This window comes from Zingiber officinale, chromosome 4A, assembly GCF_018446385.1.
Source record: "Zingiber officinale cultivar Zhangliang chromosome 4A, Zo_v1.1, whole genome shotgun sequence".
NCBI lineage: Eukaryota > Viridiplantae > Streptophyta > Magnoliopsida > Zingiberales > Zingiberaceae > Zingiber > Zingiber officinale.
Genome location: NC_055992.1, coordinates 120,635,295 through 120,707,383, shown reverse-complemented (window position 1 = coordinate 120,707,383; position 72,089 = coordinate 120,635,295). Strand labels below are relative to the sequence as shown.

General features: G+C 39.8%; 3 protein-coding genes across 4 annotated transcripts; all 3 read left to right on the top strand.

Moving 5' to 3' along the window:
• Nucleotides 1-26,385: 26,385 nt before the first annotated feature.
• On the top strand, nucleotides 26,386-31,036 carry LOC121970817 (pentatricopeptide repeat-containing protein At1g61870, mitochondrial-like). The gene is made up of 3 exons (XM_042521788.1): nucleotides 26,386-27,619; nucleotides 29,205-29,307; nucleotides 30,714-31,036. The coding sequence occupies exon 1, from the start codon at nucleotides 26,423-26,425 to the stop codon at nucleotides 27,605-27,607; it is 1,185 nt and encodes a 394-aa protein (XP_042377722.1). The 5' UTR covers nucleotides 26,386-26,422; the 3' UTR covers nucleotides 27,608-27,619; nucleotides 29,205-29,307; nucleotides 30,714-31,036.
• A 643-nt stretch (nucleotides 31,037-31,679) lies between these two features.
• Nucleotides 31,680-41,817, top strand: LOC121970815 (glutamate receptor 3.4-like). Of its 2 annotated transcripts, XM_042521786.1 has the most exons (7): nucleotides 31,680-32,000; nucleotides 34,578-35,914; nucleotides 36,008-36,285; nucleotides 39,480-39,511; nucleotides 39,596-40,002; nucleotides 40,968-41,198; nucleotides 41,591-41,817. In XM_042521786.1, exons 1-7 carry the CDS (start codon nucleotides 31,730-31,732, stop codon nucleotides 41,681-41,683), a joined length of 2,649 nt encoding a protein of 882 aa, XP_042377720.1. In that variant the 5' UTR covers nucleotides 31,680-31,729; the 3' UTR covers nucleotides 41,684-41,817. The 2 variants fall into 2 exon arrangements, with proteins under 2 accessions (XP_042377720.1, XP_042377719.1); XM_042521785.1 differs by lacking the exon at nucleotides 41,591-41,817 and having other exon boundaries at nucleotides 40,968-41,578.
• A 6,443-nt stretch (nucleotides 41,818-48,260) lies between these two features.
• Nucleotides 48,261-50,444, top strand: LOC121970816 (transcription factor bHLH123-like). The gene is made up of 7 exons (XM_042521787.1): nucleotides 48,261-48,634; nucleotides 48,767-49,088; nucleotides 49,157-49,279; nucleotides 49,381-49,446; nucleotides 49,527-49,592; nucleotides 49,676-49,735; nucleotides 49,831-50,444. Exons 1-7 carry the CDS (start codon nucleotides 48,333-48,335, stop codon nucleotides 49,981-49,983), a joined length of 1,092 nt encoding a protein of 363 aa, XP_042377721.1. The 5' UTR covers nucleotides 48,261-48,332; the 3' UTR covers nucleotides 49,984-50,444.
• Nucleotides 50,445-72,089: the final 21,645 nt, after the last annotated feature.

The following is a 72,089-nucleotide window of genomic DNA, read 5'->3' as shown; positions in this document are numbered from 1 at the left end:
GATGTTTTATGTATAGTACCATGAGTGAGAGGAGTTTTTAATAAATACGTTTGGATATATATATTTCATAAAAAAAATTGTGAACTATTTGCCGTAGATTTTATCCACGTGAATTATATTTCATCATGTCCGAGAATCGAAGCGATGGATGTTAAAATATGGTATTTATATTGGTTGAATGTAGACTTTAAATGATTGAGATCTGTAATTATAAAACGTCAGTGTCGAACTAGGGAGGGATTTCCTAGCGTTGGTCCTCCGACACTCAAGTCAAATCTCCGACGGAAGCAGTAAGGAAGCGAAGAGAAACAAAATTAGCGGAGTAACAGTAGCTACAGTAGAATCGAACATACCTCCGTCGAAGCTTGGGATCCCTTATATAGACTTCCCGGGAACGCACGTGCACGCTTCTTGAGGCGTGCACACACCTCAAAGATTTCCCTAATAAGACGTGTCAGAAAAGTGTCACTGACACCATACCTCAACAGTCCGAGCATATTCTGACAAGACAGTAGAAGCTTCCATCGTACGATTATCTGTCAAACCACGCCGCCCGCTATGCTGCCTGTCGGTGGCACGAGTCCCTAAGAGGATAGCGGTCGATCCTCGTTTTGTCGATTACTGGGCCGAGCGAGATGGCCGCTCGGCCAACCTTCATTAGGCTACCTGCCGCTCTGCCCTTCGGCCGAGCAGTGTATCCGCTCGGGCCACATCCACTGTTCGCGCCGAGCGGGCTATCTGCTTGGCCTATGCTCTGCTGGTACATGGATTTTCTAAGCGTCGGAAGCTCAATTCGGTGGTCGAGTTGTGCTACTATCAAGTCAGGTCTTCCGATCGGGCAAGTAGGTTACCTCGAGCGGACGATGGTATGAGGGTGTTGACTGCCTTAACTTTGACCTTCCACATGACCATGACCCGTGCGAGGCGGGGCTCTACCTTATCTCCGGATCAATATTCACTAATAAAATTTTTATTAAAATGATAAATAAATAAATATATTTTAAAATAAATAAATAAATTTATATTGTAAATTTAATCAATCAGAGTCGAATATAATTGTTTTCAATAATCAAATAAGTTTAAATTAACATCTATTCAAATCAAATTTAAACTCTAAAAATATCAAACCAATCTTAAACAATTATTTCAACAATTTAGTCCATTTTAAACTAACTCGACTTAATTTCATTATCATATCAAATTAAATAAGTTTTAATACTATAAAACTTAACTCGGTTGATTCATTTAAGGCCGTAGTTAAAGAATCGAGCTTTGGGGTTGTTATATGTAGTCAAGGATGAGCTAAGCCTGCCCTTTTACACTAAATTAATTCCGAGTAAACAGCTAACGACTTGGGTTTGTACAAGGATTGCGGCATGAATGGTTGTTATGTGATTAGTGCAACAGGGAGTTTGGTGACCCACTGCTCCTTCATGGTCATTAAAGACGATAATTGTGGTCTGGATGAGGTTGATGGAATCAATTGGTCGTTGACGTAGTTGACGTCGCGCAATCATATAACGACAAAAGTTTAATCAAAAATATTGATGTTGGGAAAGCATATAATAATAAAATTAGATTAATATGTTGATTCACACCGAAGTGTGTTCGAGAATTTTTGTATGATCGATATGAATTGATCAGTTTAACACGCGATCCATTTTTTCTTCTCGGGCACCTATCTAATCGAGCACTCACATGTGATTATCGTGTTGGCTCATAATCATATCTGATTAATATGAAATTTTATTTAATTAGTTTTTAATGTAATTAAATAGTGTACAAAATGCTGTCTTAATATTTTTTATAGTATTCCATAAGCTACGTATATAGATTATCATGAACCACATTCACATTTGGGCCCTCCATAATACAATATTGCATTGTTAAACAATGATTTAGAATCTACATATATACATTCTGAATTTAATTAGATAGATCATCACCTTTCCTAATTAATTTACTTTATAATATTTCTTAATTCAACATAATACAATATCATAGCTATGTATTATGGTGAAATCAAAGTTGTATTGACTCTAAAAAAAATAATATTCAATAATCCAATTTAATTATATCATAATTAGAAATGTAGACATTCAATCGAAAGAGAATGATGCAGAAGAATTTGTTGTTAGTGAAAGGCACAAAGAGGTATAGCATGGTTCAGAGGGGCAATCATCTCATGTAGTCTGCAGTCCCGTTGATTAAATCGATCAATCGACTATGAAAGCTAGCTTTTCCATCTAACTAACTAATAACCAGGGGTGAATCCAGTGGGAGGGCGACATCAGCGGTCGCCCCCCTTTGCTGACGATGGAACTCCTAGTATTTAGGGTTCCACAGATGGAGATAGAGGATACCACCTCATGTTCCATATAAAAATCGCTCTTCCGCCACTGCTAATAGCTAACATAGTCAATTAATTAATTAATAGATTGATTAATTATACCAACTTTGCTATTGATTGATCTTGATTAGGGTTAATTAGTTGAATGCATCTCACACATACTAATCAATCATTCATTTTATAATCTAGTGGTATCATACTGATTAGGGAATGGTAACAAGTATATGAACATATTTTTATAGAATCATATAAATTTTCAAAATTACCAAATTATGTATGTTAGTTTTAAAATTATCATACTTATTTTCCGTTTTATCCTTAATCAGTCGAATGATAAAAAAAAAATCAATTGAATTGATTTTTGTTTGAAAATCAATCGATTGATTTTTAACACAAGTCGAATTGATTTTTCTTCATGCTGAAGTTTCAAGTAAATCAGTTGACTGATAATGAAAATCAGTCGAATCGATTTATTTATGTATCAAATGTTTTTAGGACTCGTGTGGCTGACAAGAGGGGTGAATTGCCCTTCAAAAAAAAGAACCTTTCTCGATCTTTTAAAATAATAAGATACTTATATAAAAAGAATTAATAAACTAATAAAAAAAATGCTACAGATTTTTACTTAATTACAACCGTGAGGGTTGTTAATCCAAGACTCTGAATCACTACTCAAATTATCCCTTCGTCATAGGCGAAGAAGACTCTTACCAACTTTGGAAGCACACAAAGTAGTATAACACTTAAAGAAACTCGTATATAAGTTGTTCTAAACTACTGGGATCAGGGCTATATTTAAACTCTGATTGGGGTGCCTGGAAGAGTTCCAAACGCCTGGACGTGGATAAAATTTTATCCTCATCGCAACGAATTGTGCCACGTCGTGATTTGATAAAGTTTTAGGTCCGGGTGCTCGGAAGGGTTTTGGGCGCCCGGAGTCCGGGAGCCTAGACCCAAAAGTCAACTTCTTGATGACTTTTTAGTCCGGATCTTCTGCTCTGGTTTCGCTCGCTTAGGTCCAAGTATTCCGCTCTGGCTCCGCTCGCTTGAGTGATTTTAGCCATCCGGAATAAGGCTCAATCAAACTCATTTTTTGACCTTTCTTGAGCATTCTTCCACTCCGGCTTCTCATTCCTCGGAAACACCCCGCACCTCCTCTTGTCTGCCAGTGTACTCTTCCACAACACCTCGTCCTTCGGACGCACCGAGCCCGTCGACTATCTCCCGTGTCGTCCTTTTCGTTAGCTGCGTCTTTTGCTTGTCTTCTTGTGCTTTTAAGTTTCTGTATATTTAGACATAAGGGTTAAACTACAACAGGACCTAACTTATGTAGGACCGTTAGGCCGGCTAGAAGGGGGGTTGGATAGCCTGCAAAAATAAGACAACCCTTTCTCGAACTCTCAACAGTACACTTGTATAAAATTAAAACAGTAAATAAAAAGCAAAAAGAAAGAGGCAGAAGGTTTTTACTTGGTTACAACCAAGAAGATTGTTAATCCAAAGAATGTAGTACTAGTATCTCCTTCAGGCGGAGAAGCCTCTTACAACAGTGAAAGCGTAAAATAGAGAAGTTAATCTAGAACAGTAGCTTACAAGTGTTGGAAAATGGAATGCACTGAGTTGATGAAAAAGCTTCTGGACCAAGGCTATATTTATAGCCTTGGTCGGGGCGCCTGGAAGGGTTCCGGGTATCCTGGGGGGATAAAACTTTATCCCCCAACGTTCAGATCGTGTTTGACGCGATCTAGTCAACAAGTCTGGTCTGGGCGCCCGGAAAGGTTCCGGGCGCCCTGGAGCCTAAAGTCAACCGATGTTGACTTTTTCATCCGGGGACCACTGCTCCGGTTCAGTTCACCTCGGTCCGGATCTTCAACTCCGGATCCGCTTGCTTGGGTGATCTCTGCCATCCGGAAAAGGGCTCACCCGAGCCCAAGTTCCGGTCTTCTCGAGCGGGCTTCCCTCCGGCTTCTCGTCCCTCGGGATCGCCGCGTGTTCCCTTCTCGTCCGCCGGCGTACTCATCCGCAGTCTTCATCCCTCGGACGCACCGTGTGCCGTCCTTCTCGCTAACTGCGTCTCTTGCTCCCCGAGCAATCTTTCGCTCCAGTTTTCGTCCCTCGGAACCACCGCGTGCTTCCTTCTCGTCCGCCGATGTACTCTTGCGCAGCGCCTCGTCCCTCGGACGCACCACGTGTCGTCCTTCTTGCTGGCTGCGTCTTCCACTCGACTACCTGTGCTCCTAAGCTCCTGCATACTTAGACATTAGGTTAGAAACAAACATGACCTAACTTAACTTGTTGATTACACCAAAACAACCTTGGGGTTCCAACAATCTCTCCCTTTTTGATGTGATCAACCTAAGTTAAGTTAGGGTTAAAAAAAGATATAAAATAAACTAAATTTGTAATTAAGTGCAAAAAATAACACAAGTTAAAATTTAGTTAAAATTTTGGTCTACCTCCCACTAGACTTATACTTTTCCTTCTCCCCCTTTGATCACAAAAAAAATGGGGTTCCAAGAAAAATAATCTAAGGGTTAAAGATTTTGAAAAAAACATTTCTAAGTCAAAAAGTTCTAAGTTTTAAAAAAGTGAAAAAGTTTTTCTACATAATTAAAGCAGAAATTTCTAGTTTCAGGAAAAAAATTTTAACTTAGGAAAAAAATAAATTTTTTTAATTATAAAAAAATCTAAGTAAAAATATTTTTGAAATAGCAAAAATTTCTAACTTAAGTCTTTGAGAATTTTTTTGAAAATTTTTCTAAGTAAAAAAAATTTTCTAACTAAGTAAATTTCTAAATTGAAAAAAAATGTTTTGAATAATCTTTTTAAAGCATTAATTAATTCTTGTATTAATGCTTTATTAGTAAGTTAATTAAATATTTATTTCAATATTTTGGCTTCCAGGTCGTGACGAGGCACTTGGTCTTCTTGGTTATTGGAGCAACAACCACTTCCTTGACAAAGCCTTACAGAGAAATTTTTTGTTTAATTTTCTCACTTAAAGCGCTAATTTTAATTTTAAAGTTTTAGTTTAAGCATGATTTAGGAACCCAATATAGGTTTTAACCTACTGGATTAATTAAAAAGTTTTTAGGAACATATTTTATTGAAATGTTCCTAATTTGTCCAGGGTGATATTTAAAGTACCAATTTAAATTATTAGATCTTCTAAAATTGGTTTTAGATGGACATGTATGGGTTTTTAAGTTTTCTACTTGAATTTTCAAATTTTGAATTTTTAACTTCAATTTTTCATTTTCTAGTTTTGATTTGTCTAACATTTCTAACGGGCAAGATTCAGCTAATATTCCTTTTAAATTTTTAATTTCTTTTTTCTAACTTGCAGCAGTCTTTAGTTAGTAATTTAACAAATTTAAAAAGTTTATCGGGAGGAAGTGAACGTACATGACTTACCTTGTCAATTTCATTGTCCGTGTCTCCCCCTGGACTGCTGCTTTCTTCCGACGAAGCTCCTCCTTCATCGATGCTTTCGATGCTCATCTCGGAGGAACTTGAATCGCAGTCGTTATCTTGATGACTCGCTATCAGTGCGAGTCCAGAGAATGCTTCGACTTCCGATTCGGACGATGTATCGTCCCACGTCGCTTTTAGGGCCTTGCGCTTTTGAACATGCTTTTTTACTTTTATCTTTATCTTTGTTCTTTTGCTTGGGGCAGTTGTCCTTGACGTGCCCTTCTTCGTCGCAATGGTAGCAGTGGATCATTCTTTTCTTTCTACCCTGTGGATGGTTAGTTTTTCTAGAATTGTATAACTTCTTAAATCCTCTTACCATCATTACCATTTCCTCATCGTTGAGAGAAGATTCCGACTCAAGTTCGTCTCTCGATGCTTTGAGAGCGATGTTGTTCTTGGGCTCCTTCGAACCTGCGCATCTTGATTCGTGTACTTCAAATATCGAGAAAAATTATTCTAAAGAATTTTTTCTAGGTCTTTTGAAATATAAAAGGCATCTACTAGTGATGCCCATTTTGAATTTCTCGGAAAGGAATTTAAAGCGTAGCTGAGCGAATCTCGGTTACTTACCTCTTCTCCGAGATTCAAAAGTCCGGTGATGAGCTCTTGTATCCTCGAGTGTAGATGTGCAATTGTTTCACCTTCTTCAAGACGGAGGTTGGTGAGCTGGTTGCGAAGTAAGTCCCGTCTCGCAAGCTTGGCTTCGGATGTTCCTTCGTATAGTTCAAGGAACTTCTCCCAAAGCTCCTTTGCCGAGTTGTAGGTGCCGACACGGTTGACTTCTGGTGGCGGAAGTACGCTTAGCAGATGGAATTCTACTTTCTTGTTTGTCACGTAGTCGGTCTGCTCTTTCTTCGTCCATTGATATTTTACTTTGCCTTCGGGAGCTTCAAAACCAAGTTCCATTGTTAATAATAAATTGAAATCAATACCGAAAAATACCTCCATACGCTTCTTCCAGCTTGCGAAGTCTCCCTCGAATTTTGGCGGGTAGATGTTAGATCCGGCCATCTCGTTGCTTCGTTCGGCGGTTAGTCCTCCTGAAGCGTCTCAGCTCTGATATCACTTGTAGGGCCGTTGGGCCGACTATAAGGGGAGGTTGGATAGTGTAACGACCCGACTCTCTTGGCCCATTTGGCGGCCCATTTGGCGACCTCTCATGTCTTCGACCGTCGGCCCTTATGTCGTCGGCCCATTTGGCGACCTCTAATGTCGTCGACCGACGACCCTTGGCCGTGCCGTTACTCATTAGGACTTTCCACCCCTGGTCAGTGGATTTTTGCCTCCCCCAGGATTCGAACTCTAAACCTCCAGGCTTAAGTATTAGAGTTTATGAATCTTGATAACCAAGTGAGATTATTGTAACGACCCGGCCCTTTGGCCTCTTGGGCGGCCCTTGCGGCGGTCCACTGGTGGCCCTTATGTCGTCGGCCCATTTGGCGACCTCTCCTATCGTCGACCGAAGACCCTTTAGCAGTGCCATTACTCATTAGGACTTTCCACCCCTGGCAGTGGATTTTTGTCTCCCCCGGGATTCGAACTCTAAACCTCCAGGCTTAAATATTAGAGTTTATGAATCCTGGTAACCAAGTGAGATCAAATGGGCCGTGTGCCGTCCAGGCTTAAGTATTTGACGACAGGAGAGGTCGTCAAATGGGCCGACGACATAAGGGCCGCCAGTGGACCGCCGCAAGGGCCGCCCAAGAGGCCAAAGGGCCGGGTCGTTACAATAAAAGGCGCCTTTTATTGTAACGACCTGACCCTCTTGGCCCATTTGGCGGCCCATTTGGCGACCTCTCATGTCGTCGACCGACGACCCTTGGCCGTGTCGTTACTCACTAGGACTTTCCACCCTTGGTCAGTGGATTTTTGCCTCCCCCAGGATTCGAACTCTAAACCTCCAGGCTTAAGTATTAGAGTTTATAAATCCTGGTTACCAGGATACATAAACTCTAGTACTTAAGCCTGGAGGTCTAGAGTTCGAATCCTGGGGGAGGCAAAAATCCACTGGCCAGGGGTGGAAAGTCCTAGTGAGTAACGGCACGGCGGTCGCCAAATGAGCCGACGACATAAGGGCCGCCAGTTGGGCCGCCACAAGGGCCGCCCAAGAGGCCAAAGGGTTGGGTCGTTACAGATAGCCTGCAAAAATAAGATAACCCTTTCTCGAACTCTCAACAGTACACTTGTATAAAATTAAAGCAGTAAATAAAAAGCAGAAAGAAAGAGGCAGAAGGTTTTTACGTGGTTACAACCAAGGAGGTTGTTAATCCAAGGAATGTAGTAGGGGTGTCAAAAATGAACTCGACCCGATAACCCGACCCGAGTCGACACGAAAAATATTAGGTTAGGGTTGGGAATTTAAGGATTAGGGTCAGATCGGGTTGGACCCGAAATCTGACCCGTTTTTTTTTTTGGGTTGGGTTGGGTTCAGGTCAACCCGGGTTGACCTGAATTAAAAATCAGGTCACCCATCAACCCAAACCCATCCAAACTAAATCAATTTTTTTTATTTAATATTTATAAAAATCCAAAGGTGAGTTGCACTGTTATAGTGTTACTTGTATAAAGTCATAAAGAAGTCTACGGTGGAGAAAAAAAAATTGGATATAAAATTTAATGGGTTAAAAAGGGAGTACTGTTTAGTTTTTACCGTATAGATAAAAATAATAATTTTCTGCTAATTTAATTTAATATTTGAATTTAGAAATATGATGTTAAGAAGGGTATTTTAGTAAATTAGTGGCAATTGTGGGATTATATTTGTAGGTGTTTTGACTTTTGAGTATTTTAAGTGATATGTGAATATGTGATCTGGTGTTTGCTTGTCTTGTGAGTTGCCGACTTGCCGATCAATTTATTAGGGCTAAGTACTTAGGGTGTTAGCAGGGGAGAGGGGTTGGAGAACGGTGGTCCATGGGTTCATGATTCTGTTTCCCCACGACAACATGGATTCTCAACCTATTATTCTCGATCAAGAGGAGGATAGTGAGGAGAAGGGACTAGAGGGTGCACCGGCTGTATCTACTACTACGAGGTATTTGGATGCAAATGAAGAAACGTGCTCGCAAGGCAAAGCCTCCAGCTCCGGAAGTGGCAAACGAAAGAGAAACTTGAAATCAAAGTGGTGGCAATATTTTGAGATGCTTCCTAAAGTAGAGGGAGAAGATTTACGTTGCAAATGTAAAGCTTGTGGGATTACATACAAAGCGGAAAGTAGCATGGGTACAGGTAATCTTCGACGCCATATCCTTAATCAATGTCCTAGGCAGAAAGCTAGTGATATTGCTCAAGCTTTGTTAGAACAAGGTGATAAAAGTCTTGCCATTAGGTCACAAAAGTTTAACCAGGAAAGATTTAGAGAGTTGTTAATCTTAGCAATTGTGAAGCATGATTTACCATTTCAGTTTGTGGAATATGAGGCAATTAGATCTATTTTTACCTATTTGGAACCTCAAGTCAACTATTTCACTAGAAACACCGCAAGGACTGATATTCTGAAGATGCATAAAAATGAATGTAATAGACTAGCTCAAGAAATGCGTTCATGTCCTGGAAAAATTTGTTTCACTTCAGATTTGTGGACTTATATTACCACTGATGGTTATATATGTTTGACAGCACATTTCATTGATTCTAATTAGGTTTTGCAAAAAAGGATAATCAACTTCTCTTATATGCCTCCACCTCACTCTGGTATTGCATTGTGTGATAAAATTAATAGTTTATTCAATGTCTGGGGAATTCAAAGAAAGGTTTTCACAATTACTTTAGACAATGCTGCTGCAAATGATGTGTTTGTTGGCCTTTTAAGGGATCAACTTGGTCTAAATTGTTCATTAGTGAGTGGTGGTGAGTTTTTACATGTTCGTTGTTGTGCACACATTCTCAATTTAATTGTGCAAGATGGTTTGAAAAGAATTGATAGTTCTGTTGATAAGATTCGTGAATGTGTAAAGTATGTGAAAGGCAGTCAAGTGAGAAAGCAAAAGTTCATACAATCTGTTACTCAAACTTCACTTGATTCTAAGAAATCACTGAGGCAAGATGTTCCTACTAGATGGAATTCTACGTATTTGATGCTTTCTAGCGCCATGTATTATCGATGTGCTTTTAATCATTTGAGATTGGTTGATACTAATTTCACACATTGTCCTTCGGTTGATGAGTGGGGGCAAGTTGAAAAAATATGCAAATTCCTTGAAGTTTTCTATGAGACAACAACTCTGTTTTCTGGAGTGAAATATCCTACTTCCAACCTTTACTTTCCTCGCGTCTTTACAGTTCAATTGATAATAAGTCAAGCCTTGCAAAGCTCTGATGATTTCATGAGATCAATGACCAATCGAATGTTTCAGAAATTTGATAAGTATTGAAAAGATTATAACATTTTGTTTGCCATTGCTGTGATAGTTCATAGTTGATCCGAGGTTTAAGATGCAGTTTGTTGAGTTTTGTTACAACAAGTTATATGGACATGGTAGTAATGAATTGAGTCTTGTAAGATCCAAATTGGCTTCTTTGTTTGAGGAATATATGCATTTGGATATTGCTTCCCAGCTAAGTACTAGTGGTGCATCTTCAAGTTCTCATAGTGGCATTGATGACAATGCTTCACTTGCTTTAAATTTAGGCCGTGGTTGCATGGATGTTTTGAAGGTACTGCTAATAATGTTTGTTTTTTCTCATTATTTTTTACTACTTGTTACCAATACATTTCATTTATTATTTAGGAATTTGACACCTTTCAAAGCTTAGAATTCATTGGCAGAGCTCAAAAGAGTCAATTAGAGCTCTATTTGGAAGAACCAACAATTGACAGAATAATAAAATTGGATGTTCTCGGGTTTTGGAAAGCTCATCAATTTAGGTATCCTAACCTTGCACAAATGTCCAGAGATATCTTGAGTGTTCCAATTTCTACAGTTGCTTCTGAATCGGCTTTTAGCACTGGTGGTAGGATACTTGACCAATATCGTAGTGCAATGAAGCCTGATGTTGTTGAGGCATTGGTTTGTTGTAGAGATTGGTTAGTTGGAGAGAAAGGTAAGTGGTTTATTTTTTTATTTTCATTTTAAAATTATTTGTTTTACTAATATTTTTTTTTGTAGAAACTACTGAGGTGGGGTTGAATGATTTGACTGAAAATATTATGAATTTATTCACAAATGAGGATGCTGGATCAAAAATTACTGCGACAAATGATTGATGATTCTAATGAAAAGTAAGTTGATTAAAATGTTAAAGTTTGTTAATTAAAGGTTTTTTAAAATCTTTTAGATTTTAATTTTTTTATTTCATACATTATTTCAGGTTTTGACTCGGTAAAAAAAACAGAAGTAAAACGATGGAGAAGTGGAGCTTGAATCTTAAAAGTTATTTTGTGAAGCTTGAAGACTTTTTTTATTTTGTATTGATAATTTGATATCATAAATTTTCATTATGTAATATTTATTTTGGGAAGGATTTGAATTTTCTAAACAATTATCAATTTCCCTAGCGTTACTGATTACTTTTACTTGTACCATTTTGCTGCAGTTCTGCACTTTGTGCTAGTATAGAAACTGCAGTTTTTTTAATCTGCAATTTTTTGAGATGCTTGAGATGGATCTCAACTTCTGCACTTCTTTGAATCTGCAGATTCAAAGATGATAGGACCAGTTCAGAAACTGTTGTTTTTTGAATCTGCAGTTTTTTGAGATGCTTTAGATGCATCTCAACTACTGTACTTTTTTGAATCTGCAGTTCTGTATACTGGCCCTATAATCTTTGTCAAATTCTTTTCCCTTAACAATTCAATAGGGGTTCATGGCTGGTCTAGGCTGGATCAAGAAATTCTTATTTGGGATGTAATACCATTTAGTATTATAATGGTAAGAGCCTCCCCTTAGGTTGCCTATGATTAGAGATTCCCATAAAATTTGGAACAAAATAGTTTCAAGAATCTAAGTTGATACATCGGACATTCGGACTTCTCGAATCTCTGTAGTTTTTTGTTTTTGTTTTTTTCGATGATGCATAATTGCATATTTGCATATCTTGAGAGTTGCATACTTGCATTCCTACACATAACACAATAAACACATTATACGACAGCAAAGTCACAGCTCACAAGTGTTTACACAATTAAACATTTAAACTCTTATATTTAAATATATGAAATGATGAAATATAATTATCATATTTAGTGGTTTGTTATTATGGGTTTAAAACTTTAAATTTAAATATTATTATGTGCTTTGAACCTATATTTCATTATTTTATTAAAAATAAAAGATTAATTTTAAAAAATCAAATCGGGTTGGCGGGTTGGATCAGGTTCGGGTTCGGGTTCATAGGTTTCGGGTTAGAGTCGGGTTCGGGTCGGGTTCGGGTTAATTATTTTTTTCAAAAACTGGTTTTCAACCCGACCCGAACCCACCCGAATTGACACCCCTTCAATGTAGCACTAGTACCTCCTTCAGGCGGAAAAGCCTCTTACAGCAGTGAAAGCGTAAAATAGAGGTGCTAATCTAGAACAGTAGCGTACAAGTATTGGAAATGGAATGCACTGAGTTGATGAAAAAAAGCTTCTGGACCAAGGCTATATTTATAGCCTTAGCCGGGGGGCCTGGAAGGGTTCCGGGCGCCCTGGGGGGATAAAACTTTATCCCCCAACGTTCAGATCGCGTTTGACGCGATCTGGTCAACAAGTCTGGTCCGGGCGCTCGGAAGGGTTCCGGGCGCCCTAGGCTGCTCCGGGCGCCCCGGAGTCTAAAGTCAACCGATGTTGACTTTTTCATCCGGGGACCATTGCTCCGGTTCAGTTCGCCTCGGTCCGGGTCTTCAACACCGGATCCGCTTGCCTGAGTGATCTCTGCCATCCGGAAAAGGGCTCACCCGAACCCAAGTTCCGGTCTTCTCGAGCGAGCTTCCCTCCAGCTTCTCGTCGCTCGAAATCACAGCGTGTTCCCTTTTCGTCCGCCGGTGTACTCATCCGCAGTCTTCGTCCCTCGGACGCACTGCGTGTCGTCCTTCTTGCTAGCTGCATCTCTTGCTCCGCGAGCAATCTTCCGCTCCGGCTTTCGTCCCTCGGAACCACCGCGTGCTTCCTTCTCGTCCGCCGGTGTACTCTTCCACAGCTCCTCATCCCTCAGACGCACCGCGTGCCATCCTTCTCGCTGGCTGCATCTTCCGCTCGACTACCTGTGCTCCTAAGCTTCTGCACACTTAGACACTAGGTTAGAAACAAACATGACCTAACTTAACTTGTTGATCACACCAAAACAACTTATTGTTGGTGCAATATCCCTCAGGTCAAGGTTGACCTGGTTGACCAAGCTTGAGTCTTGGTTTGAGTTTCGATGTTTGACAATGCAGTTGTGCATTTGGAGAGATTGTCTGGTGCAATTCCCCTCTGATCAGGGTCTGATCAGGTTGGATGAAAAAGAGGCAAGTAGGTCAAGGTTGACCGGATACTTGACTGGGAAGTCCTAACTGGGATGTTAGGCAGAAAGGAAGTCCTAGTGAGTGAAGCTAGGCAGAAGGGAAAATCCTGGTGAGTGAAGCCAGGTGAAAGTCCTAGTGAGTGAAGCTAGGCAGAAGGGAAAAACCTGGTGAGTGAAGCCAGGTGAAAATCCTAGTGAGTGAAGCTAGGTGAAAGTCCTGGTGAGTGAAGCCAGACAGAAGAAAATCCTGGTGAGTGAAGCCAGGTGAAAATCCTAGTGAGTGAAGCTAAGTGAAAGTCCTGGTGAGTGAAGCCAGGTGAAAATCCTAGTGAGTGAAGCTAGGTGAAAGACCTGGTGAGTGAAGCCAGGCAGAAGAGAAGCCCTAGTGAGTGAAGCTAGGCAGATTGGAAGTCCTGGTGAGTGAAGCCAGGCATGGGGAAATCCAGATGAGTCAAGATTGACCATACATCTGGTGAAAGTCCAAGTAGGTTAAGGGAGTGACCGGATACTTGGCATGATGAAGGAAAGTCCAAGTAGGTCAAAGGATTTGACAGGATACTTGGCAAGAGGAGAAAAGTCCAAGTGGGTCAAAGGGATTGACCGGACACTTGGTGAGGGAGTCCTAGCAGGTCAAGGGATTGACCAGATGCTAGGCATGATGTACCAACAGGTCAAAGTTGACCGAATGTTGGTTTGAGAGGCTTGAGACTTGGTTTTGGGCAAAAACCAAGAGCTAGATCGATCAGTGGATCGATCCAGGCTTTTCTCCAGCGAACAGAAAGCCTCTGGATCGATCAGTGGATCGATCCAGGCCTTTCCCAGTGAACAGAGAGCCTCTGGATCGATCAGTGGATCGATCCAGAGGTCCCAATCGATCAGCCGATCGATTGGGACGCTGCTGGTTCGCGCGATAAGCGCTGGATCGATCCGTGGATCGATCCAGGAGTTTTCCCAGAGCACAGAGGCGCTCTGGATCGATCCGTGGATCGATCCAAAGCCTCCCCGATCGATTGGGAGTTTTCGAATCGATCGGGATCCGACCGTTGCGTCGTATTTGAGCTGCAGGCGTGCGATGACTGCAGCACAACTTCACCGATTCATTCCAGATTCATCACAACTCCTCCCCAGCACTCTCTAAGCTCCTCACCGCCAGTTCTTGAAGGTTCTTGGAGGTTCATCCAAGTCAAGAGACGAGTTGCAACGAGAAGAAGAAGAAGCTAGGGTTTTTACTGCATCTCTTGTAAGCTTTTGCTTATTCTTTACTACCCTTTTTTCTACTTGTATTGAGAGTCTTGTAGGGCTTCTCCGCCTTCTGTAGTTACCAAAAAGGAGTGTTTATTAGTGGAGGTGTGTGTGTGTGCGTGGATCCTTGGACTAGTCACCTCTTGTGAGGTGGATACCAAGTAAAATCTTATTGTTAGCATTGTTGTAGTTTGTTTCTTTGTATTCCGCTGCGCATCTTTGAAGAAACAAGCAACGCCGAGCAACAAGCACGCGACGAGCTATTCACCCCCCTCTAGCTACTTTTCGGTCCCAACAAGTGGTATCAGAGCAAGGTTGCTCTTCACCGGAATCACCGCCAGAAGGGGCAAACATAACAAGCAAAGCTAGAGGGTGAAGAAGTTGGAGCAAATTCATCAAAGTCAAAGAATTCAAGAAGATCAACTTCAAGATGCAATTCCAAGATGGACTTGGATTTGAGACAAGGGTGGCTCCACCATACACATCCACAAGCTTCGATTCTTGGAGATCAAGAATTGAAAATTTCTTGATGATGGAGATAGAGCAATGGTTTGCTCTAATGGAAGGTTTTAAGGCTCCAAGGAATTCAAAGGGCAAAGTTCTCAAAAGGAGCAAATGGAGCCAAGAACAAATCCAAAGATGTGAGGCCAATGACAAAGTGACCAAGCTTTTGGTCAATCTATTGCCGAGCAACATCTTGGAGAAAATTGGAGAAGTTGAAGATGCCAAAGAGCTATGGAGTAAATTGGAAAAGGCTCATGAGATCCCCTCCACTGTACCTAACCAAGAAGAATCCAAAGAGGGTGACTCATTGGAGCAAGATCAAGAGGAGGACTCTGAAGTTGAGAGATGCTCAACTTCCGAAGAAGAGGAAATCCAAGAAGCTTCATTCTCAAGGGAGTGTAATCAAAAGAGCAAGGAAGGAGCATATTCCTTGTTTCATGTACAAGAGGATGAAGAAGAAGGTGAAGCCTCCACCTCTAGGATTGAGGGGGAGCAACTCTTGGTGACACCGGATCAAGAAGAAGGAGAATCCTCCACATCCGGGTCAAGAGAAGAAGAGGATGAAGAAGCTTCCACCTCCACAAGTCAAGATAAATCAATTGGAGGGAAATCGATTTCGAATCAAGAGGAAGCCTCTACATTCATATCAAATGGAGGAGCAAGTGCCACCCCTACACAAGAAGGTATAAATAGTTCAATTAATAATAAGAATCATATTATATATTTTGAATGTAGGGAACATGGGCACTACAAAAGCAAGTGCCCTAAATTGGCCAAGAAGAAGGGCCAAGTGGCACCTAAGGGCAAGGAGAAGCCAAAGGAGATCATCTCCGGAACAAAGAAGAGCAAGGAGCACATTGTGTGCTTCTCTTGCAATCAAAAGGGGCATTACCGGAGTCAATGCCCTAAGGGGAAGAAGATGGTCAAGGCTCAAGGAGGAAGCTCAAGTCAAGGGGGAGCCTCTAAGGTAAAAAGGAAGGTAACTTTTATTGAGCCTACCCCTTTACATTATGGTAAAAAGCATGCTAGTTCTAACTTATATCATTTTAATGCTATTTACCATAAGAATAGAGAGCATGGTAAAATTAAGGAAAATAATGTAGCTTACCATGCTAAAACAACCACACCTAGGATTAGGAAGGTAGATAAAAATCTAGGCAATCACACTAAGGACCTTAGCTACAAGCCTAGAAATAAAAATGCTCATAAATTTAATGGAAAACCAAAAACTAAGGACTTAGTGATAGAAAATCAAGTCTTGAGGTCAAGGCTTGATAAAATGGAAAAGACCCTAAAAAGGATGGAAAATATCCTAAAAGGGCAAAATGAGCATAGCCTAGGTCTAGGAGCACAAAGGTCATCTAATGGCCATAGGGGTTTGGGATACAAACCAAAGGCTAAGAAGGATGTAATCTCTTACCATAGGGTTCCATATAGTTATGGAACCAACCCTAGGTCTAGTGGTCAAGCCAAAAATACAAGGGAAGTTATCCCTAAGAGTATTTTTGCAACAAATGTGACTAAGACTTCTAAGAAGTCTAAGAAAGTCACAAAGAAGGTTACAAGGGAAGCAATCCCTAAAGTTGACCTAGAAAAAGTGACCAAGACTTCTAAGAAGCCAAACAAGGTCACTAGGAAGGTATCTAGGGAAGTTATCCCTAGTGAATATCTAGAGCATCCAAGGAGCACCAATAGGTTTTGGGTTCCTAGGAGCATTTTCTCTATCCCATAGATGTGTTAGAGAGTGTCAACTCTGAGAGGAAGGGTAGTTAACCCAACTTTGAAGAAATTGACACTCAAGGAGCATTTTCAAGGTTTTTGTTAACCTTTGAAAATGAAATGGATTTATTATTTACTCCTTGAAAGAGTAAAATGTGCCTAAATGGTTGAAAATTGATCTTATCTTAAAATGGCATATATTGGGAAAACCTAGAGAAACACCAAGTTGGGATTTTGGTATTCTCTTAGAAATTTAAGGCAATCCGGGCCTTGATTTATGTGATTACTCTTGAGGAAAAATGGAATATGCCAACATTTGAGGGTATGCTAAATTTTTAATTGGCATAAACAAATCAAGAGAAATAGAAATGTCAATTTAGGTTTTGGCATCTCTTTGAAGCATTTAGGACAATCTAGGTTTAATGTTTTAAGATAAAACAAGTTGCATATTTTGAGTTTAGCTAAGTGGTTAAGGATACTTAGATAGGAAATCTAGGTATCTTATTAATGCTAAACCTTGCCATGATTATTTGCCCATTATATGTCATGACATCATATTTAGTTTTGTATTTTGCATTCATGATTTATTATGAAACATACAAAAATACCATGTCATGTCATACATACATCATGTAGCTACAGGAATCTTTCTTTTGAAAGCTATTCCTTTTTTATGTATGCCATAACATCATCATGCATCGCTTTATTTCCCTAAAATTAAGGATAAAAGGCATTTATCAACATTTGGTTACCAACAAGTGGTACCAACAATTGATCATTAACAAGTAACATCCTAGGTGGATGTCCAATATTTCTAAAATGCCTAGAAAGATATGCATGATCCCTAGATTAGGGCAAAACCAAAATTTACATCTCACAAAGACCTATAAGATGACTTGTATGTGTTTTGTGCACATTAGATACAAGTGAGATGTTAGGATGATAAACAAAACTCAATATGTTGATTTAGTGCATTCTTTTGAGTTTTAAATTCATCAAAACACATAGTTATGTGTGTTTCCCATCATTGGGAAAACTAATGTACAAGTAATGTACATTAAGCCCAAGGAATATGGTGGGATATTGGTTTTGAAAATGTTTTTAAAATAATTTTGGAAAACCTTGGTGAAGGCTATCTTTTGATAGTAATCACCATTGAATAGTTAGACACAAACTTGAAAAAAAACACTAAAGTTTTTACAAGTTCTCAAGTTTGTGTCAATCTTTGAAAATATGATGTATTTTCATAGAAAACTATTTTCCATGATAAAGTATGCCCTAAATAATGTCTACTCGAAATTTCATGATTTTTGGATTTTTGTAGAATTTTCTAGGAGTTTCTGAAGTTGGCTGAATTTGAAATTCAACAACTATCAGAGCTCCGATCGATCCATGGATCGATTGGAGTGTCTGAATCGATCAGTGGATCGATTCAGAAGGTAATTCTAGCGAGCAGAAGCTCGCTGGATCGATCAGCCGATCGATCTAAGAAGACTGAATCGATTAGTGGATCGATTCAGCAGGGTTTAATCGATTGGAACCCAACTCCAATCGATCGAAGATGCTGATTTTGGCTGGGAAAGCTTATTTTCAGCATTTTGAACCTATTTTAGTCTAGGTAACCATTCCAAACCCCTGAAAATACATTTGTATACATAAAAAGGGTGTTTTCGTGTGGAAAATAAGGATGGATTGGTTAAGGAAGGCTAAGTTGAAGGTTAGGTTGAGGTTTGTTTCAAATTTTAAATATTTGAACCTCAAAACTTCTAAAATTGGGTTTCCTAAAGTATTAGGGATTCCAAGTCATTGTTGGTGCAATGACAGAAGTTACCACTATGTCTTTAGGGGGAGGGACTCTTTAAAGACATGAAAATTATTTTTCATGAACCTTGGAAGGTGGTTAACCTTCCGTTAAGAACATGCTCAAGGTTGAGCGTTTTGAACTTTAATGGGGAGTGGATATCCTCATTGTTCAAGTGATTTCAAGTGGATAATGCTCAAGGATGGGCATTTGCCTACATTGGGGGAGAATGTAGGGTTAAGGATAATGAAGGGTATGGGATCTTCATTATCGTGTTGATCACAACGAGTGAAGTTGTGAACAACGATGAGCAACTCTTCAGGGGGAGAGTCTTCAACAAGTGAATTTGTTGATGTGTGTCCAAAAATGAGGCATGGGTTGATGTGTGCCAATAGGGGGAGAATGAAGGGTTTAAGTTAGGACTTCATTACCTAGAGGGAGTTTGCCCTCTTAGGAGAAGAATGAAGGGTTTAACTTATGTCTTCATTACCTAGTGGCATGAAGGAGGTTGAAGCTATGAGATTAGTCTAACTTAAATGTGTTATTGTCAAACATCAAAAAGGGGGAGATTGTTGGTGCAATATCCCTCAGGTCAAGGCTGACCTGGTTGACCAAGCTTGAGTCTTAGTTTGAGTTTCGATGTTTGACAATGCAGTTGTGCATTTGGGGAGATTGTCTGGTGCAATTCCCCTTTGATCAGGGTCTGATCAGGTTGGATAAAAAAGAGGTAAGTAGGTCAAGGTTGACCGGATACTTGACTGGGAAGTCCTAACTGGGATGTTAGGCAGAAAGGAAGTCCTAGTGAGTGAAGCTAGGCAGAAGGAAAACTCCTGGTGAGTGAAGCCAGGTGAAAGTCCTAGTGAGTGAAGCTAGGCAGAAGGGAAAAACCTAGTGAGTGAAGCCAGGTGAAAATCCTAGTGAGTGAAGTTAGGTGAAAGTCCTGGTGAGTGAAGTCAGGCAGAAGAAAATCCTAGTGAGTGAAGCCAGGTGAAAATCCTAGTGAGTGAAGCTAGGTGAAAGTCCTGGTGAGTGAAGCCAGGTGAAAATCCTAGTGAGTGAAGCTAGGTGAAAGACTTGGTGAGTGAAGCCAGGCAGAAGAGAAGCCCTAGTGAGTGAAGCTAGGCAGATTGGAAGTCCTGGTGAGTGAAGCCAGGCATGGGGAAATCCAGATGGGTCAAGATTGACCAGACATCTGGTGAAAGTCCAAGTAGGTCAAGGGAGTGACCGGATACTTGGCATGATGAAGGAAAGTCCAAGTAGGTCAAAGGATTTGACAGGATACTTGGCAAGAGGAGAAAAGTCCAAATGGGTCAAAGGGATTGACCGGACACTTGGTGAGGGAGTCCTAGCAGGTCAAGGGAGTGACCAGATGCTAGGCATGATGTACCAACAGGTCAATGTTGACCGAATGTTGGTTTGAGAGGCTTGGGACTTGGTTTTGGGCAAAAACCAAGAGCTAGATCGATCAGTGGATCGATCCAGGAGCTGGATCGATCAGTGGATCGATCCAGGCTTTTCTCCAGCGAACAGAAAGCCTCTGAATCGATCAGTGGATCGATCCAGGCCTTTCCCAGCGAACAGAGAGCCTCTGGATCGATCAGTGGATCGATCCAGAGGTCCCAATCGATCAGCCGATCGATTGGGACGCTGCTGGTTCGCGCGATAAGCGCTGGATCGATCCGTGGATCGATCCAGGCGTTTTCCCAGAGCACAGAGGCGCTCTGGATCGATCTAAAGCCTCCCCGATCGATTGGGAGTTTTCGAATCGATCGGGATCCGACCGTTGCGTCGTATTTGAGCTGCAGGCGTGCGATGGCTGCAGCACAACTTCACCGATTCATTCCAGATTCATCACAGCTCCTCCCCAGCACTCTCTAAGCTCCTCACCGCCAGTTCTTGAAGGTTCTTGGAGGTTCATCCAAGTCAAGAGGCGAGTTGCAACGAGAAGAAGAAGAAGCTAGGGTTTTTACTGCATCTCTTGTAAGCTTTTGCTTATTCTTTACTACCCTTTCTTCTACTTGTATTGAGAGTCTTGTAGGGCTTCTCCGCCTTCTGTAGTTACCGAAAAGGAGTGTTTATTAGTGGAGGTGTGTGTGTGTGCGTGGATCCTTGGACTAGTCACCTCTTGTGAGGTGGATACCAAGTAAAATTCTATTGTTAGCATTGTTGTAGTTTGTTTCTTTGTATTCCGCTGCGCATCTTTGAAGAAACAAGCAACGCCGAGCAACGAGCACGCGACGAGCTATTCACCCCCCCTCTAGCTAATTTTCGGTCCCAACACTTATCCTAGTTGATCACATCAAAATTACATCGGGGTACTTACAATCTCTCCTTTTTTAATATGAGCAATCTAAGTTAAGTTAGGAAAATAACCAAATAATAGACATTTGGGGAAAAAAAACAAATAATAGAGATATTTACATTTAAAATATGTAAAAAAAAATCTATCTCTATCTTCTACCTCCCCTTAAGCTTTATCTCTAATTTATAATTCACCCCTTTGATCACATTAAAAATGGAGTACTAAAAAAATGACTTGGAAATAAATCTAAAACAAAATCTAAGTGACACAAAGTTGAAAATGACTATTATATAGAAAATTAGGAAAATATAAATTTTGAAAAATTGAATTTTGAAAAATCAAATTTTGAAAAATATTTTTAAGTTGAACTCTTCTTTCTCCGAACACTTACGATTAAAATAATTTGAATCATAAATTTTGCAAAACAATTTATTTGAAAGCATTAGATAATTTTATAACAATTAAATACTTAATAGTTAATCAATTAAACATTCATTTTAGTAATTGGTTTTCAGGCTGTGTCGAGTCACTAGGGTTTTTTGGTTATTGGAACAACAACCACTTCTAAACAAAGCCTCTTAAAGAAATTAAATATTTAATTTTCTTTCTAAAAGCCCTAGGTTTAACTTAAAAAAATAAGTCATGCACAAAAAGATAATTTTAATTTAAACATAATTTTGGAACCCAAAATAGATTCCTTCCTGCTGGATTATTTAAAAAAATTTTAGGAACATACTTCTGTGATATTCTTCTAATTTGACCCTTATAATATTTAAAATATCAATTTAGGTTTCTATAATTTTTTCAGGTATTTTGATTATCTTATGCAAAGTTTTTTTATTTTTTAATTTGTTCCTTTAATTTTTTATTTTCATCTTTTAATTTATCATTTATTTTTAAGGGGCATGTTAGCATGTATTTGCTAGGATTGTTCTTAATTCAGAAACTTCCTTTTTAAATCAATATTTTTTTGTTTTTAGTTTACATAGCGATCTGGTCATGGATTTAATACCTGAATATAACTGGTTAGGGGGTAGTAAACATACCTCACTTACCAGATATATTCTGAAGTTTGTTTCTTCCTCCTCGCTGCAACTTTCTTCTCAGGAGCCCCCCCTTCATCTATGCTATCCTCCTGGTGGCTTACCATCAGTGCAAGTCTAGCGTACTCCTCCAAATCTGATTCTGATGATGACTCATCCCACGTTGTCGTCAGGGTTTTGTGCTTTGTTGTGGTTGGTCCCTTCTTGTTATTCTTCTTCTTCAGCTTTAGACAGTCATCTTTGATGTGCCCCTCTTCATTGTAGTTATAGCATCTTACCTTCCTTGCTCTTCTTTTCTTTGCTTGCACTTATCAAAGTTATTAGTTTTAAAAAATTTCTTGAATTTCCTTACCATAAATGTTATTTCATTATCGTCAAAGGAGTTGTCAGCGTCTGATTCATCCTTCTTAGCTTTTAGAGCAATATTATTTGATTTCTCTATTTCCGGAGAATCTATATAGCGCAATTCGTGAAGTTCAAAAGTTGAAAATAAGCTTTCAAGAGTACATATCTCGAGGTCTTTAGAGATGTAAGCATCTACTAAGGCTGACCAGTCTTGAGTTCTCAGAAAAGAGTTAAGTGCATACCTTAAGGAGTCACGATTTGATACCTTTTCTCCGAGGTTGTTGAGCTAGGTGATTAGATCTTTGATCCTTGCATGGAGTTGGACTACCTTCTCTCCCTTGTTCATCCAGAGGTTTGTCAATTCACTTTGGAGAATGTCCTGCTTTGCCAGTTTGGCTTCCTCATGGAGCTTCAGGAATTTCTCCCAAAGATTTTTGGCAGTGTTGTAGCTTCCGATCCGGTTAACCTCCTGTGGCGGAAGAACGCTCAGTAGATGGAACTCTACTTTTCCATTAACCACGAAGTCGGCTTGCTCATGTTTAAAAAAATCATTGCTCTTAATATATTGGGTAAAATAGATATTTGAGAACATGAATATAATCAGGAGAATTAGACAAATACATAGGAACTAGTTTCATCTCAATCTAAAGTCGTTTGGTTCATTAGACGGTTTTGGGCAAGACTAGTTGATGGACTAAACGTCCTCAGATTGACATCAAACTAGTTTTTATGCGTTTGACTAGTTCTCTTGATTATATCTATGTGCTCAGACATCAAATTGATCCAATATATTGAGAGCAGTAATTTTTTAAATATGAATATATTTGAAAAATCTAATTCATGTTTTAAAAAATCGCTATTCTCAATATATTGAGTCAAATTAATGTTTGATGGACCTAGACAAACATGAAACTAACTCATATATGTTCGTCTAGTTCTCATGATTATATAACTGTTCTCAAATTTTAATTTGACCCAATATATTGAGAGCAGTAATTTTTTGAACATGAATATGTTCGAAAAATCTAATTCGTGGTCAAAAGATTACCGCTCCCAATATATTAAGTCAAATTAATACTTGATGTCATGAATATAATAAGGAAAACTAGTCGAACACATAACAACTAATTTCATATCAATCCAAACTCGTTTGGTTCATAAATTAATTTTGGACTAATATATTGAGAATAATGATTTTTTAAACATGGATTAGATTTTTCGTATTCAAAAAATTACTGCTCTTAATATATTAGGTCAAATTGATATTTGAGGGTATAAATATAATTAGGAAAACTAGACGAATACATAGAAAGTATTTTCATATCAATCCAAGGGTGTTTAGTCTATCAGTCAGTTTTGCCCAAAATCTACTGATGTACCTAGACAACTTAAAATGACTTGGAACTAGTTCTTATATATTTGTCTAGTTCTCCTGATTATATTCATGTCTTCAAACATCAATTTGATCCAATACACTGAGAACAGTGATTTTTTAAACATGAATATATTTACAAATTTAATTTGTGTTAAAAAAATATTGTTCTCAATTAACGTTTGAGGATATGAATATAATCTGGAGAACTAGATGAATATATAAGAATTAGTTTCATATCATTTTGAGTTATATAGGTTCATCAACCAATTTTGTGCAAAATTGACTGATGGACATAGACAACTCAGAATGACATGAAACTAGTTCACATGTATTTGTCTAGTTCTCTTAATTATATTCAAGCTCTCAAACGTTAATTTGACTTAATATATTGAGAGCAATGAAGTTTTTAATATGAATTAATTTTTTTTAAATATATTCATATTTAAAAATGGCTAATTCTTAATATATTGAATAAAATTGATATTTAAGAACACAAGATCGTTTAATTTATCAACAAATTTTATCCAAAATTAATTTTGATACTGAAATAAATTAATTCTATTGATCTTCATCAGTTGACTAATTTCTCGAAACTTCTACCTAAAGAAAAATCAATTTATTTTGTATTAAAAATCAATCAATTAATTTTCAATTAAAAATTGACAAATTTTCTAGAAACTTCGATATAAAGAAAAATCAATTTATCTTGTGTTAAAAATTAATCGACTAATTTTCAATCAAAAATCGATTTGATTAATTTTTTTTATCAATCAATTCATTAGAAATAAAATAAAAAAAATAGATACATGATAATTTCAAAAAATCTACCTACCTAATTCGGTAAAACGCTGATATGTGAATCATAACTGGGATGTATATTTTTTTTTCACGTATCTGAAGCTCCCCGAGATCGCGAAAAGTCTATAACTTAATTATTTTTTAATGAAAATAGTTTACTTTTGTATTTTTGAAATTTGTACAATAATTCTCTTATTTTTTGTTTTATGATGATCCTATATATATATATATCTGCAGTCGAAGCCACCAACCAATCATTGATGCATTTTTTTTTTTCATTTATCAATTTTTTATTATTGAAAAATAAGTACTAAAAGTCAAATTGCAGATACAGCTGGCCAAATTTATGAACACATGGGTGCGCACGGGCAGCATACCAAAATCGACCAAACTAAATGAATATATTTACTATATATAAATAGATTGTCTATAATAAATTCAATTCTTTTTTGAGATTCTATATTGACAACTATACTTTTATACCGTTAAATATCAAGATAGAGACAAACTACGTGTCTCTCCGATAAAAGTTTCGACAATAACAGCCTAACTATATGAGTCCAGTAAAAGCACTACGATTTAACTGGAACATTATACTAATTTGAAATTAGGGATTGAATTATGAGTATTTCAATAACAATTTAAATATTTTATTGTGTAATCATAACGTTGGGACCTATTAATTTTATACAGAGGATTTATGTCTCAAGATATAGTAGAGATGATGAAAATATGATATTTTTAATGTAACGATCAAAGGTCAATTTTTATGAATTGATGATTTAAAGTTTAACCCATCGTACATTTGATACCTGTATATTTTTATGTACTTTCCTCTATATCGATAGAACCAATATTAATGGACCATTAACATAGCGAATCTATATTTGTTTTTATACCGAGAACTTATACTAAATAGTTTGTTTTAATAATTTAGAGTTTAGAATACAACTAGTTTTTTAATAAAAAATAGATTATTTATATTATTTATTTGATTTTAGTAATAATTTAACTTAACTTAATTAATGTTTTAATCAATTTTGTGGTTAGATGATTATATATTTAATGTAAGGGTTATACATTTAAATCTCAATTTTATTATAAATATATATGCGTATTAATTTAAAAAAAAGATCTTTGGGGAGACAATTAAAATTTGAAAAAGCAAATCACAGTCTTGAATTAACGGTAAATTAGAGAAAAATCCCCAATGATAATTATAACTTTGCATGCAATCCCCATGCCCAAAAAAACTTTGTTTCCACTCCCTGCATGTAAAGTATTACTTGTTTCAACTTCCTCATGCAAATATTGATACCTAAATTACCTCTCAGATTTTTTAGATACAAAAAGTCCAAAATTGAGTACAAAAAGTTTGAAAAAGAGTATAATTCTTCTTAAAGTCAGTACTTTATATTAAAAATCGAGTATATTTTCTATCAAAATTGTCTCTCTTATTTTTTAGGTATAAAAAGTCTAAAAATAAGTATAATTCCTGTTAAATTCAGCACTTTACACTATAATCCAGCTCTATACTAAGATCGAGTATATTTTCTATCGAAATTAAGTCATAATTTTTAGGTACAAAAAGTCAAAAATTGAGTACAAAAAGTCCGAAAATGAGTATAATTCTTTTTAAAGTCAGTACTTTATATTAAAATTCGAGTATATTTTCTATTAAATTCAGCCCATTAAACTAAAATCGAGTATATTTTGAGGTGAAAAAAGAATCGTACTCAATTTGATAGAAAATATATTAGATTCTAATTTAATATACTGAATTTAAGATGATTTATACTGATTTTTAGACTTTTTGTACCTAAAAATATCATGGGTAATTAGGTAAATATGTTTGATTGGGGAGTGAAAAAAAAGTTTTTCATGAATGGAGACTGCATGTAAAGTTATGTTTGCTAATGGGGAGTGTATGCAAATTTACCCCTGAATTAACCCTTTTTAGATTTACTACGATTTATTCAACCCTTTATCTAACAGCGAAATTGCTACTAAAAACAAGGGAAAAAAAAAACAATCTAATCACCAAGATGGCCTCGCCCTCGCTGCCTGGGCTGCGCCACCGTCTTCCTCCACTCCTCCTTCTTTGTCGTCGCCTCACCAACGCTCCGACGACGGCCTTTGAAGAGTCCCTCACCGCCCGCTCTGCTCTCGCCCTCCTCCGCTCCGAGAAAGACCCTACTCGCATCCTGTCCATCTGCCGTGCTGCCGCTCTATCGCCTACTTCCTACCCCGATCGCGCCGCCCTCTCTCTCGCCGTGTCGGCCCTATCGGCTTCCGGATCCCAATCTTCTGTACGCTCTCTCCTCGATGGTCTTCTCTTGTCACCCTCGGCCGCCGCTGTCCGCCCCCATGTCATCGTCCTCTTTGGCCAGGCTGGCATGCTATCCGACGCCCTTCGCGTCTTCGAAGCTTCACATACTCCTTCAGTTCGTACCTTCAACTCCCTTCTTTTCGCCTGTATCCTCTCTAAGAAGCACTCCGAAGTCCCCAGAATCTTCTACGATTTCACCATTTCCTACCAAATAAAACCTGATCTCACTACCTACAACACTGTCATCAAAGCGTTCTGCCAATCTGGATCCTCAAGGTGCTTCTTTTCCGTTTTGGCTGAGATGAAGCGGTTTAGAGTCAAGCCAAATGCCACCACTTTCGGCACTGCCTTGGCCGGATTTTACCGTGAGCAGTTGTTTGATGATGTAAGGAAGATTTTGTTATTGATGAAGAAGCACAAATGCCGTGCCAATCTTTCAATTTACAATGTTAGGATACAGAGCTTGTGCAAGCTGAAAAGAAGTAATGAGGCGAAGGAGTTACTGAGGGAAATGCGAAAAAAGTGCATGGAGCCCGACTGGGTCACCTATGATCACCTGATCTTGGGATGTTGCGGCGAGGGGAATTTGAAGGAGGCAATGATGTATTTCAACGAGATGAAAAAGAGAGGATTGGTTCCTAAGAGTACCTGTTACTTCACTTTAATTTACTATTTGTGCAAAGGTAAGGACTTTGAGGTGGCTCTTGAAGTGTGCAAAGAGAGCATAGGGAAGAATTGGGTGCCACATTTTTCCATTATGGTGGAGCTTGTTAATGGTCTTATTATTGTTTCAAAGCTCGAGGAAGCTAGGGAGATGCTAGAAAAGTTGAAGGAGAAGTTCCCTAGCAATTGTGAGATGTGGAAGGACGTTGAAGAAAAGTTGGCTTTAGTTACACATTGAGGAGTTGGCAAGGTATGTGTTCCTTGGCAGATGTTTTAGTAATATGTTGTATTTATGACTTCTTCTTAGAAATTATGTTTTAGTAGAACTTACATGCAATAGTTGTTCTAGGTTGTCTTTTGAAATATAACACTATAATTAGTTCCCTATATACACTTGGTTTCTAACCGAACCAAACCGAATAAACTAAATTAACTGAATTTTTTCAACAAGATTATCAAAATTTCCAAATCTCTAACAAAGGGAGGGAACGAATTGAGCTAAAGGAATTGAAGAACGCAATGATAAGTTTACCAAGAGTAAATGGCACTTGGTGCCTTCTTGGCTTATTCAATAACAATTTTTGTTTTGATTTCACATGTCTAAAATTAGGAACAAGCTGACACCGACAATTTAAAAAGATGAGAGAAAATGGACGAATTAATGCAAAAGGTAGACTTCGATTGGGATCTTAGAGATATATTTCTCCTGGAACCTCACAACATAGCTGGTCCACGAAAAGGAACTTCTGCATGCTATACTTGAATAACTGAGATGTCTCTGACACCATAACGCAGAGATCGAACTGTTGCACCTCGTATTCTTTGCAACTGGACCACAAGCACTGGGAGGGTAAGATCGTGGCGGTAGGCACGGCGAGGCCAAGGACGAGGAAGGCAACGCAGGATGCTGCAAGGAGGCCAAGCAAGGAGGAGGTTGAAAAACCAAGCAAGGACAGGAGTACCTCTAGGTGGCAGAGGGCGGTGTTTAGATCCCTCTCACCACTTCCGTACGACACAAGCGGTGCTTCACCAACTCCTCCATGCACAGGAAAAGGATATAGAGCGTGCATGCGGAGGAGCAGTAAGGTACTAGAGGAGGACAAGCAGTGAGAGCGACAGGAGGAGGAAAGGCTGAGCAGGGCGGTGAGAGCGACAGGAGGAGGGAAGGCTGAGCAAGGGGGCAGAGCGACAGGAGTAGAGGAGGGGATTGAGCGACAGGAGTCGGAAGGGGAATTGTGACGCGAGTGATTAGATTAGGGATTACGCAAGAATTTAAGTCCGGTTTGATTAAAAATTTGATTTTTTTCGATTTAACTAAATAGGAAACTTTAAAACTGAAACCGAACCGAAATAACCTAAATAACCGATTTTTTTAACTGAAATAACCGAAATTCCGAAATAACCGAACCAAATTTTTAAATTCGGTTGGTTCGGTCGGTTTGTTCTGTTTAACTGAATTTATTCTCACCCTTAAAAACATGTAAAATTTTCAGTTTCTTTTATTAGGGTGACCACTATTTTGAGGATTAAAAACATTATGTTCTTGCTATTGGTAATTGATTTTTTTAATAAACAGTGATAGTTAGCATTCTACATGTTTCATTCAATTTTCTACCAACAAATGCATCCCATATTACGTATAGTAGATGCAATAATCCAAATTGCACAATTTGTATATTATCACTTGTACTTAAGTAAACTTGCAACATTTTCAGATTATCAATGGCATGAAATTGTAGCATCTTCCACTTTTTTGTTGTTCCCAAAATTTTAGGGCTGTTTATTAACTTGCAATTAGGAATATTGCTCCAAAAGTAATCACTGTCCTTTTTCAGGATTATCATTCTGTATACATGTGGCTGCTGGCTACAAGAAGAATTGAGCCTTTTTCAGATAAAAACTCGGCGATCATAGAGAAATGCAACTTTCTTAGTTTTGGTAAGGGAATCTGATGGCTATTGTTTTACAATTTTACTTCATTTGCCATTATGTGTTTAGTTTGATCTTTCCCCAGTTGTTTTTGGTGTTTAAATGGGTCTGAACCATTTAAGTTTTGGTGACCTTGTCCACGAGAACGTATTATTGTCATAGAAATTCTGATGTAACTAGACTATTATTACCAAGGTCACAAGCTAACTATTAACAGATTCAATGATAAAGGCAAATTCCTAAAGTAAACTGCAGTCCAAATACAATTTAAAAAATATATCTTTATATTATGATATATATATATTTTTATTATATGAACTACAAAGTATATTTGTAAATTTTGAGTGGGGTCAATTGACATCGTTAACTAAGGTAGCTATGTCCCTAGTCAATCTGATCTAGATGCCATGAGAGATATGAAACTGATTATATTCCATGGGATCATTAGTTTGTATGAGGGGATTATCTGAGAATCCTAGTTGCTGTAAATTTTAGGATAATAATGTTAGAATTAGTTTGTTTAATCTTGTCATTTTATTTGCTTATATATTTTTCCATGCTTGGGTGCTATAACACGAGGGCAGTAACTATATTAAACCCAATTTGCAACTTAGTATTAGAGTCATCCTCCCCTATCTCTTCTTGTTGCTGCCTTGAATCTATGTCGCTTCTCACATTGCAAAGTTCCTCTCAATTTACTCTTGCCCCTCTGCCCTCATCGCGTGTGATTGTGAAACTCCCCCTCCCTTCCTCATAGATCAACCTGCTGTCTCGTGCCAGATTGTAACTTCTTCCATTCTCATTCGTCCTCTTTACCCCCTCCCTTACTTGTGCATGCACCTGCTTACTTCTCTCTTCGTTCCTGTCTCTGCTGCAAAAGTTTCTTTCTTCCCCCTCCATCATTGCAGTTCACTTCCATCTTTTCCATTCTGCATGGAAGAAGCCTCCCCTTCCTCCCTTCCATGTTTCAAGGGATTACCGTATGCAAGTTTCTCAACTCTAAATCATAAGCTAGCCCCTTTGTTTTTTTCCTTTCCTAGGATCACTGCTTGCGCAATGTGTTCTTTGAACCTTAGGACCATTGATTCTCCTTGACCTTAACAATCTTAATAGTGATATCGAACTAATACATAAAAGCTAATGTTTATGAACAATAGTGTTTCTGTTTTCATCCTAATGTTCTTTAATGCCGATAGGTCTCCACAATTTCTCTTCTTTGCTACTCTACAAAAACAAAAAAAGTAATCCTAGTTTCACTCGTAGTACGTAAGCTTTACATTACCGAATAACTTACAGGAATAGCTATTTGTCGAAATTCATGTAATACGTAATTCCTGTGAATCACTCGAGCAACTGTTTCAGTTTCTGTCTCCTATGCCTGTAACTGAACATCCTTTTCTGCTCATGTATTCCAGCACTACCTGGGCAGATCTTCCTCACTACTATCAGGTTGCACCTCATTCCAGCAATTGGATGCAGCAGCAAAAAACCAACCTCCGGCGATCTATCGAACCCAACTTTGGTGGTGGAGGCTTGCTAGATGCAAATTCTTTAGGGGAAGAATCTGTTTGTTGAAGACAAAGTCTTTGTAGGGTTTAGAAACTGTGCTGTATCTTTCTTCAACAGATACAGAGTCGTTTAAACGCCTCTGGCTTCTTAAGTTCATTTATTTATTTTTTAAAAAACTATGTAACTTCTTTCAGATTTATAGATATGTTTATTAGCAGTGTTCATTTTATTTAAAATGGTGGAACTCAATCTAATGGGACCGCACTGAATTTTTCTATGATTGTTTTTGAGAAATTGATTGAACCAAAGAAATATGTATACCCAAATGAAACTAAATTAAAATATCAAATTTGGCTCAGTTTAGTTTCGATTGAGCTAAATTAGCATCTAAATATTATAATTTTATTATTATATTATGATGTTATGGATTATATTTAGTGGAATTTTGAGGAGCTATATGATAACTAGGTTCCCATTTCAAATATTCCGGCATTTAAGTGTGTATAAATTGTACCATGAATTTATCAAGTAGGGGAGTTAGAAAGAAGATTATTTACCTTCAAAATTAGAACACTTGAATTATTAAAAAAAATAAAATTAAAAATTAAAAAGTTGATAAATATTGAGTTGTTCATCATAAATTTTAATGATAAGTATATATGTTATTATTATTTAAAAGATACATTTATTTTTTTGTTTGATTGGATTATTTGTAAATCAAATAAAAAAGTAAATTAACATGGAAAGTTTGAAAGAATTGGAGGCAAACTAAAAAACTATTGAAAATGGGCGGTAAACTGTGAAAAAAAATATTTGATAAAAATTAGGTGCAAAGTGAAATCTGCCCTCGTCACTGTTGTATGCTTCAGTTCATCAGCTGAAGTGGCACAAAATCCCCACCACAGGTCCGCAACACAAAGCCATGGCCATTTGGATCACAGGTCGCGGTGGCCTGCGCTTGCTCTTGCTCGTCCTTGCCACTTCCTTTTGCGCGCTTGTGGGAGCCGGCCGGCCTGCCTCGGTCAACATCGGGGCAGTTTTCGCGTTCGATTCCATCATCGGCAGAGCCGCGAAGGTCGCGATTGAAGCCGCCGTTGCCGATGTGAATAACGATTCGTCTATTCTTCGAGGGACGCGGCTGAATCTCATAATGAAAGATACGAAATGTAGCGTTTTTCTTGGATCTGTCGCAGGTAAACAAGTATCGCATTCATCTTAGAAGTATTTGTGTTTTCCTTCCCCTCTAGGTTTTCATTGTCAATAGCTGGAATACGGTTTTTTTTTTTTTTTTTTACTATATATCTCTAATTGCTCCGTGGATCACTTCGTTTGCATAATCTTTCAGAAAACTTGAGAGCCTTTTCCACTTTACTTGTCAATGCTACTTGTTAGGACAAAAAAGGTAGAGACGCATTACCATCTTCTAGTCATTTTAAGGGCCGTCTTCTAACCTTTCCTTATGGATTTGCCCTTTCTACTTTTCATGCAAATAGAAAGTTTAAAATCTCTCATCCCTATTTTAAAGTAGATTAAGATCTAGCCTCTATTGTTATTTTGTCCAACCTTTGATAAAAAAAAAATGATGGCATCCACATGATATTTGTGATGTCAGCAAAATTCATACGTGGATGTGTTTTTTAAATTGTATTAAAATCTAATTGACATTATAATTGTATTAAAATTTAAACATTTAAACATCTTTCCTCATTGTCGACGTTGTCTCCTCTTTCACAATCTCCTTCCTGGCCAACTAAGATGAAGTTCAAAGAGAAGATGAGGGTGGTGAACATGATGGTGACAATGAAAGAGACAACTTCCAACCAGGAAGAGAAGGGAGGAGGAAAAGCTAAGGAAATGTGATAACTCCACATAGATGCAAAGTGCAAGTTTTTTTGACATAATAAATTCCACATGGAAGTCATGTCACATTTTTAATTTAGGTCATATGGTATTACAACAAATATTAGATTTTCATATACTTTAAAATCAATAGAATAGATTTGAAATTTTCTAATGATTTGGATAAATTTAAAGAATTGTGTTAAATTTGAAAAGATTTATTAACCTTATTTAGAAAAAAAATGATGGCTTCTAGTCCACACAACTCCCGCCAAATGCCGAAGGGTTGGATCACATTGCACCTATTATAGGTAGCCTTATCCTGCATTGTAAAATGATGCTTTTGTGACTTGAACTCGTGACTATCATCAGGTCATATGGGGGTAACTTTACCGTTGTGCTAAGGCTCTCCTTCTGAAAATGTGTAAACATTTGAATAAATTTATATAATAACTCTAAATAGAATGCAGCTTTTGTTCGAGAAAAATTAAAATAAATAAAAATTATTTTTGATAATTGTTTGTTAAATAATATTATTTTAACTTAGTAATTGTCGGAACCATATTACAGAATTATCAATTTTATTAATTAGTTGAAGATTAGATCAGACTTGGCCTATTCGATCAAGAGATATCAGCATATAATAAATGATATCTACAAATCTCTTGAACATATTAATAAAAAAATTAGAGAAAAATAAAATCAGAGGCAAACCAATTCAGTCCTAAGGCTAGGACTCAGATTCTAATCTTCTACCTTAACAATACAATTAATACTACCCTAAGGATACAACTGATGTTCTACTGTCAGTATATTAGTGTGGAGGCCATTCATAGGTCGTTGTAATTTTGAGCACCATAAAAAAATTTAGAATCAGAAGTATTTAATAAGAGTCGGGAGAAAGGAATTAGAGAAGACTTTAGATTTGAACTTTTTCCTTGGTATGTTTCCTCTAAATTTGAAATTTAAATTAAATAAAAATAAAATTTGAATTATAGTTTAATTTTCAGTCTCTAAATTAAAGATATCAATAATCCCTAACAAAACTCAAAAGTGAAATGGATTATTATAGTAAATAAAATATTTTCAATATTTATAACATGTAATAAGGAGGGGAGCTTTGGCACAATGGTAAATTTGCTCCCATGTGACTTAAGGTCATGAGTTCGAGCCTCAGAAACAATCTCTTGCAAAGCAGGGCAAGGTTGCATACAATAAACTCTTCCCTGAGACCCCACACCCATTTTATTTATTTATTTATTTATAATATGCAGCCAATAAGGTGTTTCTAAAAGCTTAAACCTTCACTTGGTACTAAAACTTCCATTGGAAGGAATAAGGTGGACTACATCTTGAACATTATCCACGACTTTAACTAGAATACACATCATAAAGAAGTTTGAAATGTAGGTCAGTGCATTAGTGGATGTGCACAATGCTTTAATTTTTTGTGAGATCATCTTGAAAGGTTAGCTTCTATCTGAAAGGATGTATATGAATGCTCCCATGTAAAAGATCCTTTTAGGAATATGTGTAAAAGATCCTATTTGAAAGACTATAACTATATCTCATGGTTTACTGTCTTGTTTTTTTAAGAGTTCTCTAAACATTTATCCTATTCTTTTGAAGATTCAAGTTGTGTGTTTGTTTGGAACTGCAAAACTAAGTCTTTCTTTAACTGGTTACATATTGGTTAAGTGCCAAGGTCATACTTTTTCTTCTTAAGATGTCAGATAGAGAGTTCATAATAATTTGACTTAAAAAATAATGTCGTTTCTTTGTATTGCTTACATTATCCTATTTGATTCTGTTAATAAATTCAATTGAATTTTACTTGTATTTAGGAGAATATTCAATATTCTTTTCCAATATGAAAGTCTACCTTTTATGTCTATTTTAACATTTTTCTTGTTTACTTTTCTCTCCTGCAGTCTTGACAGTTCTTGAGCAGGATGCTATTGCGATAATTGGACCACAGTCATCTTCAATAGCTCACATGCTTTCTTCATTTTCTAATGGACTTAATGTACCACTAATATCTTTTGCAGCTTCGGATCCAACTCTTTCTTCTCTTGATTTTCCCTTCTTTGTCCGTACGACATTCTGTGATTCCTATCAGATGGCTGCAATGGCAGACCTAATAGATTATTTTGGATGGAGAAAGGTTATTGCAATTTATGTTGATGATGATTATGGAAGGAATGGAATATACTATCTTGATGATACACTCGCCAAGAAAATGTCAAAGATTTATAAAATTGCTTTTCCAATCAAAGCAAGTCGGAATAAGATAATGGATTTGCTGCAAATGTCTAAGCTAATAGGTCCACGTGTTTATGTGGTTCATGCTACCCCTGACTCTGGTCTGGAGATATTTTCTGCTGCTGAGCAGCTTAATATGCTGACTGATGGATATGTTTGGCTGACAACAGATTGGCTTGCAACTGCTCTAGATACATTTCAATTGGTCAATTCAAGCTATCTGCAAGGAGTCGTTGGTTTCCGTCAATACATTCCTCATTCAAGAGAAAGGGATTCTTTTTTGTCTAGATGGAGTGATTTACAAGTTAAGGGAGGAGTAAGCTCAAGATTGAATACCTACAGCTTCTCTGCATATGACACAGTTTGGGCAGCTGCTCATGCAATCAATCACTTTCTAGACGAACATGAGAATATAACTTTTTCCTCTAACAGTGACTTACTGGGCATAAAAGGGAAAATGCAGCTGGGAAGGCTCAAGACCTTTGATGGAGGGAGCTTATTACTGCAGAAGATATTACTTCTAAACTTTCCTGGTTTATCTGGTCAAATTCGGTTCGATAACGACAAAAACCTCATTAATCGTATGTATGAAATTTTCAACGTTGCTGGTTCAGTGGCTAATAGAGTTGGGTATTGGTCTAACTTCACTGGTCTGTCCATCTCTTTACCTGCTAATCTACCTTTAAGCAGACCAAAAAAATTGAGCCTTGGCAGGGTTCTTGGGAGGATAACTTGGCCTGGTGGAAAGACAAAAATTCCACGAGGTTGGGTTGTGGCAAGTCATGAGAGGCCACTGAGAATAGCTGTTCCTAATAGAGCTAGTTATCTGGAGTTTGTGAGAATATCAAACGTCAGAAGTGGGGATAATATCAGTGGATATTGCATCGATGTATTCAAAGAGATAGTAAAACTGATTCCCTATGAGGTTCCTTATGAGTTTGTGCCAGTTGGCAATGGCCACTCAAATCCAAATTATAATGATCTTGTGAACATGGTGGTGCAAGAGGTAAATTCCTTACCACCAACCTTTCCTACTCAGTTAAAATAAGTCGGTTATAAGTCTTTAGTTTACTGAATTTCACCATGAAATATGTTTTAGGTCGTCGATGCTGCTGTTGGTGATATTGCTATAGTCACAAACCGGAGTAGAATCTCTGATTTTACACAGCCCTATGTCTGTACTGGCCTTGTGATTTTAGCTCCTGTTAAGAGTACAAAGTCAAGTACTTGGGTTTTTGTCAGACCTTTTACTGTTGGGATGTGGTGCATGACTGGATCATTCTTTTTCATCATTGGGTTTGTTATTTGGCTACTTGAGCATAGGGTCAACAGTGCTTTTAGGGGTCCACCGAGGCGGCAATGCATAACTTTATTTTTGTAAGGCATTTCTAGAATTCTTTCAAACATGCAGTTTAAATTTGTCTTCTGCTTATGCTAGTTAGTTTCCTAGCAATGCCAACAACTTTTCACTTTTAAATTCTGTTCTCTTTGCTATATTGCAATAGCACTGGTTACATATAAAATTATACCATAAAGAAAATTTTTAGTCTTATTCTTAATCTTCTTATGTACCTGGCATCAATAAATCTCATTTTTTGAAAGTTGTTGACAATGAATTATGAAGAAAACTTGTTCACATTATGTATTAATTAGTCTCAACAATTTATCACATCACACAATTTTAAGAAATACTCAAAACGTGCACCAATATTTGATATTTAGCAAGGCACACTTGTTCTCAAAAATGCCACTCCGCTCATTGCAACCCCAAACCAAAGCGTTGAATTTGATTTCTCTTGGTTGAACCAAACTGAACCAAGGAAAAAAAGCATAAACTTGGTTATTTCATTAAACATTTTCACCCCAAAGTCATTGATGACTAAAAAATCTCAAATTCATATCAAATTAACACTATTGCACTCCTAATCAGCTTCTGAGTTCATTTTTATATATATTTTTTTGAAATTTTGAACTCTTTAGGGCCATTAATGAGTTGACTTGATGATCTGGTTCACTTGGAAAAATAAAAATTTTTAGAGCCTTTTAGAGTCATCAATCACTTTTTGTCAAAAACTCATTGATGGTTGAAGGACTTTTTGGCAAAAAGTCATTCATGGTCCTAAAGAATTCGAATTTATTCTAAATTTATATTGTTGATAATTCAGGTATCTAGCTCTTACGATTTGACTAATAAAGTGATTGGCCCTGCTCTACGGAAGTTTTATACCACCAAGGTCAATTGGGAAGCGCAGATGGGTCCTAACAGATGGCCCAACATCACAAGTAATTTGAACTCCTTGGGTGCAATGTGCTCTGGGTGAGATTCGAGCTCTCGTTGCCTAGAGAGCCCGCCCCATCACTTACCATTGCACCATAGCCTGGGGGCTATTTGGTGGCTCTTGAACCTCATCAATGATTTTTCCAAAAAAAAATCATGAATGGCCTTAAAGAGCTTAGATTTATTCCAAATTTGCATTGTTGCATTCATATGATCCCTGAATACATCAAATGATTTTGTGTCAAAAAAAGTCAGCCATCAATAAACATTTGGCAAACAATCATTGATGGATCTTTAGACACCAGATTCGCTACAAATCTACATCATTCTGGCCTTGGAACTCTTCTAGGTTTTATCATGCTTAACTTCCTTTTCAACCATCTATCACTTTTGACCAAAAGTCATAAATAGATCTAGACACATCACACGTCACACATCAGATTCACTTCAAATCCGGATCATTCTATTGTTGGCACTCAGCCATGCTCAACTTCCCTGATTCCTTAGTCATTTCAGTTAACTGGAACTTTACTCTTCACTGAATATGGATAATTTAGTAGACTGAAGAAGTTGATTTTTGATAAGAGCATAAAACTATTTGAGAAGGCTTTTTATATTTACCTAACGTTTATTTTTTTCTAACTTGTTCATTGTAGGGAAGACCCTATTCTTGATGAAATGCTCACATTTATTGAATTTATTAAATCAAGATTGCAAGAATGACCCCTATATGCTAATCCAGAGAGAAATACTATCAATGTGCCCTCTGTATCTAGGTCTAGGTCCATCAATAACTTTTTGCCATTCGGTCCATTTTTTTCCTCTTTTTTTTTTTTTTTTTTCAAATTTGGATTCTTTTAGGTTTATCAATAACTTTTGGCCTTAAGGAGTTTGAATTTGTTCCAAATTTACACTAGTAAATTTCTGATGGTGTTGAATTCATCCATTTTTCTTTTTTCAAATTTAGAGTACTTTAGAGTCATCAATCATTTTGTGTTAAAAGTGTTTGATGACCTTGGGCAAAATTGTTTGGTGACTCTGAAGATCTCAAATTCATGTCAAATGAGCACAAATTTAGAAAACTCATGGGGTTAGTGTCCATTCAATACAAATTTGAGATCTTTAGACCCACGAAACAATTTTGGCCAAGGGTCATCAAACACCTTTGTCACAAAGTCATTGATGACCCTAAAAGATTTTAAATTTTTTAAAAATATAGATAAATTTGGAGGATCATCAGGAATGCAACAATATAAATTTGGAACAAATACGAGCTTTTTAAGGCTATCAATGACTTTTTGCCAACAAAAAGTCATTGATGGCCCTAAAGGTTCTAAATTGGTAATAAAAAACATGGCTGGATTCAAGAGGTCACTAGAAGTGAAACAACGTAAATTTGGAACAAATTGAGCTTTAAAGAGTGGAAAAAATATAAACGGACTTAGAAGGTTACTAGGAGTACAATAATGGCAATTTAACATGGTACGCAGATATTAAGGTCATAAATGACTTTTGGATGAAAATGTTTGATGACATAACTAAGTATATACATTTTGCCTTGATTTGGTTGGGTTTGGTTTGGCAAGAAAAAAACTGATTCAATGCTTTGGTTTGGGGCTGTAATGGGCAGAGAGGCATTTTGAGGAACAAGTGCGACCTTTGGTAAATACCAAAGATGAGTATGCATTTTGGGTATTTCTTAAAATTAAGTGCATTTACATCTGTAGAATCTCAAACTGATAGGATCAAACCAGATGTATGAATGAAAGAATGACACATAGTGTTCCAGTAGATGAATAAAAAAACTACTAGCAATTTAGTATTTTTTTTGCAAGTTCTTAGGCTTTTTGTTCATTTTGTATATCAACACATGTCCCAAGGAGACTTGTAGAAATTCTAAAGAACTGAATATTGATATTAAATTATAAGTGGACAGTATTTAGATATAAAATCTGAGAAGGAACTAATGTGTCAGCCTAATTGGCATAAAAAGTTACAATAACACCAACGGGCAAAAATCTAAAGACAAAACTGAGTTTATACCTTACCATAATATGGAAACACGCAATGATTTTATCATCTTTATCTCTCTCTCCTTCTTGTATTTTATACATGGATTAAAATGTTTATAGAGTAAGATGTCATAATCTTCAAATTCATCTTGATAAAATTTGGTTAAAGACCCGTGACAAAAAAAATGAATCAATGTCTAGCCTACCATCATCTTGATTCATGGTGCAAAGTTTTATTATTAATGATGCTTGCTTCTGACTAACCTGCATGTATTTTACAGGTTTAGTTTCTCCACTCCCTTCCAATCACAGCGTGAGTGATTTTCTAATGTCATTTGTTTTATAACACTAGCCATGATTTTTTGACCAAGAAAATTAAGATAAGTTTGGATTTCAGAAGAAGATGTTTTGAGTACTCTTGGACGATTTGTTATGATGGTGTGGCTATTTCTTCTGATGGTCACGACATCAAGCTACACTGCAAGTTTAACTTCACTCCTTACTATCCAACAACTTTCATCTCCAATAAAAGGAATTGAGAGTTTAATTGCTAGCAACGAACCTATTGGCTATCAAGAAGGATCTTTTGCTCAAAGCTATCTTGTAAATGCACTCAACGTACACCCATCAAGGCTTGTTTCGCTTGGCTCTCCTGAAGCTTACAAAGAATCACTAGAACTTGGGCCAAACAATGGAGGTGTAGCAGCAATTGTAGATGAGCTTCCATATGTTGAATTATTTCTAGCCAAAACCAATGGTTTTGGCATTGTTGGGCAGGCCTTCACGAAGAGTGGATGGGGATTTGTAAGTGAACTCTTTTAAATTCCAATAACATGTGATGACGTAATCTGAATTAAATCCATATTTATGGATATGTTTTTGGACATTTAGATAGAGTAACCGTATTCTTCTTGTTTAAATTGTTGAATCACTACATTCACCTTCTAGGAAAAAACAATAAATTTAAACATCTAGTGAAGAACAACTAGAGAAAAGTGTTACTTGGCTGATAATTGTTAGCCTACTGCCAATTGAGCCTAGAAATTTGATGCTTAGAAACAGAATGCAGAAACTGCAATAGAAATCATTTTTGATACAGGAAGTAAAACAGCATTGATCTTTTCCTGCCTTGGATCTGTAACCACTGAATTGCTATTCTTAAATTATTTTTTTTATAACCTCGAGCTTTATTTTTCACCAAATGGACAGCATGAGAGATATCTAGTTATGCAAATAGCTTTCTTCTGTTCATGTTGCTGATTTAAACTTGTGTAGCTAAATATTTATTTAATGATGAATTTGTTGTAATAAACTGTTAATCACACTTAGTGACCTTCCTAAGTGGTTTTCCAATTAAGTTTAAGCTTCTTGATTTTATGTTTGTTTGAGAACTTTATACATTAGAATCCATGTAATTATTTCATAATCATCTGGTGCTGTCAGCATGGTAGACGATCTTCAAACACAACAAAATTTTTTACTTGTTCTTTAGGAATTCACTGCAGATATTTTATCCTCAGGGAAAACAATAACTCGTGTCATACATAAAACAGATTGATAAATGAAAATTGCTACAGACATCCACTAACCATTTGCTGACTTGACAATTCTTCTGGATAATCTAACTCAAGTTAAGTCATGTTGTTTATAAAAACAGATTAAATGATTCTCTAATAAGACCACTCTTACGGGTACTTGGGTTTGGTCATTTCCCCATGTGTGTAGACACAAATTCGTTTGTTTTTTTTACATTTTTGAATTTGCAACAGGCCTTTCCAAGAGACTCTCCCCTCGCTGTTGATATGTCAACAGCGATACTAAAGCTTTCTGAGGACGGAGTACTCCAAAAGATCCACAAAAAATGGTTTTGCAACACAAGCTGCATTTCTCTGACTGGCAGCAGCTCCGAGCCTAACCAGCTTCATTTGACCAGCTTTTGGGGATTATATTTGGTCTGTGGTGTTGCTGCATTTGCCTCGCTTCTATTATTCTTTCTAAAGGTAATTTGTCAGTTCATTCACTCGAATAGGAAGAATGAAGATCATGTATCCACTTCCTCTGAGCTACATAACAGAAGCTTTTCTCAAGTCATAACCAGCTTCTTTGGTTTCATCGATCAGAAAGAAGCAGCCATAATGAACATGGTTAAGCAAAAAAGCTCCTCAGTACCTGAAATTAAGTAGTCAAATCCTTTCTTTATATCATGTCAATAGATGGATAAACGTTTTAAATTTTTGTCCTTGTCTATTGGCATTGAATCATAGTGTATCTTGCTACTGTTAATTTAATCGCTTTTTATCCTCGACCCGCATGTCATGTTCATGTGAAATTTTTTAAAAAATAGTTTTTTTTTTAATAAAAAACCATGATGGTTTTGTTGTATTGTTCGCAGCTAGCTTTCCAGGTTGTATTCTTTACTGGAATCTCCCTGTTGCTACTTGATTGCAGACAAAGGATCAAATTTTGCAACTGGGCAATCTGTTAGTTTCCATGAGCAATTTTGCTGCTAAGTTTTTGATAGCTAGTCGTATTCGGTGTTTAATAGACTCTTGTAAGATTATCTATTGCACATACGAGCTAATTCGGAGCATGAGATCCACAATTGTTTACCTGCAGCATTCAATTGCGTATGTGGATTCTATTGCTAGAGTATTTTCAATTTAACTTGAAAGAAAAATCTATTGCTAGACTTTGTTCTTTAGAGGTTTCATCTACTTTATCTTAATTGTAGAGTTACATACTCATCATAAAGTTATCCAAATCAATGACATTGCATCCTACTTAAAGACGCAACTCTATTGCTCTAATTAATGATCTATCTACTAATGCCCTTTAAACTCTTCTTCTCAAAGTTTGCTGATTAGGTGAACCTTCCTCTATAGACAATTAATATGTCATCAATTCTTTAAGAACTCTGTAGGCAATTATGGAACTTTGTAGTCAAGTCATTCTTTTTATTAATTTCTTAATCATATTATGCATCAGTGTCAGGTTTTGGTTGTTCAATCCTATTTTTTTAAAAGAAAGATATCTACTCCTTGCCCTTGGATCTTCCATTTAAAGTTTAATATTTGGAAAAGAGAAAGGAAAAAGGTGTTTGCATTCCCTTTGTCTAACAATTTGTTAAACATTAAAGAAAGGAGTTGTTTTAACAAATTCTTTTGTTCACTTGCTCTTCGAGAGGATTAGTCAAATCGTTTTGGTAATTTAGTTATTAGTTGGACTAGTTCTACTTAGTAAAATAAAATGATACAACAATAATTAAATTTTATCTCATTAAATGAAGTTTTGACATTATTGACTTTATATATATATATATATATATATATATATATATATATATATATATCGAATCCTATTATTATTAGTTGTATTTTTGAGTGTTTTATCACTATATTGCTGGGACCGTTGATGTTGCTGGAGGAGATGAATGATATTCATAATTCTTTCATCGTTCTTGATTGTCATGCTCGATTACAGTGTGTCAACATGCAGTAGAAATAATAAAACAAAGTAAAACATATATACAACAAATCGAGATTTTATGTGATTCAAAATCCTCGATTCCTATTTCATAGCTAGTTTTAGTGATAATCCACTATTCTTCTCCTTTCTAGAGACTTTTCGAGAAATCTCTTACAACACCTACACCTTGTTCTTTACAAATAAATATAAAGTAAAAATAAGTGTACAAATGATATAAAAACAAATCAAAATATATAATTTACACTAAGAAATTTTACTTTGATCGTTTTTTAATTTGTCTCCTGAGGTTTGAAAATACAGTTTCACTACATATCCATCAAAACACCTAAGAACTGGCATCAAAGCCTCCTCTAAGCTCTTTTTTTTTATAGACTTTAGGTTTGGATTGATTTTCACTTGTCACTCGATTGTTTATCTCATCATCAGTTGATTGTTGCACTAAAATTGACTGTTACACTTGTAAAATGGTTCTTATCATAAATAATAAACTATTATTGTTCATCAATCTATTGATGTACAAATAGTTGAGTGTCACAGTCAACTCAAAAACCTTTTGTTCACTGCAATAGTGACATCAATTGAGTACTTTTCATCAATCAAATATGCCAAGCAATTGAGTCTTCGCAATCAAGTTCAAAACATTCTTCTATAGTGCTATCAGTCGACTATTAGTATTCATCAATCTATTGATTTGGTATCAGTCGAGTGTAACAATCGAGTTTCAAATTTTTTGTTTACTACTACAATGTCATCAATCAATTGATCAAATTCATCAGTCGATTGTTATTATAATAGAAAACACTAGAGTAGAAACAATATTTACAGTTGACTTACACCGTTCATCAATCAATTGTACTGTAACAGACAATGTAATAATACTGAAAATAATGTTAACAACAAATACCTTTATGTCGAGGACTCTCATATCTCTGAAACTTCCTTGTATGATTAGTATAGGTCAAACTTAACTTGCTAGGATTTCATTCTTGCCTAGTATTCAATTGATTTTAACTTACCAGGACTTTTTTTTGCAAAACATCTGATAAACCTTGACTTATTGGACTTTATGTTGTCTAGCATCTAGTCAATCTTGACCTGTTAAGATTTTCTCATTGATTAGCATTCAGTCAACCTTAACCTATCAAGATTTTATTGTTGGTTAATATCCAGCCAATCTTGATTTATTGGAACTTTCCATGCATATCTATCTAACATCCAACTAACTTTGACCTGTCAAGACTTCATTTTCTCATGTATAATATTTGGTCCTCTATGACATGTTAAGACTTTCCAAATTATCATATATCTGGTCAAATTTGATTCACTTGGACTTCTCTACTGTTAAGTGTCTGATAATCTTGGCCTATTTAACTATTTACTCTAGTCAATAAACATATTAATCAATTATCAAGTATCTTGTTAACTTTAACCTATTGCTCAATCAACTAATATATTGATCAAATATTAAAACTCAACTCGAGTAAACTCGAGTATGATTAACCGAGATTGATTGATTAACCTGATCAAGAAAATTGATTGTACCAACATATACTACTGCCCTAATTCACTCACATGGTGTAATATACAGTCATTATCATGCTGTATTCATAGCACAACAACGATGACCAGAAAAAAAAAAAATAAAGCAAGAAGAGTTTCAAGCTACTCTTCCTCACCATCATAGCAATATCCTTGATATAACCCTAAACATACACACCTAGATAAATAGGACGCATCATCAGGATGCCACCTTTGGATCATCAAAGTCAAACAAGCTGACTTGACCTGCATCATTCCCTTCAAATATCTCTTTAATTTCTTACTGTTGATTGAAAAAAGAAGAAGAAAAAAAAACTGTCTTCAAACATTTGCAACTTGACCTTTTGAAAACCAAAGACACTACTCTTGAAATGGTTAATTATGCAAGTGGTAGATCTTGATGAGACCTACCTAACCTTAATTTAAGGCACTAAGTTGACCGCTTAATTAATCCTAGAGCTAGCTAGGGTTTATATTTTATGAAAGGAAAGAAATCGGGATAGGATAAAAATAATTAATCAAGTCAGATAATATCGAATCTAAAATGATCGATCTAATTTCATGAAAATTTTTCATCGGTCATCTGGGTAAATCGAGGAAGTATACGTGGAGACTTATCCTGACAATCAACATTCTCAAATCTGCTACCTATTAAGGAGAAAAAAATTTCAATAATATACCACAACTGAGTCACAAACTCTGGATCCCTGATCTATCATTGGAGGACCTAAGCATAACACTCTACCCCTGGGAACCCATATTAGGAGTCTCATATCTTTATTGTATTGTTGGTGTATATTATATCATATATATGCAGAGGCGTAGCTACATATGCTAAAGGGGATGTGACCACCCCTCAAATATTGAAAAAAATCATATATTGAAAATAAAAATTAAATACATAATTATAAATTTTAAAACCTTTTAGACCTTAATTTTTAAAAGTCAAATTAAAAATCTCTTCTCCAATTAAAAACCTATTTTGGTTTTTTCTTTCTCCCATATTTTTTTCCTCTTCTCCCATTTTTATTTTTCTTCTCTTATGCATTTTCTTTTTCTTATTTCGTCGTGTTTTCTTCTTCTTTTAATCCCCTTTGTATTTTTTTTCCTAACCTTAATTTTACCTTCAAAATCCTTCGTCACATGTTGCCATCGCTGCTGTCTACATTGTTATTGTAACACACTATTGTTACAAGCGTCGCTATTGTTTGTTGTCAGTGTTGTCATCATCACTTTATCGACGCTCCACAACAAAGATGTTTTGATTGAAGTAAAATTTTCTTATTTGATCTATTTTGATTAAGGATTTAAGTGTTGAAAAAAAATATAGTGTTAATTTTTTATATATTTATACTTTTATTTGTTATCCATTTTTGTTTATTATTTGTTTTAAAATTATTATAAAAAGATAGTCATTAAATTAAGTGATTATATTTTTAAAATATTATGTTAATAATAAATTAAGTGAAATAGAAATATTGTAGTATTTTAAATAAATACGAGATGAATCTAATTCAAAAAAGTATCTCTTCATCCACCTCCTCCTTTTCTATTTCTTCCACCACTTCTTGATGTATGAGTACATCCTGGTCTTAAAAAAACATCCTTAAGTATAATATGAATGACGGATTATTATTTTAAATAAATCAAAGGCTAAAATTAAAAATTTTGAATTTAAATTCGTTTTTAACTACTTAAATTTAAAATTTAGATTTTTGAATGATGAAAATTTAAAAATTACTCTTCTTATCTAAAATTTGGATTGTACTAAATTAAGTGAACTCATGTGTAAATAAAATCCCTGTACGTCAAATGTCAAATCGGTCGACAAATCAACTCATAATAACATTCAGACATTATCTTACTTCACTGTGAGCATATATACTTGATGGAGATTCTCCATCGCAAGTCTCGAAATCTCTACTCGGTCGTCAGTCAATTTTTCAGCTAACTCAATTAGTGTCTAACAGTTTTATCATAGCTTAATCATTACCAAAGGTCAATGTTTAGTATACGTTGTGTGGAGTCAACTCTTCCACGTGGTACATGAGGAGACAGTGAAAAGATTGCCTAACCTAACTACGTTACTATCATGGTGGACACCTAAACTTGCACTCGTCCTTTTTTGTCCATGATTTTTCTTGAATATATTTCCTCTATAAAATCCTCTTTTGATTCACTTCAATCTAATTCACCTCTTGCTCAACCATGCTGACTTGTACGGCACGTCAACGTTTGATAATTTTTTTTTCCTTCCCTCTTGCCGTTGTGACAGCTCCAAGCAACACAATTTATATACGGATTAATTAGGCGTATTAAGTATTAACTTCATTATTTTAGTTCTTTATTACTTTGACTATTTACCAGACAAAAGGATATCTGCGACGGGACGTGTCTATGGTCGTTTACAACCCACGACCAAGTGCCAATGCGTCGCCGCCACGTCCACGGAGGACCGCCGCATTACCAAGGTTTGACCGGCAGCAGTGAGCGGTCAATATTTTTGTCGTTACGCTGAGCAGACAGATACGCGGCCCCATGTGGAGACGGCTGTTGACCTCGAGAACGCGCGTGCGTTCGTTGGGTCCCACGTTGACCTCAACCAACAACACGCAGCCGGTGGCGTGCCAGCTGAAGGACGCGCCGCCTGGTGAAAAAACAAACAAAACAAAAAAGAGAAAAGAACAATTTGATAACTTCACGTCAATATTTCACTCGAACTTATTTTCCTAAATAACTTTATAGGTAAAAAATTCTTTTATTTGAAAAAATCATTGAAAAGACACTAAATTTTGATTTTTTTTTTAATTATCAAAAGGACATCCTCCTTAATGTTCAGTTATATATATAATTATTTAATTATTCTCGATTATTATCTAGTATTATTATTATCTTTTATTTAAATCTCCTATCTAATTTTTAAACCGGTACAATTTTATATCTATTACCGTATAAATATTAAGTGAACAGGGCAAAAAATGTATTGTATCAACTATAATATCATAATTATTAGAATGTGAATGTTAACTTTGCATTGTACTAATGTTGAATTGATTAATTATGTATTGTAATAATTATGAAATCATAATTAATATAATATGTGTAATAATTATAAAATCAAAGTTACTACAACGTGCCCGATCGGCTCAAGATTTAAGCGGAAGATAACAATATTAAATAGTATTAAAAAAATTAAAATAGGGCATTCTTTTGATGATTTAGAAAAAAAATACCCTTTTGATTATTATCCAAAAACATTTTAATATTAAAATATATTTTAGATAAAATACACATGTTAAATTTTTTATAATTATATCTAACTTTTATATGAGCTGATTAATTTTGAAGATGACCGATTATAAGGATAAATTATAAAGTACTCACCGTTAAACATTACATATATAATTTTTAATTTTCAAGTGTAATGTGATGTGATTTATATTCTCACTGCCTTAATCTGTTAAATTATAATTATATTACGAAGGATAAGAATAAATTTATCGTGTAAGCGTACAGATTGGATTTGAGGAGTGAATATAGCGGTCAGAGTTCACCAGGGAATATATCTGATGGGCCCACTGTTGGATTTATTTAAGACTTTGACATTTCTTTGATTTTTGTTCTTCTTTTGTCCTTCAATTAAAAATTATTTTAGTTATGACAGAAAAATAGCATGCGTTGTCTTAGAATTGAGTGGGAGAAGTAGGTATAGGTGTAATATGTTAAAAAAATCTCTCTTTTTCTAAAATAAATAAATTTATAATCATTTTAGATAATTTATATTTAAAAAAAAAATGCAAATCAATGTTTCTTTTCCTAAAAATCTATAAAATTTTAATACCAATTGGTAATAAAAAAAATCAATCTTATTTAGATAAGATAATAAAAAGGACCTTGAACAAAATAACTCGTTATATAATATGGACAATTTAAGTAGTAAAAAGCTCAGTTGATCAATATAATCGATGACCTGGTTGAGTTGAATTGCGTTGGGCTCCACCATATGGCTTTATATAAGTGGTGGGTATTAATAATAATTCATCATTCCTTCTCCTACCAAACCTCTCCCCCTCCTCATCTCCCTCAGCTCAATTCCATCCATCCGATCCATGGCCGATCACCAGTTCCAACCATGCAGCAGCTGGTGGACTGCTACAGCCGCCGGATTCAGGCAGGACGCCGTCAGCCTCCCCGCCACACCACCGCCGTTGGTCAGCTGCTCCACCGTGCTCGGAAGAAGCCTCAACTATTGCAACGAGATGATGATGACCAGTACTACGTCACCATCCGCGTCGGTCTCGAACAGCTCAGCGACCTTCCAGGACCGCCCTTCCGCTCCGGCGATCCCTGCGCCGCCGACGGATCACTTCCACGCCCCCCATGACTACTGGAGTACTCAAGTGCCCTTCTGGTATAGATATATATATATGAACGATCTTATTCTCTTCTCTCATGATCAGTAATTAATTAATTAATTAATTAATTTCTAGGGTTTCTGATCGATTGAGCCTGAATTAACTCGATCGATTTAATTCGTGAACAGTTTCCACGGCCTGCTTCAGGAAGGCATGATGAACATGGACATGAATCCACTAGATGTCTCATCGATCGATCAGTCTTCCTTCGCGTCACCTTACGCGTTGCTGCACGGGCTCGATCTCGAGCAAGATGGCGGATCGCAGAGCTCTTTGATCCAAGTGCCGAGGCAGCAGCTTCCGTTCACCGGCGAGGCTCTCTTTTCGAATCCAACCGCAACGGCAACGGCAACGGCAACGGCAACCGAGCACCATAACTTGAGGCCTCCTCCTCAGCCTCCCCGCCATTATCACAGCTCAAGTAGCTACGGCAGCAACAACCTCGTCAAGGTCGGTGCCTTAATTAATTTACTTATTATGGTATCATTTCTCGCTCATTCGATCAAAGCTGCATGCAGACACCTTCCACTTTAGGAACGAAGGCTTCCATGGAGAATTATAGGAAGAACAGTAGCGAACCAGCTCCCAAAAGGGCCAGATTAATAGAGACTAATTCGTCCCCATTACCGACGACATTCAAGGTACATACGCAAAGAGTTATTCTATGTCCTTTTAATCAACTACTATATATCGAACTAATTAATCGATCGATGATTGCGTTAATTAATTGTAAATTCTGCAGGTGAGAAAAGAAAAAATAGGGGATAGAATTACTGCAATCCAACAACTAGTGTCACCTTTTGGAAAGGTATACCGAAACTGGCTAAAACCTATTGATTAGTCTCCATTCTTATTCTCTATCTAACTCCACTATTAATTATTCTGCAGACCGACACTGCATCAGTATTGCACGAGGCGATCGACTACATCAAGTTCCTCCATGATCAAGTTCGCGTAAGTTAGAAATGTTTAAGTTGTGTATGCATGCATAAAGGTTATATATATTCCTCTCACACTGCAATATAATTGTTGATCAGGTATTGAGTGCCCCCTACCTAAAGATTAATGGTCATCCAGTGCTGCAGGAGCAAATAATGGTATATGCATGCAATTAGCTAGGGTTTTCTTTCTAATCTATATCAACTGTTTTTCATGAACTTCATATCTAATGTGATAATGATATACATGGCAGAATTTGGAGAAATCAAAGGGATGTGATGTGCAAAGCCAAGACCTAAGAAGCCGAGGGTTGTGCCTAGTTCCCATCTCGAGCACATTTGCAATTGCTAATGAGATCCCAACTGATTTCTGGACTCCTACCTTTTTGGGAGGAGCCTTAATTTAGGTAGGGAAAGCATGTGTGTAATAATCATCAGTACTAGTGTTTTTAAAATCGGACCGACCGAATCAGATTGAATTGGCTGATCTGGTCCGGGTTTAAAAACACTGATCAAGATCTAGATACACAAATTGATCTTTTAGTATATATAGCTAGGCAAAATGACTCCTCATTATCAATATATAACATCATTTGATATGTGTTTTTATAGAGTAAAGGGGAAGGAAAGACAAGTGTGGTGGTGACCCAACAAAACTAGGCATGGAATTTTGGGACACCACTAGTTGTTGTTGTTATATTGGATGATGAAAATGGGAACAGGTGGGGAAACATGGCATGATTAGTGGTTTGGAGTAGGGAATTAGTTAATTGATGTTTTTTTTTTTCTTCTTCTTGTTCTAACATTATTATTTGGAGGAGAAAAAAAAGGAAATAACAAGAGGAAGTGTATGGCTTTACTGACAAAAGGATCAACTTCTTCTTGATTGTCCATTTGAATTTAGATATATATATATATAATGCTAGTGGAAGTCTGAGAGGGTGGTCCTCAGGTTCTTTATTTTGTACTTGAATGAAATTATTGTCCTTCTTCCATGTGTTGTTTGGGTAGAGTTTCTTTATGATTGATTGATTAGTAAGGAAGCATTTGTGATTCCATATAGACGAGGGCACTTCTCGCGAAATGTTTATACTCTTGATTCTAACGTGAGATATAAATAATATTTTGTTGGGCAAAATAATTTGTTATTGGAGATGATCCCGTCCGGAAGCTGAGTCAGACGGATCGTCGGGTGAGGTGGCGCGGAGGGGGTGTTCTGAGATGACTTCTATGTTGATCAGGTCTTCAAAAGTCTCCTGGTCAATGCTACCTGCAGCCAGCGACCGGGTCCCCCCGGTCCTTGGTACCCCGAGGCTCAAGGCAGATCCAACGGATATATGAATAACAGACTAATAATATAATAATGAAATAAATGAGGGATGAGTACGAAAAACGTACCCTGGCCCAAGGGGGCGCCCTCGGATGGGACGCTGCTCGAGCGATCGAGACTGGAAGAGTGGATGACTGTGTCAGACGAGGAGTTGGATCTGACGACGCGATGTCGGACGCGACACGGAACCGGAAGACGAGCTGCAGGTCGGGATAAAACACTGGCACGCAGGCCGGGAGGTACTAGCGGCACACAGGTCGGGATATGACTTCGGCACACAAGCCGGGATATGACTTCGACATGCAGGCCGGGATAATATATCGGCACGCCAGCCAGAACAAGACATCGGCACGCAGGCCGGGATAAAATATCGGCACGCAGGTCAGAAGATAAAACATCACACAGGTCGAATAGTAGTAACAGTACCAAGTCTAACCACGACAAATCAGACCAAGGCTGAGATTGAAACATATACTCTGCTTGAAGGCTAGAACACAGCGATGGCTCAAAGGCAAGAACACGACGGAAGCGCGATATGGTCCGATCGACAACAACGATCGTAATAACCGGATTCGTGCTAGGGACCAGTCGGAGAGGAGGGTCTTGACGAAGCCGATAGCAAGCATGTGGGTCCGACCATGGAGGCAGCCGATGAGACTGTCGGTTGGAGGGGATGAGGCGGTACTGCCATTGACCGGCGAGGCTGCACATACAATGCTTGGGCTGTGGTGTGTCTCTAGTGATGAAGAGGGGGCAACAAAGGCAGCTCTGGCGTGAGGTGAGGAGATGGAGGTGGTAGCCGGCTGCGACAGGGGCGGCATGGCCAGCCCCCTGGCGGCGACGGAGAAGGACTTGTGGAAGACCTCTTGTGCACGAGGCGGCGGAGAAGAGGAAGAGCAGAGGGAGAGGTGGGTCGCCGAGTCTGTTCGGCGGCAGCGTTGCAAGGAGGAAGAGCGTAAGGGTCGGTCTCTCCGGCGGCAGCGTCGCGAGGAGGAAGAGGAAGAAAGGTGGGTCGGCGTCGGCGAGGAGGAGGAGCGCCGGCGAGGAGGAGGAGCGCCGGCGAGAGGAGAAGGAGAGAGAAGGGGGAGAGGAGAAGAGGTGGTGGTCGGTGCCGCCGCCGGCGCCGGCGAGGAGATGGGAGGGAGGAAGAAGGCCCTTTCTCTTTGAGTTCCTGTTGGCAACGGTGAAGCAAAAACCATGAACCAAACCCCCACCCCCCTGCACAGTAACTTCTCCTCCCCTTAAAACCCTACACAGTCTTTTACCAAATTGTCCCTCCCTTTTCCACTAATTCCTCCTCTGCCCTAAATTGTATCCACATCACAAGCCTCCCCTTCAAGTCTAATCGAAGGAGGCACAAGTCCGATTGACTAGACCAAGCCCAACGTAAAACAGAATCGCTAGCTATTGAACGCAAACTCATATCACTGGGCTTGTTTTATAACGTCGGACGAATAGCTACAAATGGCGAGTGCCTGACAGAGCGACAAAAAGAATAAGTGCTGACCAAGCGATAAAAGAAATATCGAGCGAGTGTCGAAAGAGTGATCTAGCGAATGTCGAGCAATATCTAGTAGACGGTCGAGAGATGCTGAGTAAAACGATCGAGCGACAATAAATCACGATCAGGCGACCGAAAAAATATCGACCGAGTGATAGTAAATCGCGATCGGACAATAGAGAGAATGATGAACGGGTAGAGCCGTGAGTGCTACAGAGAAAAATACTGATCGAGCGTCAATAAATCACGACCGGGTAATACAGAGAATGATGGACGAGCAGAGCCATGAGCGTGACCGAGAAAAATACTGATCAATTGTCAATAAATCACGACCGAGCAATAGAGAGAATGACGGACGAGCAGAGTCGTGAGCGCGACCGAGAAAAATATTGACCGAGCGTCCATAAATCACGACCGGGCAATAGAGAGAATGACGGACGAGCAAAGCCGTGAGCGCGATCGAGAAAATGTCGACCGAGCGATAAAAAATCACGACCGGGTGATCGAGAATGTTGAGCGGTGCAAAACAAACGATCGAGCAAATGGCCAAGCGACACTGATCGGTCAACTCGGAGAAGGCCGATCGGGTGATTGAACGAATGCCAAGCGGGCGTAGAACCTGTGCGCTGGATAGACACAGAGCCTATGAGATCAAATGAGAATGGGAGAAAAGGCTTTGTGAGCCAAGTCGGGCGGCGATCTCGAAAGACTGAAAGCTATCGATAGCACAACATGGGGATTGGGCATTAACTTGAGCAGAGCCTGTGGATGGAGCGCTAATGGGAGCCGAACAGTTAGGCAGTTATGCGCATGTTAAGTGAGGAAAGCAGGTATCGACCGAATCAACAAATGCGAGGTAAAGCGATGAGCGAGACGCGAGGGACGAGTTCCGAGCAAAGCGGTAAGTGAGGGAAGAGGGATGAGTGTCGGGCAGAGCGACGATTGAGACATAAATGGTGAGTGTCCTGCAAAGCGGCAAGTGAGTCACGAACGATGAGTGCCGGATAGAGCGACGAATGAGTGGTGAGTGTCGACCAAGCAACAACGATAAGCAAAACACTAATGATGAGTGTTGGGGCAGAGTGGCGAGTAAAGCGAGTATGATGAGCGCTGGACAGAGCGGCAAGTGGGGCGAGTATGATGAGTGCCAGGCAGAGTGATGAGTGTGCAGTAAGTGCCGATCGAGCAATAACGGTGAGCGAAAACACGAATTGAGAGTGCTGGGCAGGGCGGCAAGTGAACAGTAAGTTCCAATCGAGCAACAACGGTGAGCGAAATGCGAATGATGAGTGCGGGGCAGAGTGACAAGTGAAGCAAGTGTGATGAGTGCCGGGTAAAGCGGCGAGTGAGGCGTGAGTGTCGACCGAGAGGTCGTTAGGCGTGAGAGCATACTCACTTATAACTCGCACTGGGGCGAGAGTCTGGGACACCGACAGAGAAGGTCGTTGGACGTGAGAGCATGCTCACTTATAACTCACACTGGGACGAGAGTCTGGGACCCGACCTACCGGTCGTTGGGCGTGAGAGGATACTCACTTATAACTCGCACTGAGACGAGAGTCTGGAAGCGTGAGAACATGTTCACTTATAACTCGCACTGGGGCGAGAGTCTGGGACCCGACTTGCCGGTCGTTGGACGTGAGAGCATGCTCACTTATAACTCGCACTGAGGCGAGAGTTTGGAAACGTGAGAGCATGCTCACTTATAACTCGCACTGGGGCGAGAGTCTAGTGTTAGGACCTTGACGTCCGCTAGAGGGGGGGTGAATAGCGTCTCACCCAAAACTTTACTTCCTATAATGTTAGTGCACAGCGGAATACAAAAACAAACTAACAAATACGAAAGTTAACCTAAAACAAGAAAGAAGAAGACAACAAACCAAACACAAACCCTAACACAAGGTGTTTACGTGGTTCGGAGATAACTTGCTCCTACTCCACGGCGTGTCCGTAAGGTGGACGATCTCTCAATCCGTCGGTGGATTAGTCCCCGGCAAACTCCGGCTAGCTCAACCTCCTTGTGGGTGGAGAAACCTCACCACAACTCCAACCAAGATCACTTGGACACAAGAGATCCTTGAGCACTTTGGTGACTACTAATTAGGCTTTAACCAAGTTTAATTTCGTCACCTTGGCCGGCCATCCCAAGCTCCTTCTTATAGAGCTTGGAACAAATCAGTAAGTTGATTTGCCCGTTACCAGTCGACTGGTCCTTGCACCAGTCGACTGGTGTCAGCCCAACGACTCTCTCAACGGCTATCTACAGTGCACCAGTCGACTGCTACAGTAACGCTACAGTCAACCCTAATTCTAGGATTTTACCTCGAGTACATTCACTCAACACTCGTTCTCGCCCGACCAACCTAGACCTAGCCTTCTAGCCTCCTCCATCAGCCTTGCGTCCCTCGGATGCCTCCCCATCCTTCACGTCTTGCCTTCTGGAGCTTCCATCGGCCTTGTCATTGTTGTCGGGTCTTCCTTTGCCAAGAGATCGCGCCTCCGGGACTTCATCCATTGCTAAGTCACACTTGGACTTACGTTGCCAAGACTACATGCTTGGACTTACACCGCCAAGACTCATCCTTGGACTTTCCTCCTTTGCCAAGATCACACTTCGACTTACGTTGCTAAGACTACATGCTTGGACTTACACCGCCAAGACTCACCCTTGGACTTTCCTTGTTGTACCTGTATCCTGCACACTCACAATGCATATCAAATACAACAATAAACCTAACTTAAACCTTTGCCCAAACATCAAAACTTAAGGTACCTAGATTGCACCAACAATCTCCCCCTTTTTGATGTTTGGCAACCTGTTTAAGTTAGGGAAACATAAATGCAATACATATGCAAATCAACTCATGCATAAATAATGGAACCTAAATCTCTAGGCTCCCCCTTCACCTAAGCTCCCCCTTGAGCTAGGATTTCCCGCAAAGGTAAACTTCTCCCCCTTTGCCTAAACAATCGCTCCCCCTTCACCTAAGCTCTCCCTCGAGTTAGGATTTCTTGCAAAGGTGTATAGGTTTCCCACTTAAACCTAGACTTCTCCCCCTTTGCCATACATCAAAAAGAGCTCCAACAATATCCCAATTGTTGAAAACATGTCATCCAAATTGACCCTAAACTCATGTATTTATCCCCCATGGATCTCATACATTTAAACGAGTTGACACAGTCAAGAACAACGTTAAAAAACATTTTTAGGCTGGTATCAGTCGACTGAACTAGGTACCAGTCGACTGCCCCCTTCGACAGAACCTTACAGAAGCATTCTGTGGTCGAAATCTACTGTTACCAGTCGACTGGTATCATCACCAGTCGACTGGTATCGAAAAAATGAGCTTACAGAGACATTCTGTGCTCAAAAACACTGTTACCAGTCGACTGGTATCTGCACCAGTCGACTGGCACCCTATTTCTGCAAAAATCAACCTTTTCAGGCCAACTTCAGAAATGCACCAGAAATTCCCTAGACCTCCAAAAATCCCCAAATTTTGTGGAGAGGTCTATTGTACCCTTGTCTATTTGGGAAAAATATATATAAAAATATATTTATCACAGATCCCAAGATTGACACAAAATTCAAAACTAGCTAAATAGTTCAATTGAACATTGACCTAAAGTCCTAATTTTGGCTTCCTCTTGATGTATCTGCCCATACTAAATCACAATACTTCCCTAGCATGGGTTTATATGACATCTATACATCAAAAACTAATTTTTATGCAATATGACCCCTAATGTCATATTTTCATGCATGAAACACATCCCAATTGTGCCAACCCACTAGGTTAGAGACTTAAGTCTGTCTCCTAACCACTTGGCACATTTGATAACCCATATATCATGGGTCCCAAAAGCTCTTCCTATCCTTAGGAATCTTAACCTTAGTCACCTCCCTTGGTGACTCATCCACTATGGCTAGGCCACTTCGATGCATCTCGGGTGACACTTGGACTACTAAACTCACATTCTTAACTTTAGACACCTTGTCTTTGATTAATTTCTTCTTGTCCTTAATCTTGGACACCTCATCCTTGCTATAATTATATGCTACCCTAGCATATTCCTTCTTATTGACCTTGGATGACTCTCCCTTGTCCTTGGTAACATCTCTCCTACCAATGTCATGTGCTACCTTAACACTTGACCTCCTTTTGGTCTTGGAAAAGATTTTTATGTTTTCAAATAGTAACTCTCTCTAAAAATATGGTCAAACTTCTATCATTGCACCAACAATGACTTGGGGTTCTTAAATAATTAGGAAAACCAAAACTTGAAGTTTTGAGGTTCAAAGTTCAATAATAAAACTAAACTTCAACCGAAACTTCACTCTAGTTTTTCTTAACCAATTCATACTTGTTTTCATCATGAAAACTCATGTATACATTATTTAAGGTATACTTTATCAGGGAAAAATAGTTTTCTATGAAAATACTTTCTATTTTCAAAGATTGACACAAATTTGAAAACTCTTGAAAACATTAATGTTTTCTCCTAATTTGTGTCTAACTTTTCAATGATGATTACTATCAAAAGATAGTTGATCCTGTCCGAACCAGGGGTCAACGAACGCTGGGGACGTGGCGCTCCCTGCTAGATCCTCGAGTGCTCCGGCGAACCTGCAACAAAACCGAGCCGGGAGGGGTGTCCCGGCGACGACCCTCCGACGCTCAAGTCAGGCGAAGGAATAGATGAAAGTGGTTGCCGGATGAAGACCCGCGTACCTCCGGTTGAAGAAGTGGAGGCCTTATATAGACTTCTAAGGAGGCTGATGTACATATACCGAGACACACACACGTGTCCTCAACCCATACCCAGTATGGGCTTGTCAGAGGAGCTTGCCTGACTCCTTACTGCTACAGTATGAGCACGTCTTTGATGGGACAGTGAGCACGTCCTTGATGGGACAGTGAGCCCATGTCCTAAGATCCTGCATAGCATCTGCTGTCAGAAGATGTTTCTATCCTTGCCTTTTCTTACTCTCCGTCGATCGTCTGACCGGTCGGCAGTTTCCTCGCGTCCGGCCGATCGGGTGTTCTGATCCGCGCGGGAGCTTCCTGGTCATGTGCTCGCTGGACTGTTCGCAGCGTTGATGTTTCATTCCTTCGGCCGAGCAGGCCCTCTGCTCGGCCTTTCCTACTGTTCATCATGAGCGTCGGAACCCCGACTTCGGAGGGGTGTATTGCTTCCGCTCGGAAGCTTCAGCTGGTCGTCGCCCTCCTTATCCGCTCGGCCAAGACCTTTGGCCCTCCTCGCGGCGTTGACTCTGCTAAATGGGGTCCCCCATTCTTACTGCCGGATCACTTGCCTCCTTTTCAAGTCTAGTCGAAGGAGGTAGTGAGTCCGACTGACTGGACTATGTGTCCGAACGGGCGGTCGTCGCCTTACCGCCGCTTATGATATACCTAGAGCCGTTCGGCCCTCATAACTCATCATCCGCTCGGCTCTTCGTTCTGGATGTAAAGTTTTTGTACGTTCCGTTCGGCCTAATTGTATTCCTTTGCTTCTATTTTTGTCTGTCCTTCATTGCCCTCTTCTGTCTGTTAGGTGCTCATTTGTAGAGTCAGTTAAGCTATACGTGTCTCCCACTAGACAACCGATCAGGTTAATCAATTGACTCGTTTTCCTCGAAATCATTTAGCGCTTGGCTATGCTGTTTGAATGCGAAGTATTGGCAAACCGACGGCCGACCGGACTTAATCAATTTAGTACTTGCGAACGCTCGCTATTTGGCGTCCTTAGTTTCGTCCAGTAAGCTCACAGTCGCGGGTTTGACTCTCGATCTTTAACGTCGGATCTCGACGGCGCGGTTATTTATAGCCGGTCGGCGCGGCTCTCGATTTTTAACGACGGGGCTCGTCGATCTTACGCTCGGACATTTATAGACGCCGGCTCGTCTCTCGATCTTTAACGTCGGTGCTCGACGGCGCGGTTATTTATAGTCGGTCGGCGCGGCTCTCGATTTTTAACGAGGGGGCTCGTCGATCTTACGCTCGGACGTTTATAGACGCCAGCTCGTCTCTCGATCTTTAATGTCGGTGCTCGACGGCGCGGTTATTTATACCCGGTCGGCGCGACTCTCGATTTTTAACGACGGGGCTCGTCGGTCTTCCGCTCGGACGTTTATAGACGTCGGCTCGTCTCTCGATTTTTAACGTCGGTGCTCGACGGCGCGGTTATTTATAGCCGGTCGGCGCGGCTCTACGGTTTAACGTCTGGGCTAGACGGTCTTCCGCTCGGAGGGTTTATAGACGCCGGCTCGTCTCTCGATCTTTAACGTCGGTGCTCGACGGCGCGGTTATTTATAGCCGGTCGGCGCGGCTCTCGATCTTTAACGACGGGGCTCGTCGGCTTTCCGCTCGGACGTTTATAGACGCCGGCTCGTCTCTCGATCTTTAACGACGGAGCTCGTCGGCGCGGATATTTATAGCCGGTCGGCGCGGCTCTCGATCTTTAACGACGGAGCTCGTCGGTCTTCCGCTCGGACGTTTATAGACGCCGGCTCGTCTCTCGATCTTTAACGTCGGTGCTCGACGGCGCGGTTATTTATAGCCGGTCGGCGCGGCTCTCGATTTTTAACGACGGGGCTCGTCGATCTTCCGCTCGGACATTTATAGACGCCGGCTCGTCTCTCGATCTTTAACGTCGGTGCTCGACGGAGCGGTTATTTATAGCCGGTCGGCGTGGCTCTCGATTTTTAACGACGGGGCTCGTCGGTCTTCTGCTCGGACGTTTATAGACGCCGGCTCGTCTCTCGATCTTTAACGTCGGTGCTCGACGGCGCGGTTATTTATAGCCGGTCGGCGCGGCTCTACGGTTTAACGTCTGGGCTAGACGGTCTTCCGCTCGGACGTTTATAGACGCCGACTCGTCTCTCGATTTTTAACGTCGGTGCTCGACGACGCGGTTATTTATAACCGGTCGGCGCGGCTCTCGATGATTAACGACGGGGCTCGTCGGCTTTCCGCTCGGACGTTTATAGACGCCGGCTCGTCTCTCGATCTTTAACGACGGAGCTCGTCGGCGCGGATATTTATAGCCGGTTGGCACGGCTCTCGATCTTTAACGACGGAGCTCGTCGGTCTTCCGCTCGGACGTTTATAGACGCCGGCTCGTCTCTCTATCTTTAACGTCGGTGCTCGACGGCGCGGTTATTTATAGCCGGTCGGCGCGGCTCTCGATTTTTAACGACGGGGCTCGTCGATCTTCCGCTCGGACGTTTATAGACGCCGGCTCGTCTCTCGATCTTTAACGTCGGTGCTCGACGGCGCGGTTATTTATAGCCGGTCGGCGCGGCTCTCAATTTTTAACGACGGGGCTCGTCGGTCTTCCGCTCGGACGTTTATAGACGCCGGCTCGTCTCTCGATCTTTAACGTCGGTGCTCGACGGCGCGGTTATTTATAGCCGGTCGGCGCGGCTCTCGATCTTTAACGACGGAGCTCGTCGGTCTTACGCTCGGACGTTTATAGACGCCGGCTCGTCTCTCGATCTTTAACGTCAGTGCTCGACGGCACGGTTATTTATAGCCGGTCGGCGCGGCTCTCGATTTTTAACGACGGGGCTCGTCGATCTTCCTCTCGGACGTTTATAGACACCGGCTCGTCTCTCGATCTTTAACGTCGGTGCTCGACGGCGCGGTTATTTATAGTCGGTCGGCGCGGCTCTCGATTTTTAACGACGGGGCTCGTCGACTTTCCGCTCGGACGTTTATAGACGCCGGCTCGTCTCTCGATCTTTAACGACGGAGCTCGTCGGCGCGGATATTTATAGCCGGTTGGCGCGACTCTCGATCTTTAACGACGGAGCTCGTCGGTCTTCCGCTCGGACGTTTATAGACGCCGGCTCGTCTCTCGATCTTTAACGTCGGTGCTCGACGGCGCGGTTATTTATAGCCGGTCGGCGCGGCTCTACGGTTTAACGTCTGGGCTAGACGGCCGTTAAGGCTAATTTTAACGCTCCCGTTCGGCGCAGCTTAACATATACAGAATTAGCGCCATATTACACCACTTTGCTTCCCGCACGTGGCCTTCGATTTTTGTGTCGATGCTTGGGTGTCGTACGCCCGGCCGAACGGCACGGGGTCTTCCGCATTGAGCATTTTGGCTCGGATAATTTACCTCCGTCCGAACGGTACGGGGCCTTCGTTCCTCGAGCGCTTGGCTCGACCCATTTACCTCCGGCCGAACGGCGCGGGGCCTTCGTTCCTCGAGCGCTTGGCTCGACCCATTTACCTCCGGCCGAACGGCGCGGGGCCTTCGTTCCTCGAGCCTTTGGCTGGCTCGTATATCAACCTCCCGGCCGAGCGGCTCGGGGGCCTTCATTCCTCGAGCGCTTGGCTCGACCCATTTACCTCCGGCCGAACGGCGCGGGGCCTTCGTTCCTCGAGCACTTGGCTCGACCCATTTACCTCCGGCCGAACGGCGCGGGGCCTTCATTCCTCGAGCCTTTGGCTGGCTCGTATATCAACCTCCCGGCCGAGCGGCTCGGGGGCCTTCATTCCTCGAGCCTTTGGCTGGCTCGTATATCAACCTCCCGGCCGAGCGGCTCGGGGGCCTTCATTCGGAAAATTACGATGAATTCTACGCCCGAAAGAAACTATATCTGAAAAACTAACCTGCCGATCAGCATAAGATCTAACGCAATTTCTCAACTCCCGAATACCCGTGGAGTGAGGTGGATACAATGTACTTCGTCGAAATTCATCTAAGGTCAGGAGGATGGCGAAACTTCCCGGTCGGTCCTCCTTGGCCGTTCGGCCTACCAGAGGTGGAGGCGTCCTGCTGCTTTATCCTTTTACTTGAGCCTTCTGCTCCCATTGCTCCATGAGCCTTCGTCAGCGAGCACCTGGCTCGGATACTATACCTCCAGCCGAACGGCTCGAGGCCTTCTTCATCGATCCAAGAGCGCTTGGCTCGTATCTTATACACCATGAAGATAGGCCGCTCGGCCAATAATTCCAATTGCGCACATTATAACATTTTGCCTTCTACATTTCAAATATACAACCAAACGGAAAATATACAGCACATATTCTATTGGTGCACCTCTCGCCCTGCCCCGGACAGGCTAGAGATAATTTGTGCTTCATGGTGGATCCAAGTGTCAATCCCTCTTCATCCGCTCGGCGGCTCGTCCACCCAACTTCCTCGTATGCGGTCGATTCATCGCCTGACATCAAACTCCCGCTCTTGAGGTTCCAGAAGGAGAGGCTTGCTATAAGTCGAATTCGGGAGATGAAGTATCTGCTTTTGAGGGAAATGGAACTGTGGCAGTCGGTGCTTCCGCTCGGGAGAAGCGTCCGCTCGGAGGATTTTGCCCTTCTTATGATCCCGCACTGGAGGCTCATCAGATGAAAATCCTTGCTCCCCGTGAGCGGGCGCGATTTCTGGGGGAGTACGGAAGAGTGCCTGAGGGAACCCTCCTGTTGAAACATATTCCGGGCGGTCTGCTTGCGCCGCCCGGCCTGTTGAAGCCGAGGTTTGCTGTTGCGCTCGCTCAGCCTGTGCTTTCTCCTTTTGCTGCGCCACTATCTTGGCTGCCCTCGCCTCGACTATGGCGTCCAACTCTTCTTGTGAGAGTGCCACGGTATGTATTCTTCCAGCCTCGTCCATCGTTCCCGTTCGGATGCAGGAGCGTTCCCACAGACGGCGCCAAATTGATCCTGTCCGAACCAGGGGTCAACGAACGCTGGGGACGTGGCGCTCCCTGCTAGATCCTCGAGTGCTCCGGCGAACCTGCAACAAAACCGAGCCGGGAGGGGTGTCCCGGCGACGGCCCTCCGACGCTCAAGTCAGGCGAAGGAATAGATGAAAGTGGTTGCCGGATGAAGACCCGCGTACCTCCGGTTGAAGAAGTGGAGGTCTTATATAGACTTCTAAGGAGGCTGATGTACATATACCGAGGCACACACACGTGTCCTCAACCCATACCCAGTATGGGCTTGTCAGAAGAGCTTGCCTGACTCCTTACTGCTACAGTACAAGCACGTCTTTGATGGGACAGTGAGCACGTCCTTGATGGGACAGTGAGCCCATGTCCTAAGATCCTGCATATCATTTGCTGTCAGAAGATGTTTCTATCCTTGCCTTTTCTTACTCCCCGTCGATCGTCTGACCGATCGGCAGTTTCCTCGCGTCCGGCCGATCGGGTGTTCTGATCCGCGCGGGAGCTTCCTGGTCATGTGCTCGCTGGACTGTTCGCAGCGTTGATGTTTCATTCCTTCAGCCGAGCAGGCCCTCTGCTCGGCCTTTCCTACTGTTCATCATGAGCGTCGGAACCCCGACTTCGGAGGGGTGTATTGCTTCCGCTCGGAAGCTTCAGCTGGTCGTCGCCCTCCTTATCCGTTCGGCCAAGGCCTTTGGCCCTCCTCGCGGCGTTGACTCTGCTAAATGGGGTCCCCCATTCTTACTGCCGGATCAATAGTCTTCACAAAGGTTTTTCAAAAGTATTTTGAAATCATTTTCAAAACCAATATCCAACCACGTTCTTTGGGCTCAATGCACATGACTTGTACATTAGCTTTCCCAATGATTGGAAGACACATAACTATGTGTTTTGATGAACCTAAAACTCAACAAGATGCACTAGATCAACATCTTGAGTTTTGTTCACCATCTTAACATCTCACTTGTATCTAACGTGTATTAAAGCACATACAAGTCACCTTATAGTTCTTTGTGAGATGTATATTTGGTCTTGCCCTAAACTAAGGGATCATGCATCTCTATCTAGGCATTGTAAAAATCATGATCATCCATCTAGGATGTCACTTGATATGATCCCTCTTATTGGAACACTTCCATACATAATAAATGCCTTTTGTCCTTAATCACAAGGAAATTGACATACTGCATGATGATTAATGACATACATCAAAATAAGCAATTTTCAAAAGCAAAGCATGTTATAGCTACATGATGTATGTATGACATGACATGGTATTTTTATATTTTTCATAATAAAATGTGAATGCTAAATATGATGTCATGACATATGATGAGCAAACAATCATGGCAAGTTAGCATAAATAAAATTTACCTAGATTACCTATCTAAGTATTCTTAACCCTAGCTAATTCAAAATTTAACCATAAATTGCCTAATTTTATCAAGAAAATGTCAAACCCCAACTTGACATTTCTTTAATTTCTTTCTAAATTTGTGCTATTTTAAGTTAAACAAATTCCTCAAAGTATGACACATTTTACTCTTTCCAAGAGTAAATAAAATCAAATTAAAACTTAGATTCGCCTTTAACCTTCTAAGAAAATGTCAAAACTTCAACTTGGCATTTCTTATCCTTTTCTAAATGTGTCAATTTAAATTAAGTTCAAAACCTCAAAGTTTGACACATTTTACTCTTCCAAAGAGTAAACATCTTACATTAGGACCTAGATTTTCCTTTAATTACCCTAAGAAGATACCAAACCCCCAATTTGATATTTCTTATGTTTTTCCACATTGTGCCAATTTAATTCAAACATAATTCCTTAAGATTTGGCACATGCTACTCTTTCCAAGAGTGACAATTTGGATTAAGGTTTGCATTTCCCTTAATTCCATAAGAAAATGTCGAATTCCAAATTTAGCATTACTTTTGCTTCTCTCTAGTGTGTCAATTTAAATTATATTTAACTCCTCAAATTTTGACACATATATTACTTTTTCAAAGAGTAACCCAATAACCTTTTTCTTTTTCAAAGGTTAACAATAACCTTGAAAATGCTCTCAAGTGTCAACTTTACAAAGGTTGGGTTAACTACCTTTCCAATTGGAGTTGACACTCTCTAACCTATCTAGGGTGTAGAGAATATGCTCCTAGGAACCCAAAACCTATTGGTGCTCCTTGGATTCTCTAGGTACTCACTAGGGATGACTTCCATAGATACCTTCCTAAGGACCTTTTTAGGCTTCTTAGAAACCTTGGTCACTTCCACTAGGTCACTTCTAGGGCTAACTCCCCTTGTTACCTTATTTGTGACTTTGTTTAGCCTTTTTGGAGCCTTAGTCACCTTTACTAAGTCAACTCTAGGGATGACCTCCCTTGTGACCTTCTTTGTGACATTATTAGACTTCTTAGAAGTCTTAGTCACATTGGTCTTTGCAAAAGTACTCTTAGGGACAACTTCCCTTGTACTTTTAGCTTGACCACTAAACCTAGGGTTGGTCCCATAACTATATGGAACCCTATGAAAGGAAGTCACATCCTTCTTGGCTTTAGGTTTGTATCCCAAACCTATATAGCCATTGGATGGCTCTTGTCTAGCTTTTCCTAGGTTATGCTCATTTTGACCCCTAAGAATATTTTCCATTCTTGCTAGGGTTCTTTCTAAATTATCAAGTCTTGACCTCAAGACTTGGTTTTCCGTCATTGAATCCATAGACTTGGATTTTTCTTGACCCCTATGAGTATTTCTATATCTAGGCATATATCTATAATCCTTAGAGTTATTGCCTAAATTATTATTTACCTTCCTAGCCTTAGGTGTGATAAATCTAGCATGAGGAGGGATATATTTATCCTTAGATTTATCATGCATTCTATTTTCATGATAAATAGCATTATAACGATTTAAATTTGAACTAGCATTCAAGTTAGGGTTTACCTCCCTTACCCTTGAAGCTCTCTTCTTCTCCCACTTCTTCAAGTGCACCAATTTCTTGAGCTCTCCTCTCCTTGGCACTTTGTGTGGTAGTGACCCCACTCACCACATGTAAAGCACCTAATGTGCTTCTTCTCCTTCTTCTTCTTCTTCCTACAACTCACATTAGTTTCTAAATTAACTTTAGTGAGTTTAGGGTTTACCTCCTTTACCTTCTTGAGTGAAGGACACCTACTCTTGTAGTGCCCCATCTTACCACACTCAAAGCATTTGATGTGGTCCTTTGTGCTCTTCTTGGTAGTTGAGGTGGAGGGTTGAGCTTCCAAGATCTCCTCTTCCTTGGATTGCTCTTCTTCCTCTTCACTTGAAGATGTCGATGATTCCACTTCTTCCTCCCTTGAAGATGTGGATGATACCTCCTCATCTTCCTTCTCCTCCTCGAATGTTGACCTTATGTCAACATCGGATTGGTCATTCTTTTCTTGGACCAATGAACCCTTCTCCTTGGACTCCTCTACTCCTTGGAATTGTGACGGGTCTTCATGAAAGGCAATGATCTTTTTCCAAAGATCACATGCACTTGTGCATTCACCTACACTCACAATGATATTAGAAGGTAGTAAATTATGCAAAATTCTCGTTACCTCCTTGTCCGCCTCCGATTGCTCTCGTTGCTCTTCGGTCCAATGCCGAGGTCGGAGGCGTTTACCTTTCTTGTCCGTAGGAGCTTCAAATGGGTCACTCAAGACAACCCATTGATTCCAATCCATTTGGAACCATGTCTCCAACCGCTTCCTCCAATAATTGAAGTCTTCTTTGTCATACGGAGGTGGAATTCGGATATCCCATCCGAGCGGTCCTTCGGACTCCATCTTCTTCTTCCTCTAGCTTCTTGCTCTCTTGGCGGTTAGTCCGTAGAAGAGCGACCTCGCTCTGATACCACTTGTTAGGACCTTGACGTCCGCTAGAGGGGGGGTGAATAGCGTCTCACCCAAAACTTTACTTCCTATAATGTTAGTGCACAGCGGAATACAAAAACAAACTAACAAATACGAAAGTTAACCTAAAACAAGAAAGAAGAAGACAACAAATCAAACACAAACCCTAACACAAGGTGTTTACGTGGTTCGGAGATAACTTGCTCCTACTCCACGGCGTGTCCGTAAGGTGGACGATCCCTCAATCCGTCGGTGGATTAGTCCCCGGCAAACTCCGGCTAGCTCAACCTCCTTGTGGGTGGAGAAACCTCACCACAACTCCAACCAAGATCACTTGGACACAAGAGATCCTTGAGCACTTTGGTGACTACTAATTAGACTTTAACCAAGTCTAATTTCGTCACCTTGGCCGACCATCCCAAGCTCCTTCTTATAGAGCTTGGAACAAATCAGTAAGTTGATTTGCCCGTTACCAGTCGACTGGTCCTTGCACCAGTCGACTGGTGTCAGCCCAACGACTCTCTCAACGGCTATCTACAGTGCACCAGTCGACTGCTACAGTAACGCTACAGTACTGCTACAGTGCGCTACAGTCAACCCTAATTCTAGGATTTTACCTCGAGTACATTCACTCAACACTCGTTCTCGCCCGACCAACCTAGACCTAGCCTTCTAGCCTCCTCCATCAGCCTTGCGTCCCTCGGATGCCTCCCCATCCTTCACGTCTTGCCTTCTGGAGCTTCCATCGGCCTTGTCATTGTTGTCGGGTCTTCCTTTGCCAAGAGATCGCGCCTCCGGGACTTCATCCATTGCCAAGTCACACTTGGACTTACGTTGCCAAGACTACATGCTTGGACTTACACCGCCAAGACTCATCCTTAGACTTTCCTCCTTTGCCAAGATCACACTTCGACTTACGTTGCTAAGACTACATGCTTGGACTTACACCGCCAAGACTCACCCTTGGACTTTCCTTGTTGTACCTGTATCCTGCACACTCACAATGCATATCAAATACAACAATAAATCTAACTTAAACCTTTGCCCAAACATCAAAACTTAGGGCACCTAGATTGCTCCAACATCTAGGACCCGACCTGTCGGTCGTTGCGCGTGAGAGCATGCTCACTTATAACTCAGACTAGGGCAAGAGTCTAGAAGTCTGAGTAAGACTTGATCTGGAGACCTGACCAGGGAACAGTCCGAAGGCCTGACCAAGAAGCATTCTGGAGGCCTAATCAGGAATTGATCTGGACGTCTAACTAAGAAGCAATCTGGAGGCCTGACCAGGAATTGATCTAGAGGTCTGACTAAGAATTGATCTGGAGGTCTGATCCAGACTTGATCTGGAGGTCTGACCAAGGCTTGATCTGGAGACCTGACCAGGAATTAGTCTGAAGGCCGATCGTGGGAGGATAAGCCTTGAAATCCATAGAAACGGAGCCCATAACAATATGAGAGGACAGAGCCTTTATCATACCTGATGGTGAAGTGATGCCAACCAGCTGGCTTGAATTCTAAATGCACGTACAGTTAGTAAGAGAAATAGTGTCGATCCCTTGACTCCCAAATGTCCGCGGAATCAAGGAGAAGAATAATCTGAGCCCCGACCGTCAAAGGGAGTAAAGCCCATAGCCATATAAGGGAGCAGAGCCCGTAGCAATAGAAGCAGCGCACCGCGGGTGAAGGGAGCAGAGCCTGTAGACGTAAAAAGCATGCAAAACAGGTGGAGAATATAGAATATATAGTAATAATAGAGTGAAATGCCTATAGCAGTAAAAGAATGCAGAACCCCATGGTGAAGGGTGCAGAGCCTGTAGCAGTAAGAGGATGTAGACCCTCATAGTGAAGGGTGCAGAGCCTGTAGCAGTAAGATAATGCAGACCCTCATGGTGAAGGGTGCAGAGCCTGTAACAATAAGAGGATGCAGACTCTCATGGTGAAGGGTGCAGAGCATGTAGTACACCTGATCAGGGAGCTGGACCCTTGGTCCCTGATTGGAGAGTAAGGCCCCTAGCCTGTAATCAAAGAGTGAGACCCCTAGATCCTAATCGGGAAGTTGTACTGCGAGTCAATGATTGGGGAGATGTGTCCCTAGTGAAAGAGCAAGGAGTTGTTTCCCTAGTGTATGAGTGGGGAGTTGGGCCCCTAGTGTCCGATCAAAAATCGAAGGCCCTAGTCTTTGATCAAGTACTAGGATCTTACTCTCTTATCAGGGAGCTATAGTAGCTCCTATAACCGTAAAAAGGGAGCAAAGCTGGTAACGTACATGATCAGGGAGTCGTGTCAACCGGCTAAGGGTTTGTCTCGGTCCCTTGACTCCCGAATACCCGTGGAGTCAGGGAAAACACATAATGGAAAAAGTAACCTGTCGGCCAACTAAAGCTCCACTCGATCCCTCGACTCCCGATTACTGGTGGAGTGAGGGTAGAAGGTAATATGTTCGTCGGAATCCTCCGAAATTGTGATAATTGCAGAGAACCTCCCGACGTCGTCCATCTTCACCTCCCAGAACAGGTGGATGTGTTCCCACTGACGACGTCAAATTTGATCCCGTCCGGAAGCTGAGTCAGACGGACCGTCGGGTGAGGTGGCGAGGATGTTGACGGAGTCGCAGTGTCCCGGAGGGGGGTGTGCTGAGATGACTTCTATGTTGACCAAGTCTTCAAAAGTCTCCTGGTCAACGCTACTTGCAGCCAGCGACCGGGTCACCCCCGGTCCTTGGTACCCCGAGGCTCAAGGCAGATCCAATAGATATATGAGTAACAACCTAATAATATAATAATGAAATAAATGAGGGATGAGTACGAAAAATGTACCTTGGCCCAGGGGGTGCCCTCGGATGGGACGCTGCTCAAGCGGTCGGGACCTGGAAGAGTGGATGACTGTGCCGGACGAGGAGCTGGATCTGACGACGCGAAGTCGGACGCGACACGGAACCGGAAGACGAGCTGCAGGTCGGGATAAAACACCGGCACACAAGCCGGGAGGTACTAGCGGCACACAGGTCGGTGTTAGAGTGTATACTAAAAGCCTAGCTTTTGGTATAAATATTTATCTAGAAATAAGAATCACATTGGTCAAATGTCTATATTTATGATAAATGTAGTTGTTCAATTAATTTATATTGTAGATAACATGGTGTGTGGTGTCACACACAGAGGATCATGTTATCAGTACCTTATAAATTATAAACAGTAACTCACGACCATAATGGAAAGGAACAAACCATTGGAAGGGCGTAGTGTAATTAGGTATTAGTTTATCTTAACTATATAATTACACTAGTACACTTAGAGTGTATTGAGTAGGACCATTAGAGGTCGTTTCTTTTATACTGACTTTATAAAGAAACAAAGACCTCAGTTATTATGGAAGTGCGTGCTCTTAATCCTAATATAATAACAAGCACATATATTTGATATTTATTTCTTTAATTTATCAATGGGTGAGATTTAGTTCGATGAATCAATAAGCCCGATAAGTTGGGAAATGATATCACTTATAGTGTGTATTGTTGATTATAGAAGGAAACTGTGTCCTAGTGATCTAGGTTGAGAATGTCCTCAAGAGGAGCTCATAAGGATTGTCATGTTAAACCCTGCAGGTGGACTTAGTCCGACATGATAATAAGGTTGAGTGGTACTACTCTTGGACTAAGATATTAATTAAATGAGTTGTTAGTAACTCGCTTAATTAATGGACATTTGACATCTTAAACACAGGGAGACTAACACACTCATAATAAGAAGGAGCCCAAAAATGTAATTTGGGATTGGTGCGGTAGTTCAATAATAGTTCTCTAGTGGAATGAATTATTATTGATAAAATTAAGTTGTGTGTTCGGGGCGAGCACGGGATGCTTAATTTTATCGGGAGACCAAAACCAATTTCTCCTCTCGGTCCCTATCGTAGCCTCTTAATTATAGAGAACTATACCCACCTATACCCACCTTCTTACCCATCCTATAGGGGCTGGCCAAGCTAGCTTGGAGACCAAGCTAGGGCCGACCATGGGTATATTCATGGGTGAATTCATGTGGCCGACCCTATTAAATAAAAAGGAATTTTAATTTTAAAATTTTTCTTATGTGGATAATATAATTTAAAAGAGAGTTTAAAATTTTAAATCCTTCCTTTTATAAAATTCTACAAAAGATTAAGAGAAGAGTTAAAATCTCTTTCCTTATTTGTAGATTAAAAGGTTGATTTTAATTTTGGTAAAAACTTTCCTTTTAATTATATTCATGTTTTAAAAGAGAGTTTAAAAATTAAATATTCTCTTTTATAAGTTTCTACAAGAGATTAAGAAAAGATTTGATATCTTTCCTTATTTGTAGATTAAAAGATATTTTAATTTTTAGAGATAACTTTCTTTTTATTCACATGTTTAAAAGAAAGATTTTAATTTATAAAATTTCCTTTTTATTAACCAATCATGAAGGGATGAAAATTATTGGAGAAATTTTTATAAATTTCTAGAAACAAATTAGGAAGTTTTAATTTTTGTTTTAATTAAAACTCTCCTTGTTTTGGGGAAAGTGGTGGCCGGCCATTGCAATTAAAAAAAGAAAATTGTTTTAATTAAAATAATTTTTCTTTTTCATGGCAAAGGAATTAAGAAAATTTTTATTTAAATTTCCTTATTTGCCAAGACCAAGGATTATAAAAGAGGGGGTAGAGGAGGCTTAATGGTGAACAACTCTATTATTTTTCTCCCTCTTTTCTTCCTTGGGTGTGGCCGACCCTTTCTTTCCTCTCCTCTCCTTTGTGTGGCCGAAATTTTCTCATGGTGGAGATAGCTTTGGTGGCCGGAACTAAGAAGGAGAAGAAGAAAAGAAAAGAAGCCTCTTTTCTAGCATCCCTTGGAGCATGGTGGTGGTGGCCGAACCTCTTCATCCTAGGAGAAGTTTTGATGGCCGAAACTTGTAAGGAAGAAGAAGGTGCTAGGTGGTTCTCATCTCGGAAGATCGTTGCCCACACAACGTCCGAGGTTAGAAGAGGAATACGGTAGAAGATCAAGAGGTCTTTTAGAAGGTATAACTAGTAATTTTTCCTTTCCGCATCATGCTAGTTATTTATGGAAATAATACCAAATACAAGAGGCTTACGATTCTAGTATTTCGAATATGTTTTTCGAAGTTGTGTTCTTTTATTTTTCTTTTCCTTGTGATTTGATTGTTCTTTTCGGTTAACCTAAAGTTATTTTAGGAAATTAAATATTAACTTTCCATAAAAGGTTTTGTCTAGTCGGTGGTGGTTGCTCCCATATCCAAGAAGGCCATGTGCCTCGCCACGTCAGTACTGGGAACCAATTATGGAAATTAATATCTAATGGAATTAATAACTTAAGGTGACTTGGGTCGAACGTGTTAAGTTCCGCAGGAGATCCAAGTCAAAACCTAAAAGAACAAATAGATTAAGTTTTGGATCAAACGTGTTAAGTTCCGCAGGCGATCCAAAATTTAATTTAAAAGAACACATGGTAGCTAGGAAAAGGTTCAGACCTTTGTACAAAATTTTTGTACAGTGGAACCTCTAGGTTTTCCGAGTAGTAACCAACAGTCGGGATATGACTACAACACGCAGGCCGGAATATGACTTCGACACGCAGGTCGGGATAATATATCGGCACGCCAGCCAGAACAAGACAACTGCACGTAGGCCGGGATAAAATATCGGCACGCAAGCCAGAAGACAAAACATCACACAGGTTGAATAGTAGTAATAGTACCAAGTCTAACCACTACAAATCAGACCAAGGCTGAGATCGAAACATAGACTCTGCTCGAAGGCTAGAACACAGCGATGACTCAAAGGCAAGAACACGACGGAAGCACGATATGGTCCGATCGGCAACAACGATCGTAATAACCGGATTCGTGCTAGGCCCCAGTCGGAGAGGAGGGTCTTGACGAAGCCGGCAGCGAGCGTGTGGGTCCGACCATGGAGGCAGCCGATGAGGCTGTCGGTTGGAGGGGATGAGGCGGTGCTACCATTGACCGGCGAGGCTGCACATACAGTGCTTGGGTTGTGGTGTGTCTCCAGTGATGAAGAGGGGCAACAAAGGTAGCTCTGGTGTGAGGTGAGGTGATGGAGGTGGTAGCCGGCAGCGACAAGGGCGGCGTGGCCA

Bases quoted from the DNA above. Each gene is read 5' to 3' on its own strand.
- LOC121970816 (XM_042521787.1), top strand. From the start codon at position 48,333: ATGGCCGATCACCAGTTCCAACCATGCAGCAGCTGGTGGACTGCTACA. The intron at 49,089-49,156 runs GTCGGTGCCTTA...AGCTGCATGCAG, and splicing joins GCAGCAACAACCTCGTCAAG to ACACCTTCCACTTTAGGAAC. The intron at 49,280-49,380 runs GTACATACGCAA...TAAATTCTGCAG, and splicing joins CATTACCGACGACATTCAAG to GTGAGAAAAGAAAAAATAGG.
- LOC121970817 (XM_042521788.1), top strand. From the start codon at position 26,423: ATGGCCTCGCCCTCGCTGCCTGGGCTGCGCCACCGTCTTCCTCCACTC.
- LOC121970815 (XM_042521785.1), top strand. From the start codon at position 31,730: ATGGCCATTTGGATCACAGGTCGCGGTGGCCTGCGCTTGCTCTTGCTC. The intron at 35,915-36,007 runs GTAAATTCCTTA...AATATGTTTTAG, and splicing joins TGAACATGGTGGTGCAAGAG to GTCGTCGATGCTGCTGTTGG. The intron at 36,286-39,479 runs GTAAGGCATTTC...TGTATTTTACAG, and splicing joins CAATGCATAACTTTATTTTT to GTTTAGTTTCTCCACTCCCT.